The 72,089-nt window shown below is 36.3% G+C and overlaps 2 protein-coding genes and 1 long non-coding RNA gene across 4 annotated transcripts; 1 reads left to right on the top strand and 2 right to left on the bottom strand.

The window, feature by feature from the left end:
* Positions 1 to 5,634: 5,634 nt before the first annotated feature.
* On the bottom strand, positions 5,635 to 10,888 carry grifin (galectin-related inter-fiber protein). The gene is given in 4 exon segments (NM_001003430.1): positions 5,635 to 6,007; positions 6,096 to 6,258; positions 7,697 to 7,776; positions 10,840 to 10,888. Coding segments are annotated over 4 exon segments (420 nt in total). The 5' UTR covers positions 10,852 to 10,888; the 3' UTR covers positions 5,635 to 5,842.
* Positions 10,889 to 14,255: 3,367 nt separating this feature from the next.
* LOC141381263 (uncharacterized) lies at positions 14,256 to 20,694 on the top strand. Of its 2 annotated transcripts, XR_015481071.1 has the most exons (10): positions 14,256 to 14,328; positions 14,735 to 14,825; positions 16,189 to 16,296; positions 16,516 to 16,663; positions 16,776 to 16,822; positions 16,952 to 17,042; positions 17,122 to 17,249; positions 18,514 to 18,585; positions 19,077 to 19,162; positions 20,508 to 20,694. It is a non-coding gene; the product is annotated as an uncharacterized LOC141381263 (long non-coding RNA). The 2 variants fall into 2 exon arrangements; XR_015481072.1 differs by lacking the exons at positions 16,776 to 16,822; positions 16,952 to 17,042; positions 17,122 to 17,249; ... (1 more) ...; positions 19,077 to 19,162; positions 20,508 to 20,694 and adding an exon at positions 15,489 to 15,538.
* A 40,999-nt stretch (positions 20,695 to 61,693) lies between these two features.
* LOC141381262 (uncharacterized) lies at positions 61,694 to 66,923 on the bottom strand. Its single transcript, XM_087245014.1, has 2 exons — positions 65,186 to 66,923; positions 61,694 to 63,552 (listed from the first exon to the last, which is right to left on the bottom strand). Exons 1-2 carry the CDS (start codon positions 66,098 to 66,100, stop codon positions 62,683 to 62,685), a joined length of 1,785 nt encoding a protein of 594 aa, XP_087101140.1. The 5' UTR covers positions 66,101 to 66,923; the 3' UTR covers positions 61,694 to 62,682.
* Positions 66,924 to 72,089: the final 5,166 nt, after the last annotated feature.

Below are 72,089 nucleotides of genomic sequence, written 5' to 3' on the forward strand. Positions count from 1 at the left end.
ATAGATTGCCCGGCTGCTATAGCCAAACCTTTGCTCACTCATGCCAATGCCAAACATCAGTTTCAGTGGTGCCAGCAGTGAAAATCTTGGGCTGTGGAAAATGTGAATTTTTGTATGTATATTTTTCTCTGATGAGTCCACCTTCACTGTCTTTCCAATTTACGAGAGAGTTATGATGTGGAGAAGCCCCAAAGAGGTTTACCACTCATACTGTTGCATGCTCAGTGTGTAGCATGGGGTGGATCAGTGATGGTTTGAGCTGTAAAATCATTGTATTCCATAACCCCAATACTTATGCTAGATGTGTGCAGCACTGCCAAGGATCACCAGACCATTCTGGAGAACCATGTTCGGAGGACAATGGTTCAAAAATTGTATCTTGAAGGCAGTGTTGTGTATCAGGATGATAATGCATCAATACACACAGCAAGACTGGTGACAGAGTGGTTTGATAAACTTGTAAGTGAAGTAGAACCTCATGGCCTGCACAGTCACCAGATCTAAATATTATTGATCATTTTGGGGTATTTTGGAGGAGCGAGTCAGAAAATGTTTTCCTCCACCAACATCACGTAGTGACTGTCACTATTCTGCTAGATGGATGACTCAAAATCCCTTTGGCCACTGTGCAGGACTTGCATCTGTCATTCCCAAGACAAACTGATGTTGTATTGGCTGCAAAAGGAAGCCCTTCACCATACTAATGAATTATTGTGGTCTAAAACCAGGAGTTTCAGTTTTATTGTCTAAATAATTTGTTCTTTTAAGGGATACAGTAAAGCCATTCCTATAATTACACAGCTTTTCACAAGAAAAATAACCATGGGTATGAGAGATATTGATTTGAGATGAAATGGTTTTAAAATCCTAGTTGTTTACTGTTTTAGAATAATTTACAGTATACAAAATAATCTTGGCAAAAAAACAAAAACAAAACATGAACACCCAACAATATTACTAATAAAATATTCCTAATTTAATATTATTAATAGTCATAAGGTAATTTTTTATACATATAATAAATAACTAAAACACAGATGCAATATGTTAGAAATTAAGCTTGTATAAAACAACAGAGAGTGATACCAGGATGGAGTAATTACGTAGTTGTACACAAAATAATAATTTGAGTTGTAATCTTTTATTTGCTCACCAAACGGAAGGCTTCAGTGAACTAAAACAAATTCAGGCAAGCATATATTGTCAAATCAGATGAGCTTGTTGTCAAAATAACTTGAAGGTAATGACACCAGAAGCCTTGCATACTAAAATGCCCTCTAATTTTGAAAATGAGGGTAATACAACTGTCAATGCCCTAGCTCTTCCAGTTGTGGCTTATATTTGGTCTCATTGACTGACTGAGAACAGACATTAGGAGGATGGATAGCAAGACAAGGAAACTACAGACCATTGCAGGCATCCATCAACCTAAAGCTAATGTCTAAAGACAGTATTCCATGAGATGAGATGGTTAATAGAAGTGGAATCTGCTTTTAAGACTGCTATCATTGGGTCTAAGCATTATCATGTTGAGCATAGATATAATTATGTGACTATTGAGACATTGTGATGTTGGAAAGGCAAAATACTCTCATTATGCAGAAGTTATTAATCCAATTAAAGATCATCACTGAGAAAAGCTAAATCGGGCTCCTGAAGGGCACACAAACAATTCATGTAAGTGTATACAAAGCTCTGGTTTAAAAGGAGAGACCCAATGCTTTGTTTTTTCGCAGCCATAACACCAAGTACCAGAAAACATCTTCAATCAAACAGAAGAAAGTAAACATGTACAATAAGTCTGAAGAGCTCATAAAGCCATATTGTGGAACGCTGTACTTCACACAGTCTGAGTAAGCCATTAGACACAACAAAGTAATGTTCAAGCAATGTTCACCAGACTATCTAGGAATACAAGTGCCTCAAAATTACTGTGATCATGAAGCAGAAAAGTCATTACTATCAATGATACCGTCATTATGTGGGATGTTTCAATAGTCGCAGATAGAGCCATTCTAGCTGATTTTTCTGACATAGTGCTCCATGACAAGAAAATACAAATAAATAAAGAGAAAATGTGTGTGTTGATCAATATAGCTCTTCCAGATCATACAAACATCCTGCTAAAGGAAAGGGAGAAGATCAGTAAATACAAGGACCTGGAAATGTGAAAGAAGTACTATACCAGTGATAGTAGGAGCATAAAGAACATTAAACAAGGGTTTCAATCAGAACTTAAAGGCATAGTTCACCTAAAAATGTAAATTCTGCCATCATTTACTCATCATTTAGTTTCACTGACATTCATAGCAGGAACAAAAAATATGATGGCAGTCAATGGCTGTTTTTTTCACCAACATTGGTGGGAATATTTTGTTTTGTGTTCAACAGAACAAATAAATTCACAAGTGTGGATAAATGTAAAGAAATTGTTCTTTTTTGGGAGAACAATCCTTTTAAAATGCTCAGAGGACACCCGAAAAATTGCATGTACGGGCACTGACTGCACACATCCTCCATAAGATGAATTGCTATGTCTTTATTTCTGGAATCACTAATACAACCAAAAAATAAATGCAAGAACAAAATTATTTAAAGGTGACGCAGTGGCACAGTAGGTAATGCTGTCGCCTCACAGCAAGAAGGTCGCTGGTTCGAGCCTAGGCTCAGTTGGTGTTTCTGTGTGGAGTTTGTGTCCACTGGGTCCACAGTCCAAAGTGATGCAGTGAATTGGGTAGGCTAAATTGTCTGTAGTGCATGAGTGTGTGTGTGAATGAGTTTGTGTAGATATTTCCCAGTGATGGGTTGCAGCTGGAAGGGCATCAGCTGCGTAAAAACGTGCTGGATAAGTTGGTGGTTAATTCTGCTGTGGCGACCCTAGATGAATAAAGGGACTACTACACTACTACAACTACTACTACTACTACCACTACCATCACCACTACTACAACTTCTACTACTACTACCACTACCATCACCACTACTACAACTACTACTACTACAACCACTGCCACCACTACTACAACTACTACTACTACCACTACCATCACCACTACTACAACTACTACTACTACTACCACTACCATCACCACTACTACAACTACTACTACTACTACCACTACCATCACCACTACTACAACTTCTACTACTACTACCACTACCATCACCACTACTACAACTTCTACTACTACAACCACTGCCACCACTACTACAACTACTACTACTACCACTACCATCACCACTACTACAACTTCTACTACTACAACCATCACCACTACTACAACTACTACTACTACCACTACCATCACCACTACTACAACTACTACTACTACTACCACTACCATCACCACTACTACAACTTCTACTACTACTACCACTACCATCACCACTACTACAACTTCTACTACTACTACCACTACCATCACCACTACTACAACTTCTACTACTACAACCACTGCCACCACTACTACAACTACTACTACTACCACTACCACCACCACTACTACTACTAATAATAATAAAAAAATCTTTTGTTTACAAAGCAGCTGTACAACTAAAACAACTGAGCAGATCAAACAATTTGATCAATATAGCTGGAGTCAATATAGCATAGTAGAGTGATGGTATTGATCAGCATGTTGTGCAATACACTGGTCCAAAGTTAATGAGTCTGACTTGAAAAAAAAAAAAAAGTCACACAAGCAGTGACACAAATCATGACAGATCTTTACCAAAATTAGGCTCACAATCAAGGTCTATTTATTTATTTGTTTATTTATTTAAAGTTAATTTGTATAGGCACAACTTAGGCTAAACTTTACCCCATACAGTCTAAAAATAATATTTTATGTCGTCATATTGTACGGGATGTATTTTCAACTAATGGCTTTTCAGGTTACATAAAAGGTTACATTATGTGTCCTTATGATGTTATGGGCTTGTTACTTTGCTCTTTTTTGTGCTAAATTTAGCCTGCCTGTGGCTGTCAGACTACAAGCCTGCACTCTCACCCATCTGTGACGTCATGAGCAGCCACAGCCAAAAAAAGAGAACATAACACATTATCGCTGATTGAAGAAATTTTTCAACTACTTATCACTGTACATGCTGTTCAAAGATTTTTGAAGGCTATTTTCCTTCCCGGAGATGGCTATAACCTTCTAGATCTACTTTGTATTTTACATTTTCACTATTTATATATATATATATATATATATATATATATATATATATATATATATATATATATATATATATATATATATATATTACTTATATGTAACTTTAAAGGGATACAGTTGTTCACACAAAAATGAAAATTCACACCTGATTGAGTTTCTTCTGTGCAACACAAAGGTACATATACGTTAGATTGTTGAAAAAAAAAAAAAAAAAACAGCAATTGACTTTCATGTTTTTTTTTGTTTTTGTTTTCTTACTATGAAAGTCAGTAGAGGCTTTTAAAAGATAAATTCATAAGCATTTAGAACCACTTGAGTGTAAATTTGTGGGCGAATTATCATTTTAAATTCAGGCTAAAGAGTAAAAGAGTGATAAGATTAAAGTACAAATACTGCAAAAATGTTGTTGCACTACCTAGAAAAAATAAGTTAGAGTAATTAAGCAAATTAAGTTTGTCTAACTACAAAAAAATTTACCAGAAGAAAAATTAGAAAAATTAGTTGCTATAACCAGAAAAATGTAATTAGAAAAATTAGAAAAATTAGTTGCTATAACCAGAAAAATGTAATCAAGGCAACTATCAATACTAAGTTACTAGATCTAAAAAAAAAAAAAAATTCTAAGAGCTAAAAAAAAATAAGTTAAGGTAGCTAGATAAAAAAAGTAAGGATAACTAAAAAAAAAAACTAAGTTAGGGCAACCAGAAAAAAATAGTTGCATGATTTAGAAAAATTAAGTTGTTGTAAGTAGTAAAATTACGTTGCGTGATTTAGAAAAATTAAGCTGTTTTCACTAGAAAAAAATTTGTTAGGGCAACTAGAATATGTTGCACTAACTACAAAAATTTAGCCATAAAACTAGAAAAATTAAGTTGAGGTAATTAAAAATAATTCATGAAAACTAGAAAAATTAAGTTAAGGTAATTAAAAATAATTCATGAAAACTAGTAAAATTAAGTTGAGGTAATTAAAAAAATTTGTGAAAATTTAAGTTCAGGTAATTAAAAATAATTCATGAAAACTAGAAAAATTAGTTTGTATTAACTATAAGACAGTAAAAATCAAACAAAACGAGAACAAGATCTTTATAAGAATAAGAACTTTGTTAGTGAAAAAGCATGACTCTAATTCCCGTGACAGATCATTGTTCATTATTTGTTTATATACAAATAATATTAATAATAATAAAGAAAATTATAAATGTACCCCAAAAATGTTGAATTAACCAGGAACAATAGTCTTCCAGTTTTTGACCCCACAACTTCAGCACTCTATTTGTATGAGCATATTAGTATTGATTTCTTGGAATAATTTTCCTCAGAATTGACTTCTCTGCATAATTTTGAATCGATTTTCTGAAAAAACAGGAGGTCAGCTGGAAGCCTATTTATTTGTATTTAATTTTAAACATACTGAGTCACCAAACACACTCTCATCAAATCAAAAACGAGTCTGTCATTGACCTCTCATTTATTCAGAGATTCAAATGAATATAGAGTTCAGTTATACGGCATGCCAATACAGATAATCACACCTTTACTAGCAGATCAACCCAAGAAGATCCTCTTGACCAATAAAAGGTTTTCAACAGGAATGCGAAAATACATTGATGCACTTTCAACAAACATAAAGCGAGCTCCAATTGAATGCACCGCCCAGACTCAGTAAAAAAGTTTTTTAGTGATCTCCAGAGAGGAGATCTTGACGTCATTCACCACTTGCAGTTTAGTGATGGTCTTTAGGTCTTCCACACGGTGCTTATACTGCATCACTTTGGCTTTGTCGATGTAAACGTGGAAGTGGTCGTTGTCGGAGTAAATCTCAATCTGCCGAGAGACAAGGAGTCCATGCTTATTTAATCAACCTCGCTCATATTATATTCATGATATTTTAGCAATAAAGACTCTTGATCACCTGGAAAGGCTCCTCTACGCCGAGGGGGAAGTGGTTGCATCTCTCCTCCTGACCCCAACGGTTGGCCATGTAAGAGTTGCAGATGATATCAGACTCGGTGAAGCGCGGGTTGAAATGGAATGCTACTCTGTCATCGCGGTCACACAGGAAATTGATCTCAAACCTTGAGGACAGCAAAATACACAGTGTAATGAACAAATCATTTTGGCCAATAGCAAGACAGCTAGATTGAAGGGCTATCGTTAAGCTAAGATGAGCCACTTGCATTTCAGTGTTTTTCCATCACTCACATATGAGTGCATTTTAACAAGGAGAAATGGGAGAAGATCACGCTTGAAAACAGATAATGTTTTAGCTCGTGTCTGTCTCTGTGTAGGAATAATAACTCAACCACTCGTCTGGAATCAGAAATCGGTTGTGTTTGTGGGTCTTGAGTGAAATGGTGTGTAAATACTGTAGCATTGTTTATCTTCTCTGATGGACCCATTATTATTGTTATGAATTGTATTTTTTTTCTCCCTGAGAGATGTGAAATTGTTTACATCGTAGGTTTTCTTTACTAACAAACTTGAATGAGTCATTGATCGATATGAGTTAACTGTTGATGATTCTATTTAAAAGAAAGAGGAAAATGGGCACTGATTTTTTAGTTCTCAAATTTTAAATTGAGTGCGTCTGACAAAATCAAGCAAACAAATGTGTAAAGATAATGATTTTATAGGGATAGTTCACTCAAAAAAGAAAATGTGTTGTTAATTTTTGACCTTTTGGCCATTCAATACTGTATGTAGGCGATTTCTTCAAATAATTGCTGAAAAGGATTTTCAACTCAACTGATTTTTGGTGATTCAATAAATCCACACCAATAGTTGCAGTCACTTTAAGTCAAAATCACAGACACAAGCAACACAATTAGTCTTTGTACTGAAAGATTTCATCGAAGTCTGTGGTAAGAAACTGAACATTTATTCAGACATTAAAGACCTAGTTCAGCCAAAACTGACAACAAATATGTCAACATTTACTCAACCTTCACCTACTGAACCATTGATTTTCTAGTAGAGTGATTCCTCGCTATAAAGGGGTTTACCTTTTGTGGGCTTTCAATTTATTTCGTGTAATTTGACATGCTTTTTTTTCTACAGTGCATTGTGATTTCCTTTGTGCCAAGTCTCCTGTACAGTACAGAATGCGATCAGCTTGCCAAATTTACATAAATCTTCAATCGCTATCAGTGTGACTCTAAAGTGCTGGAGTTTTCTCCCACAATGTCAACAAAACATTGTGCATAATCAAAGCCACCTTGGCACCAAAGGCCAATGGTTTCATTTCATAAGACGTTTATTTATCATTGACAGCTGTAATTATTTGCGAGCATAAATTAAATTTGTGTTGCCTGTATATGTTTTTTTTTTTTACTCCAAAAATGATGTTTATTTATATTTTTGAATTACCAAGGTCCACAATTTTCTTTCTTAGCTATGTTGTAGTGAAACAAAATATCTTGTAGTTTTGTAGCTGTAACTGTCATTTTAAATATTACGTTAACAAATCTTATTCATCTATTTATTTATTTTTACATGGTAAGAACTTCAACTTACTTGCTGGCCTCAGGTGGGGTTTCTCCTTTTAGGATGACACTCCATCCTGGACATAGGCCATCAGGACAGGAAGCCTCAAACTAATTAAATACACAAAAAATACAAACATTGTCACATTCACTTTAAAGCTGATCATAGCAAGCAAAAAACAAAGCCCCCTTTTTACTTTTTTCCCCGTTTTCTGTTTAACGGAGAGCAGATTTTTTTTTCAACACATTTGCAAACATAATAATAAATAGTTTTAATAACTCATCACTAATAACTGATTTACTTTATCTTTGTCATGATGGCGGTAAATAATATTTTACTAAATATTTTTAAGACACATCTATACAGTTTAAAGTGACATTTAAAGGTTTAACTAAGTTCATTAGGTTAACTATGCAGGTTAGGGAAATTAGGCAAGTTATTTTATAATGATGGTTTGCTCTGTAGACTATGGAAAAATATATAGCTTAAAAGGGGCTCATAATTCTGACTTCAACTCTATACATATGTTCAACTATATATACATATATATATATATATATATATATATATATATATATATATATATATATATATATATATATATATATATATAGAGAATGTTTTGTGAATGTTGCAATTAAATTATTTTAATGAATGTTCTCTTAATTACCCATTTTAAATGTCAAATTGTTGCTATTATTATTAATATTATGGATATGCAATTTTTAAGGTAAATTCAGCAAAAAAACTAAACAAAAAACAGCTCATTTAATAGAAGCATAAGATGAACTTGTAACTAAACATTATTTAACATTTTATATTTCAATTAGCAATATATAATATTTTTACATTAACATTTTAAGACAAACATTTAACAACTTAAGAGAGCAAATGTTGTGTTAATGTCACAAATGCAGAATTCACACTGCACGACTGTCTTATTACTGCATGATAAATCAGCTATTGGAGGTAACAACCTGTGTCTCTTTACAATAGGAAGAATTGCCAACTGCTCTATGTGGTCTGCAAATTAATGGCAGTATTTAAAAAAAAAAAGAAAACACTGCATTATTTTGGGCCAGATTTTCACTTAGCCTACTGACTCGCTGGACATGTTACATTGCAGGATTTGTAATTGCCAGCTCATCCATTAAGCATGCCTTAATGTTTCAAGGGCATCTGTGAACTGATCATCACTCATGTGAAAGAACAAGATGTGATTATAAAAACTTGTCGGCTATAGTGAAAATCTGGGCAAAAATTGCATTGTGAACTGAATTAGAGACCATTTCTTCATAACCTCAAAATATGCTTAAAGCAAACTTTTACCAAAGTTCTGAAAATGTTCATTAGTTAAGGCCAGTGCACAGTACGAATGATAATTCTGAAGATAAATTAGCTTTAACATATAATATTATAATAATAATATTGTTCTCTTCATATTAAATTTACTGCACTTTTGTTATTTGCCACTTTAAATTTTTGAGCTCTTTAATGTCTGGCTGTTAATACTTTTACACGAAGAAGCTGTTTTAATAGTTTAACAGGTTTTTATAACTATTTATTTATTGTAACCATTGTTATCATAGTTGATGTGAACAGGCTTTTTGTTGGAATGCATTATATAATAGGATATTGAAAACTGATCAGCGATTTACAAACAATTATGATGAGAATATATACCCAAAAAAATAGCTCAGTAGTCACACTAAGTGCTTTGAAATATTTGAGGTATTTAGCATATTCTATAAATATGCACAATTGATTCAATATTTATAAAAAAGCATGTATAATGCAAATGCCTGAGCCTGTTGGTAGAATTTAAAACCCCTACAAAGCAAATGCCAACAATGTCCAAAATGATTTAAAATCAGCATCGGTCTGACACTAATGAAAAGCATTTACAGGAAACCCAAGGTGCTTGGGAGCTGCAATCGTCCAGTTATAACAGGCTTCTCTTTCTGGAATCTCATCTCCGAATTCATCAGGGATTAATAGACCTTTGGTTTACTGCATGGCTGTTGCCATTTAAGAAAGAAATGAAGACGTGGAGCCTGAAGCTACAATCTAACATGCAGCTGTATTTCTAATCTATAACTTACAGGAATTGTGAGTAACTGATCAAATCCATTACTGATGAATGAAATCCTTTTTGTTGTTGCTCTTAAAATGCTTGGCAAAAATGCATTGCCCAATAAGATCACCAAAAATCATTCTATTTTTTTTTTTTGTCGTCAAATAAAGACCATCTGACATCTCTAACAATATCCTGCTTTTTGCAGTTCAGGCATAGGTAATATAGACAGGGATATTTGCCGAAAATCAGCCAGACATAGAGAATTGAAAATAAACATATAAAAAACATGAGAAAATTGGTCTCCACTGAGCAAGAGGTGAGCCGTGGCTTGTATCCGCAGTTTCAGTGCAGCTCCATTGGCCAGTCTCTGTTTTATCTGAGACTTTGATGTGCTGCTCTGCTGTTCCATGTTCCACAGGCTTTGCTATCTGGATTATGAGCCATTTTCATAAAAGGTTGGTGCCACATGGTGAGGACCACTTGGGTAACTCAAAGGAATTGCAAAACTCGTCACGCTTCCCATTCTCATCAGCGCTCGAGATACGCATGAGATTTCATGCAGCATATATGCACACTCGGAGCGGCAACCAATCTGTGAAGTTTCTGCTATAAAATTGTGTATTTGGAGCTGCACCAAAAGTCTCTGGTTGTTTAAAGGCGTCTGAATGACATCGGGAAGGAAAGCAAGCTGAATTCTGCTGCTTCACAGGTAGTGATGTAGTGCTCTTTAGATCAAAACTGAAGCTATTTCAATGTGCTCATTACTCTGAGTGCGGCAGCATGGAAAATAATTAAAGCATCATTAGTTTAGCTTGCAGAGTGAGCTATGCAGAAGAGTAAAATCCTGTTGCCATCTTATAAGTGTAAAAGGTGAGCAGCTTTAAATCAAATATTTATCATCTGAACCTGCCTCTGGCTTAAATTATTCAAACTAAAGATCATGCCACACCACAAAGTGGCTTAATTGCATCAGCACCTTTTCGCTAAGTGCTCAAGCACATGTCAGCATCGGTAAATCTTGAAATACTTGCCTCCCACTTGACACAGTAATCAAACCTGAGTTTGTTTGCAGGTAAGCAGGTTGCGTTTCCCTTACCCGTAATGTCATCTCGTCTTCAGCGTTGTGGATTGATCAGCTTCCAGCTGGATGTGTTTTGGCGACGAGGGGTCATTTAAAAGAGAGGGGGAAACCACGTGAGGTGAGCTTAGCAGGATCTGCACTGCAAAATGGGCTTTTGTGTCGTGCATGAAAAAAACAAAAACAGATGCAGTGTGAAAAACACAATGCATATGCAATACAATAGATTTATCCTAAGCCACACGGGAGAGATATGACGGACACCCTGAAATGATATTAGATCGAAATCACCGGCAGAACATTTCAGGTATTTCAGCAGTTGCAGAAACATGATTGCTGATATAATGGATTTCGTGTATGGAAGTAATGATGTAGTTAATGATCCATCGCTCATTAGGAAACACAAAACATCACAATTGAAATGAATCATGGGATTTGTTTTTCAGCCAGTGGAGTGTATACGTTATCTGGGGGAAGATAATGTGATTTTGATGACCGTGTTTCAGCCGTCCAGGACTCCTGTAGGTGCTGGCGGAGAGGAATTGTTGACATCAGCAATGAGCGAGAGGAGCCATGTGACATTTTTCAAGCCTTTTTTTTTTTCTTTTTCTAAAGCGGTGAATGATTGGCTGCTGATCCTGGGGATTAAACAACTATCCATGTGGGTGTCTGTTTGGGCTTCATAGCCTATTAAATCTGCCAGCCCTCAGGAATTTCCTGTCTGCGTTTAGTCACAATGCCTAGCTAAAGCTCATCAGGGCAGAGTGTGTGTTCCTGCTTACAGCTGCAAAATACTCGGCATTTCTATATGGCCTAGGCCTTAACAATACGGGACTTCATAAATAAAAAAAACATTAATCTTGTGTGCAAATGCACTGTTACACCAAGCATAAAAATCTGACAGCTTTTCCAAGCAGACTCTTATTACTTTGGCCTTTAGAGACAGAATGTCCAGAATTACCCACTTTACTCTCTGCCAGCCATTCTGTATAGTTTTTATTGTTTAGTATATGTGTGTATGTGTTTACACGAATGGCCCTTGGCCCCTCTGCAGTTTCTCATCAGTTGTCCAGGCGCTTACATGACTGGGGGCTCCACCCTAAACACCCTCTTCCACCCCTGAGACAGACGAGAAGGACACAGCGGCATTCTGATCACAGTGCGCTGTCATCTCCATGCATGCCAGGGGCTCTGTCCTGCTAGATTACATCTCATATGAGGCTGTGAGGTGCCTCTCGGGTACCACAAGCCTAGACGCACAGTGACAACAAATGGTTTGAAACTGGGTGGGGGTCTTAACAGAATGCTAATATAAACTATCAACTACAGCACCGAAACCCAGCATTGTGACGTATTGCGTTGTTTTTAATGCTGTCTCTGTGGTGTTATCAAACACTCTCTGGTGCTTTCTGCTTATGTGAATTTAGAATGAAGGGATGTGAGTCATGGGAGAAAAGATGTTCACATTTACACAGAGAGAACGACTAAAAGATAGATAACCAGATGCTTTGTATAGGCAGCTGGGCAGGTGCATAGTTTCTCTGAAGGTTGCTAGTTCCTCATTACAAACGTGGTTTGTTGATTAGGTGTTTTCCAAATCCATCGTTTCAACGAACATTCGCAAATTGCGTCGCAAACTTCACCTACACCTCTGAAGCTGTAGTTAGAAACATAGTTCCTGGCTGTGTTCTATTAATAGTTATCCCCCTATGCCCTCTTTGTTTAGAACATTCTAACATTTAAACTTAGAATTTAAAAATAAAACAAAACATTAAAGTCATTACTCTTAGGTGTAATTTGCTTTCAAAGTATTTTTACAGTTCAGATTTAGCGATCTTCATGTTTACAATATAGCGCTCCCTTCGCAGTGCACTTTGAAAACATTGATGTCATTCTGAAAACAGCTGTGGCTCATGATGAAAGCTATAGGGGACCTATTATTTAAAAGCATTTATAAAAAAAGAATTTATGTTACGTTTCTAAAGCTTGTGAAAACAAAAAAACGTACGTTAGTGCTTTTAATGTATAGGGTTTTTATTAAGTATCTACTGTATATGAGATGGGCCTGCTGGTTAGAACACTTTGCAGTTGTTTGCATGTGTCAAATTGTAAAAGTAGACTTTTAAAAAAAATTAATAAACCATATCTTAATAATAATAATAATAATAATAATAATAATTATTATTATTATTATTATTATACTAATATTAATTATCATCATCATTAATATTAATAATATTATTTAAGTAGAATTTTTTTCATTTCATAATAAATAATAAATATTACATTTAATTTCTTATTAAATAGCCTCATTTTTTATATGTTTTATATATGATATTAGAATACATTTTGTAGGTGGTTTTATGTTTTAGAATAGAATATGTAATGTTCTCAATAATATTTTGTAAAGGTAACACAGGCCCTGTATGTGCCGTTTACATATATTTCAGTTAATATAGAAAACGAATGCCTGTTTTTACCAAAACTAATATTGGATTTTTTTAAATGTGTGTGCGAGTAAAACAATATAATTTGCACAAAGAAATTATGGGTTTCTACTTCACCCCGTTTAGAGCATTCCCAGACAGCACACATACGTTGGGCCGACGTCGGCCGAAGGTCAACACGTCGGCCCCTCTAATTCTAACATCGGTATATGGTCGGCCAAACATACGCATGATCGTTCGGTCGTGTGTTCTATTGTTCCAGCTCAACAAACGTCGGCTCTGCATCGGTTAACGACCAGAGGCCGACGAAGCACTTATATAAGCACTTTATCTCTCATGCCCATGAAAGAATCCGGCAACATATTTGTTTACAAGTAAGTTTTTGCGTGCATAATTAATTGGACAAACGCGCCATGCATCATGTCTACTGCGTCGGTCGGTCCAGCTTTGAATAGCCTACATTAATGCAGTAAAACTGACCAAAATGCCTACAATACATGATTTCAATTCATTAAAATATAAAAGCTTTATTGTTATGCTTTAATAAAGAAAACGTTGTTTTTTCTGGTTTTTGCTGTTTGCTTTTTTCATCGTGGCTTTTTCTATTAAATTTTTCCCAGTGTAAAAATCAAGTATGTTCTGCATTTCGGCTGTTTAATTAAAATAAACCCCTTTTTACAGAGTGACATCTTTGTTTTATATATACTTGCATTTATATTTATTGGTTATTTTGACAGTGAATCTGTTGCACAAATAAAGTGTTTGTTTTGTAACTGTTAGTAGGCAATAAAGCTCGTCTTAAAGATAATAGCGTATATAAAACTGCTAAATACATTTTAAATTCTAGATATAAAATACAAGGTTATTATTTAAATTGTCTATGGAGTGGTCATGTTTATAAATATAATACTGCATGACTTTGATGTGCGCGCGCGCGTCTCATTCCAACACTGGAGCGGAGAGGATGTTGCTATGGGAAACGAAGCTGCAACACGACACGACACCACACCTGAAAGACACAACACGACTTCTCTCAAGCTGCCGTTTTGACTATTTTCAGGTAAGTTTAGTCCCTAAAACAAAGCAAATACTACATAAAACTGTTCCTCACACTTTTATTATTGGCAATTGATGAATATTCAGTTGAATATTATGTTATATAAGAGTGGTAAGTCTTCGTAAAAGTCCGTTAGCATATTAGCACTGGTAACGTTAGCGTCGGGGTAATATTACGTTAACTTACTTAATGTTAGCTCTTGTTAAACTTGTTTGTTAAAATTTTGGCTTTTATTTATTCTTTATGTGTAGATGAGAGGTTTTGTCAATGTTTTATTGAATGCACTCCATATGTAGTGTAAAATACGCATTGTACTGTAAAGGACCGTGAATCAAAAGTTCAATCGTGTTTTGATATTTCATGGTATCTTAAACAAATGTTAAGTAAAAAAAGTGTTCTGTGGTTTCAGGAGTGAGAGAATAACCCCCTGCTACAGAAAATATAACACAAGATTCCTAAATTTCTGAAGGGAGCTGATCACAGAGATGCAGGAAAGACAGGTAACTTTAAGCAGAGGATTAATTCATATGAATTTCCATTGCACATCATTATGCACATGTTACATGTCTATATATTATGCATATGTTACTTGTCTTTATTGTAGTTATTTTAAGAAAGTTTTGATAATGAAACGTGGTATTAAATTTCACATCACATGATTCTTCAGAACTTAATAAATATGCAGATTTGCTGCTAATGAAGTAATATTTGTGATTTTCATTTTGTTTAATTTTTTTATGATTAATTGATTTATTAAATCTTAGAAAAAAGTTTACACTAAATTATTTGTCATCACATCTGTTTTTAGCATTGATAGCAATCAGAAATGTTTCTTGAGCAGCAAATCAGCACCATTTGATAATCGCCATTATATTAGTTCAACCTCAAGCACTAAATCAACATCTTAAAACAAGATTTCTGAAAGATCAAGTGACACTGAAGACTTGAGTAATGATGCTGAAAATTCAGCTTTACATCATAGCTATGAATTACATGTATATTTACACCGTTAACCCATCCCTTACACCCTAACTCATCCTCAAACAAGTCAATTTAAGCCCTAAATGAATACATTTTGATTTGTACAGGCATGATATGCAACTTGTATTCAGTCGTTTTGTTTTTTCTTTCTTTTGCTTTTGTTTTCCACATCAACTGAAAAGAAGGTCAAAGTTTAACCTAAGTGCTGTGTAGCTGATGAACATCTTTATATGTAAGTATATTTTTGACTGACTGCCAGACACTTGTCAAACAGTGATAAGCAAACGAGGGGCTGTTCTTTTAAAAAGATCAGGGAGATGCAAGTCTGGAGATTAATATACATTTTAATTCAAAATTGATTTATCTGGAAATATTTCATAATTTGTTGAAATATGTGCCCTTTATGCATTTAGATGTCCATCCATGTTTAAAATACTTTTAAATTTAACAACGGCTGCAAGTTATAAAAACATAAACACACACAAAAATGTTAAAGTAAATTGAGAAAACATTTTCATCAGTTTGACAACATACACAATCTCACAAATAGCATAGAAAAAGTGTATTGATTTACCTGTTAAAAAAAATTAAGCAAAAAATTAATTAAAAGGTAGATCAGCTCCTGACACACATGTTAACAAATCAGTTTAACTCTTATTAAATTCATTCATTAATTTTCTTTTCTGCTTAGTCCCTTTATTAATCTGGGGTAACCACAACGGAATGAACTGTCAACTTATCCAGCATATGTTTTACGCAGTGGATGCCCTTACAGCTGCAACCCATCACTGGGAAACAACCATATACGCTTATTCTCACTCATACACTACAGACAATTTAGCCTACCCAATTCACCTGTACCCCATGTCTTTGGACTTGTAGGCAAAACCGGAGCACCCAGAGAAAACCCACGCAAACGCAGGGAGAATTTGCAAACTCCACACAGAAATGCCAGCTGATCCAGCCGAGGCTCGAGTCAGCATCCTTGCTGTAAGGCGACAGCACTACCTATTGTGCCACCACGTCACGCTATTATTAAATTATATTTATATAATATATTGTGTTTCAGTACATGCTATTTTGGGAAGACAAAATATATTCATAAGCTCTCAGAAAATTCAACAAGAGAATTAACTGCACAATTACTTGAAATGCGTGGATGGGATTACATTATTTGTTAACCCAAAGTGAGTTTCTCTTTCTTTGCAGTATTGGATGCCTGATTGCAGTTCAACTCCAAACTCAGTTGGACCAGCTGATCAGTGTCTTCAGTATTACCACAAGCTACTGGGCAGATGTGTGGACAGCTATGAGCCAAACTTGGGACGTTTGGTTTTTAGGCAATACCAGTGACAAAGTATTCAGTAAATTGCTTATAATAAAAAATGCTCACTGCTTACCCCCTTATAGTTAAGTTGTTTGCAGTTTCATTGTTGTAAAAATACCATACTTTTTCTTTTTTTTATCAGCAGGTGGAGAGACCGTCTGGGCAGCAGAAACAAGACAACTAATCATAGTTAGGTTGAGATTAGTATTATTAACTTGACTAGTTTGGTTGCAGACTTGTTCAATACTTAACAATTTGTATAAGTTACAAGATCAATGGTCTTGCTATCAATGTTTTTGTAACTTAAATTCATTACAGTTTAGATACAATCAAATGTCCAAACCATCTCTGAGTGAATGACATCAAGGAAACAGGATCAAAAGATCATTCATTATAGACCGTTTCATAGGTAACAGCACATCCTTTGTGAAAAATAATTTATTTTTGTGTCATCATCACAAGACCAAATACATTTCAACTGATTTCAGTTGGTTATATTTTTCAGGTCATTCTGTTCTCCTGGTTGTGAGGATGTGCAGAGGCTGTATTTGTCAGTGTTAAAAGACTATCCAGACATACAAGCAGCCGACAAAGAGTTCTGGAGCAGGACAGACAGGTAGTTCACAGTGGCTAGGCTAGAAGTTTATACTTGGTTGGCCAGAAAGTGGCCTCCGCTATTTTGGGGGGTCCATACAAATACACCAGTGTAAGCTATACTATTGCATTGAAAAAATTAAATGAAAGAATTAATTAATCGGTTGAACACAAAATATTTTAAAGAAAGCTTAAGTATCAAGGTGGCAATATACAGTATCTGTTACATTGTAGTACATGAGCTGGCTAATACAGACTCGTAAATGTTTAGTTGTTAAGATTAGTTAAATACTAAATCCTATACTTGAGACCGGCTGCATATACAGTTTTAACTGAACTGAATTTAACTAGAACTACACCAGCATTCCAAGTGCTCTAGACTAGCTTTTTGCACTGGTGCGTCTAAAATGTTTGATGGCATTGCATTTAACACTGCAATTTTACATGTTAAAATCACAATCCATATAGGCAATATTGACTTGTAAATGATTAACAAAAATCGGGTCAACACACATTATGGGGATTGTGTGTAGAATTTTGAGGAAATTAATGAATTTAATCCATTTTGAAATAAAACTGAAACATTAAAAATGTGGAAAAAGTGAAGCGCTATCAATACTTTCCGGATGCATTGTATTTGGTTTTTAGCACGTTATCAAAGACTTAAATAAATAGTCCAACATTATCTACAGCAGCAAAAGACCCTCCACATCAAAAGCTACTGGTCAGCTCACGATTCAGCAAACATCTGAAAAACAAATAGCTTATTATGCCTTCACAAGAAATCAGTGTTTTAATGAAGAGTCTAATGAAGATAGTACTATTTTATTAAATTATTATTTAGCCTGGCATGTTTACTGTTACAAAATATTTTAAATGTTTCTTAAAATAAAACATATTGTGTTCAATGGGGAAAAAGTAGCTGTTTTTTACACAGAGATTAAAAAAAAAAACACATTTCAGAGCAGTAATCACAATACTGTGAACCTATGGTATTTTTATCCAAGATTATACCCTCAGAATCTTATACCTGCCCATTCCTAGCCAGTTACTTAAAGCATTCAGTCAGAGTTTTTTTGTTTTGTTTCTTTTCAGTTGGCCTTTATTCTGTTTTTCTATGTTCTTGGAAATGCTGCTGTGCAGGAAAATGTGACGATTAATCCAGGTTCTATAGTTAATTCTGAAATAAATCTTAAAATGAAACAATATTTAAAAATGCAATATTTAATGTGTCAGACACTAAATAAACATGTCAATTCATTTATATTAATCTGATTCCTTAACAGGGCAGCACGGTGGCGCAGAGGGTAGCACGTTTGCCTCACAGCAAGAAGGTCGCTGCTTCGAGCATCGGCTGGGTCAGTTGGCGTTTCTGTGTGAAGTTTGCATGCTCTCACCGTGTTGGCGTGGGTTTCCTCCGGGTGCTCCGGTTATCCCAAGTCCAAAGACATAGGTGAATTGGGTATGCTAAAATTGACCATAGTGTATAAGTGTGTGTGAATGAGTGTGTATTGGTTACAGCTGGAAGGGCATCCGCTGCGTAAAACATACGCTGGATAAGTTGGCCTTTCATTCCGCTGTGGCAACCCCAGATTAATAAAGGGACTAAGCCCAAAAGAAAATGAATGAATGAATCCTTAACAGTTAATATTGGTATAATGAGCAGCAGTTGTCATTTATGTAAATGAACCATTTGAGCGTGCTTAGTTTGGGGTATGTTGTGTCATTAAATTGTCAATTGTCAATTTCAACATTTTAAATCTGCTTTAGCTTTCTTCTATCCTATAAACCTGGAAATATAAAATATATGTATTTTTGGTTTTTAACAAATTGCTTATTTTATTCTTAGATTGGTGTACGCTGATGATCTGCTGAGAATTCTGCTTAGTTGAAGGGATCCTCCTGTCAGACAACCTCCAAAGTACAATAGGACTAGTAAGTAACATCTTAAACATACACTACTGTTTCATAGCTTTTAGGTTGGTATGGTAAATTCTCTTCTGATAGTGTCAGCTTTATTTAATTAATTCTGTCAAGCAGTAATACTGTGAATTTAATACAATGTATATAATTAAGTGTCACATGATCCTTCTGAAAAATATTATTCCAATGTACTGATTCTCTCCTCAAGCTGTTTTAAATAAACATATTTTTAGTATTCTTGATGTATGAAAAGTTTTTTTTTTAAGAGCATAGTATTTATTTGAAAAAAAAAAAAAAGTTTGCTCTTTGATGATTGCTAACAATCAGACATGTTTCTTTAGAACAAAAAGAATTTGTGCAAAAAAGTATTCTCACTGAGCGTTGTCCAACTGTGGTCCAACACGTCATTTAATTTTTCAAATAAGCCTAAAAGACTTGATTAGCTGCATCAGGTGCATTTAATTAGAGAGTTGAATATATAATTTCTTCATATATCCTCCTCTATAGCCTACATATAATAGAAGTCGTTTGCTGAAAAACCTTTTTGTAGCAGAAATAAAGCTATGATTAGACCCACTCGGATTTTTTGCAGAACTCCGCAGATGTTTAGCCTATCATTAATTCTGTTTATTTACTTGAGTAAATGTGTGTAAATCTATATTTATTCAGTTTTTTAATTAATTTCAGTAATATTATTGACTAATGTGAAAATGTTAATCTGATTTATGTACAATGAGGTTTGTACAGTAATATTTTCTGTCTTACTAGATATGTTATATGAAAAACTTGCTTTATTTACCAAATAAAGTGAATCTAATTGGATTTGCATTTTAAACATTAAAGAAAACTTAAAAATATATTATTTTTATATTTCATATATTAAGGTTTAAGTTATGATACTCCCAAAATAATTCCGCAGAAATCCGCAGACTTCCACCATAATTTTCAGCAGAAATAGCAAAAAACATCTGCAGATTCCTCCTGGCCCTAGCTATGATATATTAAATGTGGTGTACAGTGTGACATTTTAGTTGACGAAACTTAGTTTAATTTGCATGTAATGTGGTGTCTGAAGATTAGACATATATTTAGATACAGATTTATACTAACACAATGATACTAAAAACCAAAAAAAACATTCATTATAATTTCACAAGGAATTTAACTTTCAAATGGCTTTTCTGAAAATTAGTGCTCAGACACACTCTTTAAGTTTAAATTAAATTACACATTTTAGCTAGGCACTTGCATAACACATTCTCCAGTTATGTGTCATGAAACAAATAATATATATTTGTGGTAATATGAACTGCTGCAATGCTAATCTTTCTCCTTTTGGTTTCTTGCTTTATTTAAGGGTTCCCACAACAAGGATTAGATTTGGCTACTGCAGTCCCGGTTTGGGCCAGCCTCACTTGTGAAGACTAAAGATGAAGACAACATACAAGAACAATTTAGAAGATGGCGACACACTTTTTATTCCACCTATATATCCCCTTTTATGTGTGACATTCCACAAGATAAAACAAAACTAAATGACAGGTTATTTCTTTTAATTTTTCTTGTCTGTTTTCTTGGAACATTGTACACAATTTACAACCAGTTATATATATATACAGTATATATATATATATATATATATATATATATATATATATATATATATATATATATATATATATATATATATATATGTATATATATATATATGTCAGAGCAAGAAAATGTTATGTTTTCTTCTGGAGAAAGTCTTATTTCTTTTATTTATATTTTAGTTTTGAATTTTAAGGTCAATATTATTAGCCCCTTTTAGCAATTTTTTTCGACTGTCTACAGAACAAACCATCGATATACAATAACTTGCCTAATTACCCTAACCTGCCTAGTTAAGCGTCTAAATGTCACTTTAAGCTGTATAGAAGTGTCTTGAAGAATATCTAGTCAAATATTATTTACTCAGTTATTAGAAATGAGTTATTAAAACTATTGTGATTAGAAATGTGTTAAAAATATTTCCGTTAAACAGAAATTAAGGGATTATATATATATGTATGTATGTATGTATATATATATATATATATATATATATATATATATATATATATATATATATATATATATATATAATCCCTTAATTTCTGTTTAACGGAAATATATATATATATATATATATATATATATATATATATATATATATATATATATATATATATATATATATGTATAATGACAAAATCTGTTTTGTGCCGTGCATTAGAGTTTGCCTAAAAAAAACTGGTTATCTCTGAGAAAGTATTGTTATTTTATATTATTGATGTGTTATTAGTTCAGAGGAGATTGCAAATTGTTGAATGCCATTTATAAAAAAATTGTAAAAAAAAATTGACTACAGACTTTAATAAGATTTTATCAGACAATTATTTTAATTTGTATGATTTTATTTACTACTGTAAATATTGTTTGCTTAGTATTTATTTTGTGTTTGTGTACTCTTTTATTATTGTAACTCCCTGAAGAAAGTCTTTTGGATACTGAACACATGACTGGTATTATCATGACTGGTATTAAAAGTATAGTCTTGGAAACATGCATTTTCTTTAACACTATTTAAGAAATATAAGCATTATAACATGTGCTTACACAAGTTATTTGTGTTTTTACTATAGTAAACTATAGTCTCCCTTAGTGTACATGTTTTGAAGTACTTGTAAATATTCCTATGGTCTTAATGTAAATGCTGCAATGGACTTTGTATTTAAAATCTTTATTGCACATGTAGTTCAGCCATGGTTATAGTACAACTTGTTGGTTTTGTTTTAAACGTGGTAAAACATGGTTATGTGTGATAAAAGTATGTTAATCTATTTGTATGTTTGTGAAAATATTAATAAATCTTCAACTGTTATTGAGAGTGGTGTCTCGTGTTTATTATAAATGAGCAGCTGTTGCAGCTAGTGGTCCATAAGTATGAGCAAAACGCCTGAGAACAGCGCCTCCGCGGAGCGGCCGGTATTTCCGGTTGCGTCGTCCTAACATCGGCCGGACAGCGTTTCCGATCATTTGCCGACGTCGCGGCGACATTTTGCCAATTAGCAAACGCTCCCTGAGCGACATCGCGCCGATGGAATTTTGAAAATCGGCACGACGTCGGCCCAACGTATGTGTGCTGTCTGGGTTATTTCATTATGGGAGTTTTATGTTATAACTAACATGGTTCAAACGACAGATCTGCGAAAGAGAAACTACAGGTTTTGGGAAACACTCATCACTACATCATTCTTTTCCCAAACAATTCATTGTACTATCTGTGAGTGACGCCATTGTTTGGGAAATGCATCCCTGTTTGATTGTTTTTGCGATAGCTGTAAATGTGGAAGTGGAAATGCCAAATGCCACCATGAAGCAAACGTTTAGGCAGCTGATGGAGTACAGACCTTTTGCACCATGCTACGTTTAACCTAAATCTGGTTGTTTTGTTCATAAATATTGCTGACACTTAAATTAAGCATTATTTGTTGAGTGGATCACGTGCTTATGATTGACCACAGCCGGTCCCGCATTAGATAACCATGATCCTTCAATCATATAATTCCTAAGTCACTCTAAATAACCAAAGTCTTCATTACACAACAATCTTCATCTGGAAGAAACCCACCTTCCTTCCCTTCGTCTCCCCCTTTCACCTAGATTGGGTGACACGACGGCTCAGTGGTTAACACTGTTGCCCCACAGCAAGAACACCACTGGCTCCTAGCAATTTTCCATTGTCAAAGTAGTTTACCTTAGCCACATCAGCAGGGCAGTTTTTATAATCTACCTGAGCTCAATCTCCCCTTTACCCTGCAAACGAGATGGAGGCCTGAGCTCATGGATGCCAAACTAACTTATTATAAATCATCAGCTAAGTGTGAAATCTTGAAAATCATGTTTTGTTGAAGCTTGGACACACCAAGCTGACGGTTTCCTGTTGGTCAGCATCAGTCGGTCAGTGAATTTAATGTGTTTCACAAGTTGCCCTCGTCGAGTTACTATTGGATTGAGGTTATTCGATTCTGTGTGTAAAATCGGCATCAGCCGACGGCTGAAGAGAGCAATTTGATTGGTTATTCAGCAATAGATCAGAGTAGGAGAACAAAAACTGAAGTAAACAACTAAATAACTTGCTTGAGTATCACCAAAAATTTACTTGACTTGCTTGAGACTAGAACATTAAGACTTGAGACTTATGCCACGTTCAGATTGCACGATTTTAGCCCCAATTTTGACTTGCCGACAGGTTTTTAGAAATCACAGACAAATGCCTGAAATCACAGAAATATTGGTGCTCGTTCATGTGAGTAACAATCACACAGTGTGAACTATCAAAGATGCAATACTGAGAGAATTGCAGATGAGTAGCCAATGCCCATGAAATATTTTGCCTGCTAAATATCTGGAGTTGTTGGCGATGGAAAATTATGCTGTGTGAAATGCTGTGTGAAAATTATGTCAGATGTGAAATTAAAAATAAGATCTGTGATTACCTACAGCCAATAAGCAGGGTATCTGCAGGCCAGCAGGAGGTTGGAGAAGTTGAAAGAGCTTCTTTTCCAGTTTTTATTTGGACTCAAGAAAAACTAGTGAAAAAACTAGTAAAAACTAGTGAAAATTGGCAGGAGCACCTGTGTCTGGTAGGTGTGTCATCTGAGCAACATCACAACCAGGTCAAAAAGAAAAAAGCTGAGGAGAAATTGCTAATTCCCTTCAAAGGTTAGGTGAGCAAAATAAGTTTGCTTTGTACCCCACTAAAGACTTTTTTCTCAGTTTGTAGTTAATAACAAAAGATATACTACATGACAGAACATGTGCTCTTTATTTAGTTGGCTGATGTCCTTTATGGTGTGTTCATGTGCCATTTTTTGGTCCAGACACCCGAGATGTTTTGGGCTGTATCCTCTGACTCCAGGGTGATCTTGTCCTTTTGTAAAAAACGTCTTTTGTTGGTTGTATTATTAACTCAAAAGGGTCTCAGGTTCTGGTTCTGTCGTAGACTCTGGCTCTGTAACCTTGGCACTCTTACTTGTAACTGATGGAAGAAATGATCATAGACTTACTTTAGAAAATGGAAGGATGAAAAAGAGCAGGTCACCAAGGTAGACAGATGATTATGCTGTTGAAATCTTAGTGTCCTGGTTTGGCCTTCTGTCAGGGTATACCAGATTGAGAGACACAGATGTTTCATTTGTTGAAACAAATGAAAAGTGGTATTGCAGGTAAGTAATTATGTTAATTATAGACAGGAAGAGAAGCAGACTGGAGAATAAGAACAGATCCATGAGAGTAAACATACAAGCATCACGAATTGTGCTTTATAGTAATTAGGGGGTCTGCTTTCATAATGGAAAATTTGCAGCTTGGATGATGCCAGAACAACAGCAGCAGTGTGCGCACTACACACCAGCTGTAGGTAGATAAGGGAAACATCGATAAATCTAATTAACAGGATGAGACAATTAGGAGGATTAAGACAAGGTCATCACCGAATAAGTCCAGAACTCCTTAGAAGAAAAGCTGCAGAATTTCTAATAGAGTCAGAACCTCAGTTTAATCTCTCATCTGAAAGACGATGCTTCTTAGTGTAGTGCCCCTGTCATTATATTGGTTATTTAGGATTCATACAGACCAGAATGAACATTCCCTGCTGGCCTCACTAGCATCACTTCCAGCTTTAACCTAGTTTTTCAAGGAGGCTTCCCATCTAAGTGATCATGTGGTAGGTAGGGGTGGGGGTGGGGAGTCATTAGAAGGTCATTGGCAAACAATGAGGAGATTTCTGGAGAATTACTAGAAGATCACTGAAGAGCAATGAGGAGATTTTTGGGGGATCACTAGAAGATCATTAAAGGACAATGAGGAGATTTATAGAGAACTACAACAGTATACGATTATTGAAGAAAAATAAGGAGGTTTCTCAGGAATCCCTTGAAGATCATTGAAGAACAATGAAAGGATTTTGAGGGAACACTAGAAGATGATTGGAGAATAATGAGATTTCTGGAGAATTACTAGAAGATCAATGGAGAACAATGAGGAATTTTTGGGGAATCACTAGAAAATATTTGAAGAAAAATTAGGAGATTTTTGGGGGATCACTAGAAGATCATTAAACAACAATGAAAAGATTTCTGGAGAATTACGACAGTATAAGATCATAAGAAAATTGAGACTTCTGGGGAATCACTAGAACATCGGTGGCCAACCCTGTTCCTGGAAAACCACCTTCCTAAAGATTTCAGTTGCTACACATATCAACCACACCTGAACCAATTAATTAGTACCTGAACACCATGTGATAATTTCAGGCAGGTGTGTTTGATATGGGTTGCAACTGAAATCTGCATTAAGGTGGCTCTCCAGGAACAGGGTTAGCCACCCGTGCACTAGAAGATCATTGGGGAACGATAAGAAGATTTCTGGAGAATCACTTGAAGATTATTGAAGAACAATGAGGATATTTCTAGAGAATCACATGAAGATTGTTGAAAAACAATGAGAAGAGTTTTTGGGGAATTACTAGAAGATCATTGAAGAACGATGAGGAGATTTCTGGAGACTCACTAGAAGATCGTTGAAGAACAATGAGGAGATTTTTGGAGAATCACTAGAAGATCATTAAAGATCAATGAGGAGATTGTTGGGTGATCACTAGAAGATCATTGAAGAACAATGAGGAGATTTTTGGGTGATCACTAGAAGATCATTGAAGAACAATAAGGAGATTTTTGGGTGATCACTAGAAGATCATTGAAGAACAATGAGGAGATTTTTGGGTGATCACTAGAAGATCATTGAAGAACAATAAGGAGATTTTTGGGTGATCACTAGAAGATCATTGAAGAACAATGAGGAGATTTTTGGGTGATCACTAGAAGATCATTGAAGAACAATGAGGAGATTTTTGGGTGATCACTAGAAGATCATTGAAGAACAATAAGGAGATTTTTGGGTGATCACTAGAAGATTATTGAAGAACAATAAGGAGATTTTTGGGTGATCACTAGAAGATTATTGAAGAACAATGAGGAGATTTTTGGGTGATCACTAGAAGATCATTGAAGAACAATGAGGCGATTTCTAGAGAATCACTAGAAGATCATTAAAGATCAATGATGAGATTTTTGGGTCGATCACTAGAAGATCATTGAAGAACAATGAGAAGAACAATTGTCCTGGTGCAGACTGGAGTGCTGAATGACAACAGGCAATGCTGGGTAATGTAGGCTGTTCTTGATGAACTGGTGATCGTGAAGATGGGCAAATGGACAGAGTATGTGAGTTATAAAATAGTTGGGAGTTACATAAAGTTTACATAAATTTTTTAACACACATGCATGAAAGCACAGAGTCATAGAGTGTGAAATGAACTGTCCAGTGAGATAATATGATGAAGGTTGATGGGAAGGTTGTACTGCCTGATGCAGCAGGAACAAAAGATACACATCTTTTTATCAACAGCGTTAATGATCATTCTTACTGCATGGTTTAATTTAAGGAATGTATATGTATACTCATTATAGTCAGAGTCCAGTATTTGTGTTGGCTGCCTGAGTTCATATTTTTCACTCTCCCATCACACAGAATCACTTGGAGACATCAGCTTGGTCTGAAATTTAATTCCCCATGTTTACCATAAATGCATTTTTATTGAGAATCTATGCCAGCGGGGAATTCTGTGGAGGAGAGCAGCACTTGAGTCACCAACATCGCACATATGCTGTTTATCTCCACTGGCAACCTTCATATGTTCAGATGTTGTTTGCTGTCATAAAATGGTGTGATCAAAATATTAAAGATCTCATCAGAGCAGGGCTGTGCACAGCTAAGCCTATACTGACCTTCATGTTCTGTGTCTTTATTACTTATCCTAATCTTGAGAAAACGTAATAAAAATCCTATATCTGTTTAGGGTCTCAAGAAACACATTTAATTAATGTTTAATCTGTAAAACTGCCTGATTGTATATACACATTTTTTTTTGTGCATGCAAGTTTTTTTTTTTTAATGTTTATATTCATCTTCTGTCTCAATTTATCTATCCATGTTTGTCAGTATTTATTGTCAGTTAATTAATTCATTACCTTGACCCATTCATTCATTAATTTGCCGGCTAGCTAATTGTTAATTAAATTAACTATTTATACATACACTAAACTAATTTACAAATCTTTTAAACTTTCAAAAAATTTAATGTAAAAAAAAATGTCAGCCTATTTTATCAGGATAAGTAACTAAAGCATGTCATGATTTATTTACAGCAGAATGCAGGCCACATTCTCAAAATCTCTTCAGTTTTTTATTAATAGTTTGCATAATTTTTTTGTTTTATATTTTACATTTGCATTTTAACTTTAAAGTTTTAGTATATATTTTTAAAACTTTTTATTTAAGATTTTTCAAAATATATATTGAAAAATCTTAATCTCGAATCTGATTAGCTTATAGTCAAGATATTTTTAAGTAATATCAGCACCCGTACAGCCTCTTTACCCTTTGTGTATTACTCCGCCCACATACAGCCAGCAAAAAGCAGACACTACAGATCCAAAGTTTCAAAGATGCTTTTTCAGCTGTTTTGTCAGCTTATGATGATTTGAATCCAATGCGGAAGAAAGTAGTTCCTCATACAAAAGGGTTCTTGAGACTCTCCATGTTTTTTTATACACAATTATGCCGTCAAACGCACGCCACCCACCAGTGCTGATATACAGCCATATCGCACTGCTACTCATGTGATATTGCTCATATATATATATACACACCATATATATATATATATATATATATATATATATATATATATATATATATATATATATATATATATATATATATATATATATAGTTTTTTTAGAACAACTCCTTCCCCAACAATTTAACCTCTTACAGATGAGGGATTAAATAAAAACAATAATATTATAAAATATATATTTTTAATAAAATAAGAAAAATAATGCAAAATAAATAAATAAATAAAGTACTGCCATGTCATAATTTATAGATCATATATCTTTTTAGTATATATTTAATTAATTCATATTCAGTTAAGTATTAAGTTTAATTAATTTGTCTACATAATAATAATGATTGGTACACATTTTTGGTATATTTGATTGGTTATTTAGTGATAGGCTTTATTTTTTAATATATTGATACATTTTATATTATTGATTTTCACTTGAATGTACATAGGCATTTTTATATTTTTAAATATAATTATTTAATTGAATTTATACATCCATATATGCATACACAATAATTACATAGTTTATTTATTTATTTATTGATTGACTGATTGCTAAAAAAAATTGTGTGGAAGTTGAAATCTTTATTTAATTTTAAAATTCGACTTTTAAAAACATACTGCCATACACTCAAAACTATTTTAAACTTGTTTAAATAAGTAGTTTTAATGAGCAAAAAAAAAAGCAAAAAATAAATAAATAAATAAATAAATAAATAAATATATATATATATATATATATATATATATATATATATATATATATATATATATATATATATATATATATATACTGTATTTGATCCATAACCTAAATAAAATAGTAGTTTATAGTTAGTATATACTATATCAAGGGCATATTTGCTCTTGACATTTGTGAACATACATCCGCGCATGCATTGCACACTTTTTTTTGCGCTTTTAAAAACATGAATAAAGTACTTAATAATATAAAATAAAACTTAATAATACAAATAAATTAATTAATTAATAAATCACGTTCCATGCTGCATATCTTAATTTATATGATTTTACTGCAATCTGGCTTTGAAGAGAATGTAGAAATATATATAGAGGTGTGACGCAATTTAACAGTTTTTCCTGATTATTGTTTTTCATAACTATGTAAACTGAATTTTGAATAATTGCACAGCTTTGGTTAATAGTATAATAGTGAACTTATAGCAACTTGATAAAATTATTGGTAGGGACATTTCATTAATCGAAGGAGATACGACCCATGCCAATTCTACGCCCTTGTACTATAGTAGCTTAGTTACTAGTTTTTAAACTTTCCAGGTTCTGCTGGGTGCAGTTGCCGAATCTATATTGCCAGTCCTAAGCCAATTGTACCCCTGAGGTGTTTACATGATATTAAAGACACAGCAATAGCGTCAGATGCAGCAGATGGATTTTATGGCACCAGGTTAAACTTTCTTATACATTTACAGCACTCAAATATATAAAAAAAAATAAACAAAGAATATTCGTGGGCCTATTGGTGTGTGTGCGCCGTTGCATGTATTTATAACCACCTTAGAGAAGTCACTGGCATTGTCATTTTGGGGGGAACGTTTGGGAACCCCTGCATTAAGGCATTTGTATTACGCACTTATAAATTTGTCCAGAAGAGGGCGACAAATATTTGCTTATGTCCATAACAAATACACAAGAGACCTCTTCTGTAGAAGTCATGATTACACTCCTGTTGCTATTGGTTGTCAACCCAAAACAAACACTTTAAAACAATGACAGCCGTTAATTGATACAAAAAAGAAACACAGATTCAGTATAGACTTTTTACTGTTTGTCATTACCAACTCAACTGTTACTTTCTTTCTCCATTGTCCTTTGAAAGTTACAATTTATCTCCATAACCTAATGTTACTGTTTATCCAGGCAGCTGAATACATTCTATTTTTCCTCTTTAATTTTCAAAAGATGGAGTTTAATATGAAGCAACCCGCTTAAAGGCCTGTGAACTGCGTCATCCAGCCACTGATACTCCCAGAGTACCAAAAGCGAACCACTCTTGTCTCTGCTGAAGTTATATTAGGTTCCATAAATAAAACTCAAATCTAAAAAGGGGCCCAAACCAATTCCTCTTCCTCATATAAACAACCAGGCCACATACATTAAACCAGTACAAGCCACAGATCAGTTCTACCACATCACAAAACACCCCATAAAATGCATCTCCGAGAAACACAACCAAAACAATTCAAGCATATTCCCAAATGATTCTAAAAGTTCTTCGAAGCCCAGTCCATTGTTTACATCTGAGCCCTCTTTTAAAGCTCTCGTTCCCAAGAGAGTCTAGACAGAAACAGCAAAACATGCATCGGCCATGTCTCCATTTTTAAAGGCCTCCATTATTCACTGCGTCATTATCCTAGGCCTTTGTTTGCTAAATAATAATGAGAAGAGGCTGAGTTTTCGGCCTTGTATGCAAAGCCCCCGTCGATCTCAGCATCTCTATTTACATAATGATGCTGTGGGGATGCGGCTCTCTCGGAGTCTGTGAATGTGTGCCATATGGTGCAGATGGGACCAGACTACAGCTTGACATGGAGGGCGGCTTGATGGAGCTCTAAAGGGCTTTTTCTCACCCTGCGCCCCACGGAGGTCACACAACAGCCTGCTCTTGTGGACACTGCTTTGTGTCAGTCAAGGCATCATGAATCATCACACCTGTGTTGGAATGAGCCATGTGAAGGATGGGTATGGAAGTAGTGATTTGCTTATTTTGCATGTTTTTTTTTCCTTTATTTTTTATTTGATATTTTACATTTGCATTAAAATTTTTAAGGTTTATTTATTTATTTATTTTTTATTATTTTATTTAAGATTTTTAATATGTATTTTTTCAGAACCCCTTCCTCAACAAGTGAACCCCTTACAGATGAGGGAATAAATAATAAAAAAAATAATGATAATATAAATGTTTTAAAATAAAATAAGAAAAATACTACAAAATGAATAAATAAAAAGTACTGCCATAAAAAAATTATTTTCAGGGGACACATTTGTACATCAAGTTACATTTTGTTACATTGCAGTTTCCTTAGATTAAATTGGTGATAGTTTAATTCCCCTCTATATGTACATATCTAATTATGTTGTAATACTTTTCCACCTCTTCAAAAAAATATCAGTCTTCACGTGTAGACATTAAGTAATTTTTTCTATTACATAGACCTGTTTAAGTGTCTGAATCCACTGAACTATATTTAGAGGACCTTCTTCCAACCAATGTACTGTTATCATTTTTTTTATGTGTAATGTAATAATATCCTTAGTACAAATCTTGTTTCATCATTAAACATTTCTTTGGAAAAATAAGGACACAACTGGATTGAGGGGTATTTCTATATCTATTTCTGTTTTAAAATTTTCCAAAATTCTTGAATTTCAGGGCAGTCTCAAAAAATGTGGGGGTGATCTCCTGTTTTACCACATTTTCTAGAACACAAAGCAACAGATGGTCCTTTTATGTATTTACGTGAGTATTAAAGAACCTCATTTTTACCAGTCAAATTCTTTCCATAATTGACTATTATTTCTTAGTTATTTTTTCTTAGCATTTTTGTCTCAAAACAATTGAATACAGATTTATACTTTTAATTTTTGTTTTAAATATTTTAGTACAGTTTAATACAACAACGTGTTTAGCAGAAAAAAAAAATAGGTCAATATTTTATTTTATTATTCTACAAAGCTGTGCTTCTTTACATAGTATTACAGTATATACTTCAGTAAATAATATGGCTGTTACAGTATTGAAATTTTGTTAATATGTTTTGTTAATATTGTTTGATTTTAGTTAATTTAATCTCAGTAACATTACATAATACTAACGGATTTAATGATGAACTAGTGATTTAAATGAACATTAATTAAGATTACTAAATGCTTTAAAGGTATTTAAAAATATTTTAGTATGTAGTTAACAACTGTTAATAAATGCATTGTAAAGTGGCAACAGAATTCATCAAATAAATGCATTTGTAAATTCTAATAAAATGTAATAATAAAATAACAATAAAAAGAATTAATTAAAAAAATTGAAATTACAATTTATTTTTTGGCGTCAGTGCTATAGTTTTTCTACATTCGCAATTTTACATTTAAATGCTACGTAAAAATAATTAACAACATATATTTATAATAGGGTTACCAGAAATTGCATTTGATTTTGGGTTATGGCATGCAATTATGTATAATTTACTGTTATTACAACAATAAATACATACAACATACAGCAAGAACGTGTGTGTCCTTATTTCAGTGTAATCATTCATTAAACTACTGAGCAATTTTAATTAGTTGCATGTACCTACTACAAGATTAGGGTTAGAATGTGGCTTAGCTTTAGGGTTAGTTGCATGTAATTATGCATAGGTAATTTTAATTACTATAAGTACATGGAACATGTGTAACAAATGCACTTTAAAATAAAGAGTTACTAAAAAGTGTTACAAAATATTTAAATATATATAAAAAATATTCAGTATTAGGATCACATCATACAGTTTTCCTTTGTAAAGTTTATTCTGATGCAATAGTTGACAGCACATGATGCTGTTTATAAAAAATAGCGTTCCCCGAAGTAACATCACAATCTAAATTCTGATTCAAAACACCTTTGCGTGGATCTGTTTTTGACTAAAAGCTCAGATTCACTCAAGTACGTTCACACGCATATACATGTACAACAGATGGACAGATGCATCAGTACAATAGGGTAACTAAGTCCAGATGGGAGTCATATTAGCAGTAGTAGCCCCAGCTGCTGTCTGAACATGACTATGCAAGACCTGTCAGCTGCTCTACCCTAACATTCATAGCCATGGCAACAGGCTCACCCGCCTCAGCCTCTACCCTCAAAGGCAAGACTACGTGTGCCTACAGAGTAAAAGGATGAAGCCATCTGACTGGCTCATTGGCCTTCTGTTCCTCTGATCTGTTTGTGTTTTGCTGTTGGGAAAATATTGAGAATGAAAAACATCTCCTCTCACAACATGCAGAGAAAACCCAGAGCTGCTAAAATGATTTTCAAAGAGCTTTTAGATCTATTGAACTCATGTTTGTCAGATATTTCTCTAAAAGCCTGATGGAGAAATAAAATCAAATGCAAATGTGAAACCATGTTGACTTAAAAATAAGGGAGATGGCATTGCTCAAATACTTGGGTTTTAGAAAATGTTTAAGATGAGTGAAGATGAGCACACACATTTACTTTTCTGTTTTATGAGCTTCATGATTTTTTGAACACACACACACTTGATACACTTCATTGACCATGCACACATAGACATCTCCTATATACTATATTCCTGGAGGTTTACTAAGTTTATATAAAACTTTAACTGTTAAAAGCTGTTAGTTACTAGTTCATTAGTTAAAGGTTATTAGTAGGCCCACACGGAATCTGCGTGCGCAAACATCCGCAGATTTCTACAGATTTTTAGCCCATTATTGAGTCTATTTACTTGTGTAAATGTTTTTCAATTTATATTTGTTCAGTTTTTAAATTAATTTTAGTCATATTATTGAATAATACAAAAATGTTTATTTGATTTATTTACAATACAACCTGTAAAGTAACTTTTTCTGTTCTGTTAATTTTCATTTAGTAGATATACAGTATTGTATGAGAGACTTGCTCTTTTTAATTAAATAAGTGAATCTAATTGGCTTTGCATTATAAACGTTAATGATAATAATAATACTACTACTACTAATAATTATTATTATTTTAATAATTATTATTATTATCAAAAGTTAAAATTGTATTTTTTTTGTATTATCTTTTTCATATTTTAGGCTTTTAGTTGTGATACCCCAAAACCATTCGGCATAAATCCACAGATTTTTTTATTTTTTTAAAATTTTATTTATTTATTTATTTATTCTCTGTAGAAATAGCAAAAAAATGTTAACAGATTCTGTCTGGCCCTAATTATGATACAATTCAATTCAATTCAGCTTTATTTGTATAGCGCTTTTACAATGTAGATTGTGTCAAAGCAGCTTCACATAAATGGTCATAGTAACTGGAACAGTGTAGTTCAGTTTTTAGTGTTTTTAGTGATTTTATGAGTTATTATTAAAGCTATAGTAAGTTATAACCTTAACATTTCCACATTTTATTGTAAAGCAATAATGTGCATCTTTTGTGAAGCTACTTTGAAACAATAATTATTGTGAAAAACGTTGTACAAATAAACTTGAATTGAATGAATTGAATTGAATTATGCATATGTTTGTTGCTTGTACCCTGTGGGATTTTGTTTTACGAGTCAAGTGGCTCATGAGCTCCTGATAATTTTTAAGCATGTCAAAAAAGATCAAGGTTGATGTCAAATTGAATTTGTGAGGTGAGATTGGTTGAAGAGCATCACTAGGGTGCATTGGGTAGCACGATCGCCTCACAGCAAGAAGGTCACTGGTTCGAGCCTCGGCTGGGTCAGTTGGCATTTCTGTGTGGGGCTTGCATGTTCTTCCTGTGTTTGCATGGGTTTCGTCCAGGTGCATCGCTTTCCCCCACAAGTGAAAAGACATGTGGTATAATTGTGAATTGAATAAGCAAAATTGTCTGTAGTGTATAAGTGTGAATGAGTGTGTATGGGTGTTCCCCAGTGATTAGATTGCAGCTGGAAGGGCATCCGCTGTGTAAAACATATGCTGGATAAGTTGGCAGTTCATTCTGCTCTGGCAACCCCTGATTAACAAAGGGACTAATCCGAAAAAGAAAATGAATGAATAAAGATATGGCAAAATGTGTAGGCAAAAAAACTTAAGCTCCAGTTCCAATTTACCAACTTCTTAAGTGTTGATGGGTTTGCTTTTTAAGCAAAATTCTCAATTTAACTTCAGCATGATGTACGATTAATACATTAATTGTTATCTCTATTGTCTGAGCTATGCCCAGTAAAAGGGCAGCATGCCGCTCAGCTACTGTTTATGTAGACACTGCCCCTGACCCTCAGCAGGTCATGCTCTCTTGACTTCTCTCAAATCACGGGGCAGAGGAGAGGAGGGCCAGTGTGTGTTTGTTTGTCTGTGAGCAGCGCATGTGGCATGCTGCCCCTCACAGATGATCGGCATCCCAGGGGAGACCCCCTACAGAAACACATTCCTTCAGCTGTGCTGAGTCTTATGACCACAGATCTGATCAAACGCAGACGCTTTGATGAGGAACTAAGCCCTCAGGAACAACCTCACAAGCATAAAGCAGTAACTGTTCACATGATTAAACCACAGAAAAGCTGGCGGGACAACTGTTCAAGCTGACAGCAATGACACTTAGAAAAGAAATCAAAGGGGAAGTAGTCTCAAGTATGAAATTTGAGTCATCATTTACATTACAAACTTATTTTATTATTGTATATTTAAAATGAAAAGTGACCAAAAACAAATGTTTTTGTTTTCCATGAAAGAATTCAGACTCAAATCTTCACTTAAAAATTAAGCTACAATATTGGAACAGATGGTTTCATGTAGAATCTTTCACAGGAAATTTTTCATTCCACAAAGGGTTCTTTAAAGCAGTGGTCCCCAACCACTTGGCCAAATGGTACCGGACTGCACAAGAAAGTATTATTTATTTCTGTTTTATTTATTACCCAAGTCTGAATAATCTTTTAATTTGAAAAAATCTTTTGTTTTGAAAAACTACCATATTCTCTCGGTTATATCTCAGTCACTTGAGCGTCAACATTTAAACCACAAACTAGCAAACTGAGTAAGAAACAGATGTCTGAAAAGTTTATTTGCTGAGGGAAAAGGCCTAGTGAAGGACCAACGAACTGCCAAGGAATGGATCTGCAACCCTCTTGTCAACAAATCAGGTAAACCCAGTATGTCTGTGCAATAAGATCAACTGCTGGAGATTGCAAATGATGGCAACCTTATAGCGGTCGTTAACATATTACGTCTTTTCTACGCACAAGTTTGTTATTTCCAATAGAGGCGTGCGGCTTGTGCATGCATATTGGGAGCACTTTTCTAGGCGCACCTAGTTGAAAGCATCTCTTTTCAGAATGCTGTGAGTGCACCGCAAGTTTCGTGACAAGAACTGACCAATCCGCTTCATACATTGTATGGAATATAAACATTTTGCACAAAACACCCAAACACTGCTGTACTTTATAATTTTCTCCATAAATAAAACTTATAAGAAAAACTTTAAAGAAAAGACTATTTTTGAAACCCAAAATTATTTTTTGGCAGCTCTGCAAAAAAGAAAAATAACAATTTGGGATAACAAACGATATGGAATGCTTTATTTCTGTATTTGATATTATTTGTTTGCTCACATTTTATTTTGATGGTCCTCCTATAGATAGTCTGCTGACCGTAAGTTAATTTACAAGTTCAAATCTGCTAACTCTCATCTGCGTAGTGTCTATAGATTTCCTTTTGATGTTCTTAGGCAATCATTTCAGCATCTACAACATATTAAAATAAATTAAAAACAATATTTTGCATGTCTACTAATACACTATTAAACAGCCACATTCAGCCACACTATTAATATGGCCACAGCAATATCGCCCTGCAGCCCAAGATTGGTTACTTACTGAAGCTAAGCAGGGCTGAGCCTGGTCAGTACCTGGATGGGAGACCACATGGGAAAGCTAGGTTGCTGTTGGAAATAGTGTTAGAGAGGCCAGCAGGGGGCACTCAACTTGCGGTTAGTGTTAGTCCTAATGCCCCAGTAAATAGTGAAGGGGACACTATACTGTCAGTGGGTGCTGTCTTTCGGATGAGACGTCCTTACTCTCTGTGATTATTAAAAATCCCATGGCACTTCTCGTAAATAGAAGGGGTGTAACCCTCAATCAGCCCTAAAGATCATGGTCTCCCAATCATCCCCGTTCTCTGAATTGACTTTATCACTGTCTCTCCATTCCCCCAATAGTTGGTGTGTGGTTACCGTGTGGTTAACCGTTGTCCTGTGGCTGCCGTTGCATCATCCAAGTGGAAGCTGCACACTGGTGGTGGTGTGGAGAGACCCCCCTCATGATTGTGAAGCGCTTTGGATGTATGGCCATACACAATAAATGTGTTATATAAATACACATTACATTACATTACATTACATAAACATCTAGAACCTAAATTGGTAACACTTTACAGAACAGAAGTTTAATTAATTTACTTTCAAAAAGTTGTTTTTTAAAATGCACTTTATATTAAGAGCCCTTAACTAATAGGCACTTACACTGAAATAAATCCTTTGTTACAATGTACTTATTTTGTGATTACACATTTTACATTGATCTTATACCTGATTAAATACATGCATGCAATTATCTATAATTAATTTCTGTAATTACTGTATTTTTTTATCTTTATTATACACTACCTGACAAACGTCTTGTCACTTATCCAAGTTTTAGGAACAACAAATAATAACTTTGGAATCAGAAGTGGCTTATATGAAAGACAAAGGCCTCTAGATTATGCTTATTTTAACAAAATAAAACATGATCATGCCTTGATTTTTTATTATTTATTTAGGACAATAAGCTCAGACTTTGCTGAGACAAAAATGTCATAGCAATTTTCTAAAGAAAATACAGTCATGGTGCAGTAGAAAAGGAATTAATGGAGTTTGGGCGACTGCATCCATACATCTCTGCAATTACTCAAATACCTTAATAATAAAGTCACCTGTAATGGCAAAGAAAGCATTCTTGCAGGACTCCCAGAGTTCATCAAGAGTCTTTGGATTCATCTTCAATACCTCCTTCATCATCTTACCCCAGACATGCTCAATAATGTTCATGTCTGGTGACTTGGCTGGCCAATCCTGAAGCACCTTGACCTTCTTTGCTTTCAGGAACTTTGATGTGGAGTCTATGAGAAGAAGCGCTATCCTGCTGAAGAATTTGCCCTCTCCTGTGGTTCGTAACGTAATGGGCAGCACAAATGTCTTGATACCTCAGGCTGGTGATGTTGCCATCCACTCTGTAGATCTCTTGCATGCCCCAATGAATGTAACCATAAACCATGATTTTTCCTTCACTAAACTTGACTGATTTCTGTGAGACTCTTGGGTCCATGTGGGTTCCAACAGGCCGTCTGCAGTACGGTCTACACCGTAACTTACACTTAAACTTACATTATAGGCATTGCAATGACTGCCTAACAACATTAAAAAGACCATCTAAAGATTCTACCCAGATGAGAGTAACCATATATGAACTTGCTAAAGTAGCTTATGGTCAACAGACAGGGGGATCATCAAAATAAAGTGTTACTATTTATTTATATAGGTCAAAACATTTACAAATTAGCTTACTTAGGCAGCCCACATCTTAGATGCAGACGTTTTTACCTATAGCTAGACAAACCTCCGTTTATATTTCATAGAATTATTTTTCACTGGACTCTAAACAATATGTACTAAATAACAGCATAAAACAGCAGGAGAAAGTCACAGTGTAAAACATATCACATATCCACTTTAATTTCCATGGCTTTATGAGAAGCCATAAACAGCCCTGGCTCCACTAATAAAGACTTAACATGTCCTGCTCAAGACCCGTGAAAGGAAATAAATGCCTTTGTTCTTGAAGAGGTGGGATGGTGTGGCACAGTTAACATTTCTGTATCATAAACAGATTTATTGCACAGGTGTCTGATCTTTTAAATACCGGAGCATGTTTTGACAATATAAATCATGATAACGTTGTGAGCATGTCTTTCTTATCTGTTTGGAGCAAAGTCCTGAATTCGTTAGCCATGTCAGACAATTGTGTTGTGGTTTTTCACAGTCAGACACTGCTTTGAGGTCAGCTTAAGAAATGAACAATGACGCTATTGTGCAAGACGATGATAAGGAAACTTTGAACGGTAAAGCAACGGTTGAATGCCAAGCCAAAAACTCTAATATTACAATGTAGTTTGGCAGTTGGAGCTAAACATTTGGAAAATTGTTATTGGTGTTTCTAAGTGGGTGTTTACTGAAGTGTCAGTGGTGAGATTATCACATTTGGAGGTTCAGATGCGTTTTGTATTATTTTATTCTCTCTTGGAACAAATATTAATCCAACACATGTTTTTGCTCTTAAGGAATAAGACACAAGACTGGCAAGTGTTTCCCTTCCACAACAGTGCATGTTTCTCCATTGGTGATGTAAGGCTTCTCTATGCTCCCTCCTGTTTCAAGAGAATATTGTATAAGGGGGAGACAGAGACCCTGGAGAAGCGTTTGACTTCACTCACTTGTTGAGTCATAGGATTTGAGACTCTAAATCTCAGCTAAACAAACTCTTTTATGGTCTGGTGAGACTTACAGACCCTTTTAGTATACATACTGTCTTACTACTGAACCAGTAAATCTTTAAGTGATGAGACCAAAACAAAAGATGGGGTGAGAAGAAAAAGGACAAGACAAAAACAGACGGATGAAACAGTGGCTCAGTGGATAAAACCATCACTTCACAACAAGAAGGTTGCTGGATCGAGTCCTGGCTGAGTCAGTTGGCATTTCTGTGTAGTTTGCATGTTTTCCCCATGTTCATGTGGGTTTACTCCAGGTGTTCTGAGGTAAACAGAATTGTTTATAGTATGTAAATGTGAGTGTATGGGTGTTTCCCAGTTCCCCTGCATAAAACATATGCCGGCATGGTTAGCGGTTCATTCCAATGTGGCAACTCCTGATAAATAAGGGACTAAGCCGAAGGAAAATGAATGAATGAATGAATAAACACAAAAAGAAACGAATGAACGAACGAACAAACGAATGAATGTAAAAGAGACAAAGCAAAATGAGATGGTATGAGATGAGTTGAGATGAGACAAGATAAGAAAAGATGCAATAAAAGAAGGATGCAGGGAGCTGAGATTAGATAATGGGAAGGTAATTGATTAAATGAGAGAAGATAAGATGAGACAGAATGCAAAGAGAGCATTAAATAGAAGAATAATAGCATGAGAATAGGAATAGGATTCCTATTTCACCAATAGGACATGTTCCTGTATTAACATCTATGTTAATCCTCGAACAACATTTCAATCAGCCAATAGGAATTAAGGGATATGTTTACCGTTTATGCTGAAATTTAGGCTTACAGTTGGGTTTATACACTTCTACATTATTGTTATCCAACTATAAGTCCCCTCTGATTTTAGAAGTAATTTACAGTTATGATTGGATTTAGGGGTAGGGAATAGGTATGGATTACATTTCAAACGAAAATGAAATTCCAGGATCAACAAAGATGTTAATGGATCACATCATATTTGGTAAAATCTTGCATAAGACAATTTTTTTTTATTTTATTTTTATTTTTTTACATATACAGACTTATAATCTGTAAAATAGAAAGCAGAAAATAACCTGTAAATTGCTATCAAGTGCTTTTAAAAAACACAGAAAAATTAAATTCATTCATTTACTTGTTGGCTTTGTCCCTTTATTAATCCGTGGTCGCCACAGTGGAAAGAACCGCCAACTTATCCAGCAAGTTTTTACGCAGCGGATGCCCTTCCAGCCACAACCCATCTCTGGGAAAACAGAAAAATTTGCTCCAGCAATTCTCCAGAATGAGAAGTTTAAATTGCTTATTTCTGCTGTGTGTGAACGCAGAAGAAAAATAGGCAGTAAGAGCAAGTTTTGACATGACACATTCTGCACATTTTGATACAACACAAGTAGTCTTTCATTTCAAAGAGAGTCTCACAAACACACTTAATTGTACCTCTTGATATGGTCAAGTGCTCCTTTCACATCTTGTTCAAAACACGTATGCATTTTTTTCCCATTTCTGTGCAGCCATTTGTATAAAAATAACTATTTTTAGCTGCAGTCAGCACCTCTGTCTTAAGATGCTAGCATTTTTTTCCAATAGTTCAGTGTTTTGGTTTGTCTATCGGAGAAAAGCAGCTAGATGAACCAAAAAAGTTTAAAACAAAAGTGAAAACATCAACAAAAAGACTGATTCTCTTCATGTTTACAAATACAAACACATTCATTTAGAGTTCATTCAAAGACTAAACGCACAAGGCATGTCACTCGTATAGTTTTGAAAAAGCAAATGTGTAACGATCAATATGACGAATGGAGACCCACCTACTAGTACAGGAGTTATTCAATGATCACTATAAACTTTCTCTGGGGGAGAATCTCAGACCAGACGTGTGCTTTTAAGTTCTTGTGGTCAGTAAACACACTGGAATCTCAGTGAATACTTGCTTCACAGACATGAGAAATATATTTCTACATAAAGCTTGAAATCTGTTCCTTTGAAAGAACTTTCAAAAACAAAAGTTTTTGGTTTTGTAATCTGTATGAAACAAAATTTTGCCAACGAGACCAAGTTGTGAATTACTTCAGAAGACCAGCAAGATCAGATGATCATTATTTAAGGATGATTATGTGTAGAACAGCCATACATTAGGTTGGTGTCACAATCTCATTCATTTTGAGTGTGCATTAGCTCGGGCAACCTGAAAACATGCCTATTTTGTTCGATTCAAAAAATTTAGAAATGAAATATATGAGACATTTGTTGTTTCATTTTAGTCGTGTTTCCAAATATGTAATGTAAGCGTAAGTTTGGCAAACAGTTAAAGAAAATTTAATGTTTCCCCATTCAGACAGATTGCACAAGCATACTGACCGAGAGGCGTTTTAAAGATGGGGGGACTTTAGGTCATTTCAGGTAAAGATGTCACAGAATTCACCTGTAGTTTGGAATGGATCTATGAATGGGGTATATCTACAGTTGAAAACAGTACACTCTAATAAAACGAACATAACCAATTTTTAAACAAATGTCTGATGGTAAATCTTACTAAACGTTTACCTAAATTATTTACATTTGCTAAATGCCAGAATAATAAGAGAATTTTTTTTATCAATTTCTAAACAAAGTTTACATTTATTTCCTTGGTATTTTTTTAGCTTTGCTTTTAAACTGTATAACTCTGGTCAAATGTTTTGGGTATCCTTCCACAAGCGTCTCACAATAGTTTGAAGGAATTTTGTCCCCTTCCTCCTGACAGAATTGGTGTAACTGAGTCAGATTTGTAGGCAGTCTTGCTCGCACAAGCTTTTTCAACTCTGTCCACAATTTTTTTTTATAGGATTGAGTTCAGAGCTTTGTGATGGCCACTCCAAAACATTCACTCTGTTGTCCTTAAAGCACATTTTAACTAATTTGGCAGTGTGCTTAGGGTCATGGTCTGTTTTGGAAAACCCATTTCTGCCAAGTTTTAATTTTCTGGCTTGATTTATTGCTTTAGTATTTTTACATAATGTTTTTTCTTCATGATGCCATCTATGCTGTGAAGTGGACCAGTTCCTCCTGCAGCAAATCAGCCCCACAACATGATGCTGCCGCCCCCATACTGCACAGTTGGGATGGTGTTCCTAGGCTTGTAAGCATTCCTCTTTGCCCTCCAAATGTAACACTGGTCATTATGGCCAAACAGTTCCATCAGACCACAGGACATTTCTCCAAAAACTATTCTTTTTCCCAGTGTAATTTAGCAAATTGTAATCTGGCTTTTTCTGTTGATTCTGGCTTGTTGATTTTCTCATGTTGTCACAAAAGAAAGCTGTGTATTTGAGGTTTTCCTTAAGTATTATTCCACAGTTGTGCTTCCAATTAACTCAAATGTTGTCAATTAGCCAATCAGAAACTTCCAAATCCTTGACACCATCATCTGAGCTTTTTCAGAGGTACAATAATCTTACTGTATGTAAACTTGACTTTCAAGAAAAGTAATAATTTCTCAAAAAATATCTCTCTCATTATTCTGCTATTAAGCTTGAAAGAAACAAATGTGATAATCCTAACTTACCTAAAAAAGGAAAAATTTAGTCACATTAACATCTGACTTTTTTAATGGTTATGTGGCTTTTTATACAGTGTATGTAAACTTCTGGTTAAAACCATATATCTATTTATATATTGGTAAAGTCAATACAGTAATTTTACTGCAATTTAGCATTATCATTGTGTGAAAGGGGCTAATGAAGTGCGAGAGGAAATGAGATTAGAGTATAGATGATAATATACAAAGAGAATGGATGAGGAGAGAAGAAGAGACACATGGTGAGATGACATGAGATGAGATTAAAAGAAGATTAAACAAGACCAGATGTAACAGAATGATACAAGATGAGAAGAAAAAAGATGAGACAAGATAATACACAAAACGATGCAATGTGAAAAAAAAGGACAAGACAGGGGGAGAAAAGCTAGTTTCAATGAAATGAGACAAAAGTAAAAGAGAACAGAAGTTATGAGATGAGACAGTTAAATAGAAGGGAAGAGAAAAGACAACACATAAAGATACAGCGCAAGGTAAATGAGACAAAGACAATATTATAAACAACAAGACAGGATGAGAAGAGAAAGGACAAGCTGAGAAGAGAGTAGACAAAGGTAGATGACAAGATAAATTGAGATAAAACAATAAAAGAAGGGACAGTTCACAAAGAGATGGCATGAGATAATTGTAAATTTGAAAGGAGATAAAGCTGCCTTGCCTTATCGCTTTTCACCTTTTCCTTTATCTCATGCCACCTCTCTGTGAATTGTCCCTTCTTTTACTGTGAGATAAGATGAGGCAAGAAAACACTGGTAATGTGAAGAACAGCAGGTTTAAGAAATTCAACAAAACAGGATAAAGTGAGGAGTTCTGAGAGGACAGAGAGGGAGAGAGGATGAGAAGCAGTAAGATAAGAGATGAAAAAAGTTAACATGCAACATAACAGGATGAGAGAAGAGCTGGGGATGTTTATAAATGCCTTTTGTAAGTCTGAAGAAAAACATTTGTTTTAGTTCACAATAGGTAAAACAGTACATGAGGGTCCTGAACTGAACGGCCCATCAACAAGGCACATCAGCTGACCTGTGGTCTGCCCCGTCAGGTCTAGACTGTGACTGCTGTCTCCAACAAGGATAGACATTTGGATCATTAGGACAGACCTCCTTTGGGAAACCAGAGCTCTCTGTTGACGTCACAGACAGCCAGACCCACCACACTCTGTCATAAGTCGGACACTGAGCTCTAATGCAGCACTTACAATAATTACCATCATTTAGCAGTTCAGCTCTTCACTGAAGCATTAAGCTGGTATTCTGCTCGTAATTCTGCCCATTTGACAATCTGTGTATTGGCCGAGGGAGTTGTTAGTACAAGAGGGTTGTTCTGTGTTTGCTCAGCTTTTAATGGGCTCATCAGAGAACAAAATGACAGCAAGAAAAACAGAGGCCTTATGGTGCTCAGCAGGGCTCCTACAGGAACAGGGACCAGGGGTCTGTGTTTTTTCTGTCTTTTTTTTCATACCATTGATTTTCAATGACCTCACACACTGTTTTTAAACAGTACTGCAGTACTGTATGAACGACATTTACAGGTGGTAGATCACCAGGGCAAACAGCGGGCATTGTGTACAAGCATGAACTAAGAGGGAAGGAGAATGTCAAGGACGTGAAGAATCACACTTTATGTATAGGATTTTGATTGCATTGTAATAAATTCAGAGGGATAATTAATTCTTTTAATTATATTTGTTACATTATATACTTTATTTTATTGGTCACACTTTACAATAAGGTTTATTAGTTAATGTTAAGTAATGCATTTATTAACATGAACAAACAGTGAACAATACATTTACTACAGTTTCTATTCATGTTAATAAACGTTAGTTAATGAAAATACAGTTGTTCATTGTTAGCAGAGATGTATAAAGTACTAGAGACCCATACTTAAGTAAAAGTACAAGTGCTCTATCAAAAAGTGACTTGAGTAGAAGTAGAAGTGCTCTTTTAGCACCATACTTAAGTGGAAGTACAAAAGTATTCAACATTTTTGTACTTAAGTATTGCAAGTAGTTTATTTCAAAATTTACTACTCAAGTACTGAAAGTAAAAGTACAAGTATTGTGTAATGTAGTTATTAAAGAAAGCAGTCAAAATACACTAATTGTTTTGTTTATTTTAAATATCTTTTTTGGGGTATTTGATTAAGCAGAACGAAAAGAAACATGGCTTATGATACTGTTTTTCTCTGTAAATAGTTTCTATGGTACAAGAGCTCACATCGTCAGGCCCTTTTACCAGAAAATGCCTTCACTGATGAGATTTTTCAGGATGTTCACTCACATACATACTCTCTCTCTCTCTCTCTCTCTCTCTCTCTCTCTCTCACACACACACACACACACACACACACACACACACACACACACACACACACACACACTGCCCTGCACACACCTAAATGTACACTCTCTCCCCACTCTCACACATTGATAAACTCTCACACACACAGTTCTCTCTCTCTCTCTCTCACACACACATTTTTGTGAATTGTGGGGACATTACATAGGTTGCAATTGTTTTTACACTGTCTCTTACACACACACACCGACACACACACAGGTACAATCACACTGTTGTTTTCTCTTACTCACACATTATTCACTCTCTCTCACACACACACACACACACACACACAAAGACACACTCACACTTTGGGAGTTTTGAAGTTTGATTGGTTAATACCACAATAAACAGGAGTTCTGTCTTCTGGAAGCACTCATGAAACTAAACTAAACAAGCAAACTAAATCCTGCTTCACTAATTCACTTGATTTTGATTTTATTGTAAAAAAAAAAAAACAGGAAAATGTGTATATTACTGTGTTAAATGAAAATCTGAAATATTTTATGGCTTATGGCTATGATTTAGTAATAATTTTTATTTATTTTTATTATGTTTTTAATGAAATTGGTCTTACAGTTCATATTTTCTGTAGTATATTTATTAATTCTGGTACTTTTACCATAAACCAACATCTCAACCATTTGGTAGAGGCTGATATTTTAGAAATAATGTGATGTGTTGAATAAAAATGCACTGATTCTGTTAACTAGCGACATTAGGAGTTAAGAAATGCAATCAAAAAAATTTCTATTGCTTTTTCTATTGATTTCTTGGTGTGACAGTTAAAGGGTTTTTTGTAATAAAATTTTGTCCTTTAATACAGCAGTCAGATATACGAACTGTGCCCTTAATTTGACCTGCTCAAAGAAAACACTTTTTCTGGATGTATCAAACAAAACTCATGCACAGAAGACAGTAAGAGCATTAACAGCTAATAAACTCATGTCAATATTATCCCGCCTGCTTTTTGAGCGCTGACAGGCGGGTCTTACACGGCTATGATTGGTTATTGTTCTCAACAGAAAGGGCTTTAGACATATAAGCGCTGTTCACCCATGGCGGGAAGAATACGCGATTATCACAGGTAATAGACACAGTGGAGAAAACTTAATTGCACATGAGGCACGCTCATGTCTGGAACCACAGCTTCAACAGCTAAGAAGAGAGGAAAAGTTACCTTACAAACGCGCCAGCGGGTCAAATGTCCAAAGTGAGAGAGCGAGAGATAGGCAGAGTTGAAGTTTTATAACATTTCTCCCTAACAGTAACCTAGCGGCAGGAGTGCTGTGCCGCCTCGCCCTCGCGCCTCCGTCCTTCGCCATAGTATTGCTTTTTTTTTTTTTTTTTTCAAACAAACTTTTATTTAGAAAAGAAGAAATTTACAATATAACTCAGGAAGTAATTTGTACAAGACTGGAATACAAGAATATACAATTACAAAGTTATAAGAATAATAACTAAAAAGAAAGGAGTAATAGAAAGAGAATAAAAAAAGAGAACGAAATGAGGAAGGGGCAGGTACAAAATTAAATAAAAAATAGATAAATAAAAAAAATAAAAAATAGAAATAATTACAGAAAGCATTAATTATTTACACACTGGAAGCATGACATTTTCATAAGTTTCTATTAACTTGCAGAATTTCTTGTTGTTAGATAGACGAATAGCTTTAAGTATGGAATCAATTTCAATTAAAAAATGGGCAAACGAGGGAGAGGATTTCAGAAATTTTTGTTTGTGGATGAAGAATTTAGCATATAATATGAAGAAGTTATATATATATTCTTCATTTTTGTTCTTGGGATTAGAGTAATAACATATAATTTCTTTCAGTTTAAAAGTTTGTTTTGTTGCTTGGGATTTATTCAAATAATTATATAAATCAGACCAAAACTTTTGTGAAGTTTTACAAGAAAAAAACATGTGAGTCAGAGTTTCCTCATTTTCCTGACAAAAGGAACAAGTATCTGCAATATCAGTAAATTTTGAGACTAATGCATTGACCGGGTATATTTTGTGTAGAATTTTAAAATGTATTTCCTTTGCTTTGTTTGGGATTACATATTTATATGGGAGAAGCCATGTTCTTTTCCAATTAATGTCCTCTATTAATGCTGACCAATATGATTTCCCTCTTGGAGCAATTTGATTTTTTTGTTGGAGAATTCGAAGGATAAGTTTGTTGTTGCACTTCTTATCATATACACTAATACCTTCTAATAATAAGGAGGGTTCTATGGTTTTTTTATTTATATACAAAATATGATTTTTTGTTAGATGTATTAATTCTTTTGGGATAGCATTTACAATTATGTTAAATTTCTTGAATGGTATTGGAAATTGATGAATTTTCATAAACTGCTCATAAGTTAACAAGTTCCCAAAGTCATCAAATAAGGAAAATACATGTAATATATCTCTGTCATACCAATTGGAATAAAATAAAGATTTACTCTTAACTGTAATATCAGTGTTGTTCCATAAAAATGTTTTATGCGGAGAAAAGTTATGAGAGTAGCATATTTTCCAAGCCAGTAATGCTTGCTGGTAAAAATTTGTTAATTTTATAGGAAGTTTATTTGGAGAAAAAATTACATTTCAAAATAAATGGGAGACCGCCAATTTTATTAAACCAATAATTGGGAATAAAGAACCATATTGAATTTGAACTAGTTAAACATCTTTTAATCCAACTGACTCTGAAAGAATTTATAGAATTATTTATATCAATTGCTTCTAATCCTCCTTTGTCTTTGTTAAGTGAAATTAATGCCTTTTTTAATTTATGAGACTTATTTTTCCAAATAAAATCAAAAAATAATTTATTTATATCTTTTTTAATTTTATCATTAACAGTTAAGGATAATAAAGGATATACTAGGCGGGAGAGACCTTCAGCTTTTGATATAAGAACTCTACCGTAAATGGATAGATCCCTTTGTAGCCATAGATTGAGGATATTCTGAGTTTTTTTTATTCTAGAAGAAAAATTTAGTTTTTGTCTCTCTAAGTTATTTTTATTAATATATATACCTAAATATTTAACCGTTTTTTTTACTGGTATACCATTTAATATCAAGTCATTGCAATCATACAGAGTTAAGATTTCACATTTATCTAAGTTTAAATGAAGACCCGAAGCATCCGAAAATGTTTTTATTGATTTTATGGCATCGTTAATTTGATAACTGTCTTTTAAAAATAAAGTGGTGTCGTCCGCCAGTTGAGAAATTTTTATTTCTCTTTCAAAAATATTTATGCCTTTTAAGTCTTGGTTATTAATAAGAGATATAGAGAGTAATTCTGTAACTAAAATAAATAAAAAAGGGGAAATAGGACAGCCCTGGCGGACGCCTCTTTCTAATGTAAATCTTTGAGATGTAAACATGTTAATAATAATAGAACTGGATATATCTTTATAAAACATCTCTATTACATTAATGAATGTTGAGCCAAAGCCAAATTTTTTGAGAGAGTGTAAAAGAAATTTATGTTCTATTGTATCAAACGCTTTGTAGAAATCAAGAAAAAAAATTATAGCTTTAGAATTAATAAAATCTGCATAATCAATTAGATCCAAGACCAATCTTATATTGTTACTAATATGTCTACCATTTAAGAAGCCTGATTGAGATTCTGTAATCATAAGATTTAATTTAGTTTTTAATCTGTTAGAAAATACCAATGCTAATATCTTATAATCTACTGTTAATAATGTAATGGGTCTCCAATTGTCGATTAAAAGTGAATCCTTTTCTGGTTTTGGTATTAACGATATGATTCCTTGTTTCATAGTAGTTGACATTTCTTTTTCAGCAATACATTCATTATACAGCATTAATAATATGTCTTGTATTAAGTACCAGAAGTGCGTATAAAATTCTACAGAGAACCCATCAATACCTGGGGATTTATTTTTTTTCATAGAGAATAGAGCAGTCTGTATTTCTTTTTTAGTTAAATCATCATCACAAAAGTTGGCAAAATCTTCATCAATCATGGGTATGTGTGTATCAATTGTGTGAAAAAATTCTTCACATTTATAAGCATCAAACTTCGATGAGTAAAGATTTTTATAAAACGTGGCCACGAAAGATGAGATTTTACAAGGATTTGTACAGGTTGAGCCCTCAATATTAAGAGCAGTAAGCGAATTTCTTTTATAATTTCTTTTCTCTAGTGCAAAAAAATAACTTGAGTTAGTTTCACCCTCTTCAAGCCATTTAGCTCTTGATCTGATATAGAAACCTTTAGCTAGGTCTAAAAAAGCATTGTCTAATTGAGCGTTTAAACTTTTTAAGAGCAAATCTTCATTAGGGGTCAACTTTTTTTGCAATAGTGAATTTATTTTGTCTAAAAGGTTTTGAATGTTTTTATTTTTGTTTTTTTTTAAGTTCTTTACTTCTTTTAATTGCTATTTGTCTAGCTTTATATTTGAAATATTCCCATTTACTTTTACAATTAATAATAGGTAATTCAGAAAAATTATCTGCAAAAAGCTCTTTTATTTTGTCATTGAACAACTTATCTTTAAGTAATGAGTTATTAAATTTCCAATAACCTCTCAGTTTAGAGTTGTTACCTGTATTACATAGCAATTGTAATTTAACCAATTTATGATCAGTTAAAGGAGCAATTATATGCAATGACTCATTTACAATTGGTAGGGCAGAAGTAGAAATTAGAAAAAAATCTATCCTAGATTGCAATGACCTGTTTTTATTAGACCATGTAAATTCTGTTTTGTTTGGATTAAAGAAACGCCATGAATCGGTTAAATTAAATTTAGAACACAAAAAAGCAATATTACTATTAAGCAATTGGTATTCTGTTGCTTTAGAGGGAAATCTATCCACTGCATCGTTAACACACTCATTAAAGTCACCACCTAAAATTATTAAAGAATCTGGATATTTAGAGATTATTTTTTTAAGATCTATGGATAATTTATTAAACATTTTACTATTATCGGTTTTATTATTATGTCCATATATATTACAAAGAATAAATGTGGAATTGTCCTTTTTAACTACTAAAATAATCCATCTGCCCTCTTCTGCCATTTTAGATTCCAATATATTGCCATTGAATTTGTGTAATAATATCATAACTCCTGCTGAGTGGTTGGTGCCGTGGCTACAGAAGATAGAATTACCCCACTGATATTTCCAGAACTTCACATCAGTTTCACAAGAGTGTGTTTCCTGCAAAAAAATAAATTCTGCTTCACTACTTTTACAAAATAAAAAAATTGCTTTCCTTTTTATAGTTTCTCTTAAACCCCTTGTATTTAAAGATGACACTGAAAATGAATTAAACTTGTATTCCATAACTAGAACGAACACTACAGCTAAACCTACTAAACAGAAATTAGAGTAAATAGGAATAGGAACAATGTGCAACTAGCAACGTATAATAACATTAAAACAAGAATTTACACCTTAAAATATCAAAGTATGTATGCATACAAATTTAAGGATGGGCTATGTATAGTTAAATTATTGGTCCATTGGAACATTATGGCTACATAAACTATTCAGCAACAGGTTTTTTTTTTTTTTTTTTTTTTTTTTTTCCCCCCACAAAATAGAGACATGTTATTTGCGAGCACCCGAAAACTGACATTCCTTGGTGCAAGAGAGTTATTCTACTTCAGAATAGTTGTATTTTTGGCCATCAATTAACGCATAAGAGCTTCTGTAAGAAGCTTTCTTTCCCTTATCTCTAGCTTGTTTGATCAGAGGCCATAGTTTCTCTCTGGCGAGACGATCTTCTGGGGATAGCGCTTCTGTCAGGCGGAGTTGGTTGCTGTTTAAAAATTTGCATCCTTTGGCTGCTTGCCAGATGATGTCTCTGAAACGACGAAGTGCAAAGAGAATGATGATAGATCTGGGTTTCCCATCCATCCTTTTTGGACCAACTCGATGTGCGATGTCGATAACTCTTTCTAAGTCATCACTCATTCCAGGAACAACATTGCTGAGAATATCAACTGTCACTCCTCGGGTGTTCTCTGCCTCTTTCTCCTTGACACCATGTAATTTCAGGGTCCATTTCCAGCTGTATCTTTTGCATTCCCCGAGTTCTAGTTTCATGGATTTGGTCGTCTTTTTGATTGCTTGAATCTCGGTGGATATAGCAGATAAGGATTCTTTATGTACAGCAACGTCCATTACAAGTTGCGTCACGGTCGAAGATAAAGTTTCCATCTGTTTCGCTGTTGCTCCGGTAGATAATTCAATGGCAGATATTTTTTGGAGCATTTTATCATATTTCCCGGAGAGTTCGTGGATCGCTGACAGAATCTCTGACGAGCTGTCATGGTGGTCTAACAGATCTCTTTTCGTCTTTTTTGAAGCCGGCTGTTTTAACGGGGTGTCCGGTAAGGGTGTCATGAGTAGATCACTTACTTCTGGATTTGAATCAAACCAGTTGCTGTCATCCAACTTATCTGACGTCTCCGTGTCCTGGAGTTGTGTGTTGTTAGCATTGTCGTTAGCTTTATCTTCTGAAGCCATCGTATTAACACGTGCGGTTTTTCCACGGACCTGTTTCGTTTTCTTTTTGCCCATAAATAGACCAAGGCAGTTAAAAGTGCAAGTTAGGTTCTCATTTGCCACAAAAAAAAATCGGAATTACAGTTACATTATTGTCCTATTCCAAAGTTCCTGAAGACACCACTAACACGCGACTACATCGTACGCAGCCATCTTGGCCTCTCTCTCTCCCTTCGCCATAGTATTGCGACATCGCGCATAGGAGATAAATGACGTCATCACGTAATAACCGGTTATGACCTATTACTGAACTGATATCGATCATTTTGACACCCCTAGTAACGAGTAACGATGCAGCACATAAAAAATCTATCGGAGTAAAAGTATTAAACTCATGGAAAATATGTACTTAAGTAAAAGTGGAAGTAGGAGAAAAAAATAATACTCCAGTAAAGTACAGATACTGCCTTTTAGTACTTAAGTACAGTAGTGAAGTAGTTTTACTTCGTTACTATACATCTCTGATTGTTAGTTCATGTTAACTCATGGTGCATTAACTAATGTTAACAAGCATGTACTTGAACGTTTACAATGCATTAGTAAATGTTCAATTATGATTAATAAATGCTGTACAAGTGTTGTTAACTATTAGTTCATGTTAGTAAATGCATTAACTAATGAACCTTATTGTAAAGTGTTATCATTTTATTTTTATTTATTCAATTATGAAACACTTTAAGTATACTTAACACTATGAAGTAAACATTCTCAGTATAGTACTTCTTTATCAATTATTGCATAATGTAGCCATATTGAAGGCAGAGCTTAGAAATCTGATATATGGCAATATATGCAAATCACAATTTATCATTCAAATTCATGTTTGGATTTCACATATATAAAAATGTCATAAATGTACATATGTTCAAAAATGTTCAATATATTGTAAAAAAAAAAACATCAGAATTTCAAAAAACATTTTATACAGTGCCTATAAAAAAATCATACCCTGTGAAAATCTAAACCTTTACTCACTTTACACTCTGCTTTTAAAAGACCTTTGGGACAAAGTTGTAGTAAGGCATAGGGTAGGGAAAGGCTATAAAAACATTTTAAAGGTTGTAAATGTATTTGGAATGTGATTTGATTTTAGGCTGTATGACAAATAAAGTAATTATTTCAAAGGGGTATGATAATTTTCTATAGGCACTGCGTGTTCAAATATATTAAATGTATTATTTTATAAAATATATATAAATATATATTTGTATATTCATATTTGGCCATTTATCAGATTCCTGCAATACTACTGCTGGACTCTTACAAAATCTGGAAAAGCTGCAACGTTTTTAAGCATGTCTACTGTGGCAAATCATGTGTGGCACATAACACTGTGATTGTGAGATTTCACACCGTTGAGACACCCCTAGTGTCGCCTTGCCCTCTATTTCCAGCTCTTTGATAAGATTAGGCCTCTTAAACCTGGCAGGTCAACTTGTTCTGTGTCTAAAAACGCTGTTTGTCTGTCACTGTTGTCTAAAGCCATTGTCTCTTCAGTCAATTCTCAAGGTCAGTCCTATTACAATGATGTATCACCTAATATTTTACATTTAGCCATCTTATACAATCTTTTACATGATAATTAAGTCATGAGCTAAAACAGACCATGAGTTAATGTGCAAGTTGAAAAAAGTTCAATAAAACTCAATAGAGTACTAAATATTAAAGTTTTGGTTATAAATTTTCAAACCGCTTGTAGAAGATGCAAGATGCCAACTTTAGTAACAAGGTTAATTAGTTAACATCCATTTAAGCCTTACAGCAATTTAACCAAATACATGTTATTTTTTATTACCACTGTCCTGAAGCTCTGTCACATCAATTCCAAAAAAAAAAAATAAAAAAAATAAATAAATAAAAATTATATAAATTCTATATAAATATAAACATACATATTGTCTGTGATGTGATAGTGGAACCTTGTACTGATAATACGCTGTTTTACAATAGCGTTCACCACTCACTTGCTTTAATTGCCATCATCAAACAAAGACTTGAGCACAACTGCCAACATCAGTGGTGGGAAAAATGCACAGCAACTCTGCATTCCATAGAATGTCTGTAAAAAAAATCCTGGTTGCCTTAATTTTTTAAGCTGAATCAAATTAACAATACAGGAGACTGTATTGTCCCACTCCGGAAAAGTACCTTTGGTCAGGGTGCCTTTTCAGTTACAGCTGCATAGGAGTGCAATTCTGTCCCTGGCAGCATCAGAGATATAACCGCCTTTAATATATTCAAAAAACATTTAAAAATCTGGTTTATAGAGAATCAGACGTGTCATCATTCCTATTAGATTAAAACTAGCATGTTTCCATTTGTGCCTACCATCTTAATGATCTTTTTTTATGTGTTTCAACTATTTTTATCTCTATTAAAAAATGTTGGTGTTTTAGATTAATTTGTAAATATTTTTGTATTTTTTTTTTACATCTACATAACCATGTCTACTTTAGTACTTTTTAACTATGTTTGATTGATTGTATAATTTTTGTATTGTTTTTTTTTAGCTTGTTCAGGGACAACAGATGAATAACAGCCTTTTGGCTAATTCTGGTGCATTTGCAGAAATGCTAATTAATGTACACTGTCCCTGCTAAATAAACAAATAAAATAAAATAAATAAAACTTTATGATCCCACTGAACTTATATTATGTTAAACGAACTTAAAACAGTTTGCGTAATTGTAAAATTAAGTTAGAACATGATTAACTTAGTTTAATAATTTACAATGACCTAAAAACATATGCTGTTAGGACTAATTGATAATAACTTTTTACAGTGTAGGCAATGTACAGCAATCATTTCATACTTTGATATTCGATTTTAGGAATTCTATATATTTCCTAGGCATTCTATAGAATGCTGGATTTTACACATTGCTGGTAACATTTTATTATTGAAGTGGATAATCATGATGTATTGTTTGGCATGCTAGATAATAGAGATGAATAGATGTATTTATTGATAGTTTACAATATGGTATATTTGAAATCAAAATGTAAAAATATGTTATAAAAACATGTGCTTTCAAATTGTTTTTACTTTTACTTTACTTTTTAAGTAGATTTACTACATTTTGGTAAGGTAAGTCATTGCAAACAATTAAAATGGGCTGAATTTAAACAAACAAATTAAGTTGAACATTACTAAATTCAATTAATTTGTTTAAATCCAGCCCATTTAAATTGTTTGCAACCACTTACCCCTGAAAAAACTTAGCAAATCAAATGAATAATTTTTTCAATGTGTAAAATTATTATAATGATGACAGTGGGTCCATGTTTACAGTGTAGTCTGACTAGCATTCCTGTGCTAATGTACTGTACTATTTCTCTCCATGTTGAGCTGTTTTGTTTACAAGCTGATCATAAATCATGATATTGGAGCTCTTCTGGGGCGCAGGGCTGTGTTGAGGGTCACGCCAGGGTCATCTGCTAAAATCATTAGCCTCTTGAACGTGCACAAGCGCATCCATGGCTCCTGCAACAAATCTAGCCCAACCGCTTAGCCGTATCACCCATTCAAAACAAGACAGCACCAATGCCAAAGAAAACCAGGCACTCCAAACGGCCCGCCATCAGACACGTATTCAAGATTAATGAATGGAAAGAAGCTCTCATATATAGGATATATGGCGACATGGTTGAAACGTGGGATATGTTGGTGATTAGCATTTCTAAGCGTGTTAGCCTGGGTTCAGAGGTCACGGATCAGGTTTGAGGTGTCTGTTACTGATGAAGAAACCACATGTTCTAAGCACGAGGTGAGTTGCTTTAATAATTTTTGAGCACTTTCACATATGCATCAGGATCCTGCTACCGCATTGTTGCATAATCCTGCTGCTGTAGACAGCAAGTCTGCAGTTCCTCTGTGTTTATAAAACAGAGAAAATTGACTGAGAATGAGAAAAATGTGTTGAAAGTCAAAACAGGTATGAGAACTGTTATGTGAGATCTTACCAACATCAACGCGTCAGAAGACAGTGTTTAGCCTGCTTTAAAGTACAGTCATCGTGTGATCCGCAAGTCGTAAAGGTCCCATGGTGGTTTTGAGATTCCCTTCCGAGCTGTTTTGTTGTGATTGTCCACATGTAGATAATGGCCCTGGTGCCCTGAAGGCCTGCAGGCCAGACGGCAGGCCTTAATTCAATATCCCTGAAGCGACTGGAGTGAAGATCCACACGTGTGCTGGAGGAATCATCTCTAGGTTTGACACCATGGCCTCGGATCAAAGGATAGGCATAAATAGAGCAGTCTGGGCACAGTGTGTACAAAGCAGTCCACTGACAGAATCACGCACAGATCAGCCATTTTAACTGAAGGTAAAAAAAAACGTGTCACAAATTATAGAGTGAAACCCAGGATAATTCGATCCATACTGCAAACCTGGAGATGAAAACCACAAGTACTGTCATCCTTCATCTCAAGCACAGAAGGCTCAACTGCTTCAGGGGTTTCAGTTGTTTTGAATTAAGAACCCCCCAACTATGATGATTGGCTTTGCAGACTGCCATCCTAAAATATAATGCAATATGTCTGGTACATTTAAACTGAAATGTGGTGTATATTTACTGTAGTCAACATTCGAAGTGGATTAAAAAGCTTATGACAGCTTTTTACAGCTATGAAAGCTTATTAAAACACAATACTAAATTACATACAGTTTATTATTTATATTAGATAATATACAACACAATATTAAAAATGTGTATATAAAAACAATTATTTAAATGAAGTAGATTGTATTGAGTTTACAATCATATTAAAATGATCTATGAATTAACATGTGACACAGAGACTACGTCTAAACGAATCTAGATAAATTGGAAAATGCCAAAGTCCACAATATCCATTTTTAATGTTTCCCAAAAGGTGATCATCAACTTTGAAATATTTTTTCCCCTGTTAATCAATTATGGAGAGCATTTTCCAAAAGATACCTTTCAATTGCCTAAAATGCCTTTACAGCGCTTGCGGATTTAAGCGTGGCCAATATAGGCGATCACCCAGGGCGGCATCTTGCTGGGGGCGGCACGGGGAGATGGTGCAAAAGAAAGAAAAAATGTGCCTCTGTAAAAATCATATGTGCCTCTGTATGCTTCGAGATACAATTTATTTTATGCAAGTGTATTAATCCCAAGAGAGGTAGGCTAATCCCACAATAAATATGTTAGTGGGCATTTATATTTGCCGTCGGTTGTAAGCGCAAGTTTGTTTTACTCGATGGTGCAAGCAAACTGAAGCATGCGCACAGAGAACTATTCTAACGCGCCTCACACACACTGCTCCTGATCCCAGTGTGAATCCCAGTTGTTAACATGCACGTCGATAAAACAAGCGCCGCTCATGCTCACAACTTTATGACACGAGGTGTCGGCACGCAGCAAGTTTTGCTACTTGACAAAACTGAAGAGTAATATGATGATAACCTTATTTTGACTAAGCATTGCTGTGAAGCAGAAAGTAGGGATAAAGAGTCAGGGAAGTAAGACTAGATTAATTCTCGGCCTTGAGTTGAGTCTAAGATGAACAGGTAATTCTATAAAATATATTTGTTTGTGCTTTATAGAATTGTCAAAATTAATATTCATGCAAAAGATTAGCATATGCCTTCAGTTTTGTCTTTACATTGTTTTCCAGTTACATTTAGGAATGCCTTCTGGGCAGGGGGGGGGAGGGGTGGGTCGTATATGGGGTGGTTCGCCCAGGGTGCTATTCAAGCTAGAACCGCCACTGCTTAACAGTATGGTCTGAACGCCAAAACAAAGAGAAAGTGTCTTATTTCCACAAAAATTACACATCCTACAGACACTGGATCTTTAAATGGTAGTGTATGTATACACATGATGGCAAAATAAATGTGACATTATAAATGTCTTTTGTTAAATTTTTTTTTATTTTTATAATTCTCTGGAACATAATTAAAATTAAATTGTAAGCACTTCTCTCTTTATGTCGTGTCCTTTGGAAGCCCAAATAGCAGCGTTTGGATTTAAGCTTTCTCTATGCTTAACAGCGCCTCTGGCCATGCCACTTTGCTGCGCAGGGTGCATGTGTGTGGTGAATGCGTGTAACCTGAAGCATTTGTGATCTTACTAAAACAGGTGTATTTTTTGTAGTCCCTAAACTTTGTTCACTGTAGGCTTTTAAGCAAGTTTCTCCCTTTGTATTGAACTTTGAGTATATTACATTTAGAGATGTTGTTTATGTTCACACATCAACATTATACATTAACTAGGGTTTAAAATATGATTTCATAGTGGACCACACTTTAAAAGCAAATTCAAGCAGTGTTAATCGTTCATTTTTCAGTAACTAGTTTAAAGATGTTTTTTTTTCACTCTTTTTAAAGATATTTTTAGAAATATTCCTTTTCTTGAATTTAAGTTTTTTTAGTTGTTCAAAAACTGACTCCTCTCGTAAAATTCCAGTCCACATTAGTCATTCTGAATGTTGAATAGATTTGAAAACTACACTTTTTTGTAGAATATTTCTGCAGACCAAATATAATGTTTCCTTACTTTCCAAACAACAAATTTTCAACCTAAACGGTTTTGCTATCCAAACAAACCACTATATTGCTTAAATAAATTTTCTGTTACCTCCTGGTGATCCTTGACCCCAGTTTCTCTAATCCCTAACCTACTTAATCTACCTTGATTTTAATTTATTTTCTTAACCTGATGGACATATGACTGACAGAGAGATACTGTGAGAAACACTTTTCTTAAGATGTTGATTTCTTGTCTTCACTTACTTCCATTTGAATGTAAATTTAGTTTCTGAAAGCTTCTTCCTCCACACTTGTTTGCATTCTTCTATAATGGTTTCTCATTTACAAAAGTGTTTCTTTTGACCTTAACTACTAATTGTTTTCCAATCAGAGTATTATTACACCCTTTAAAAGCTCTTTTGAATGTTGTCTGGTGTTTACAGAACATTCACAATTCAAATAAAGAGACAGCTGTGAAGCTTTCCTCTAAAATGATGGCATACTTTAAAAATAAGGTACAAAGTGATGCCAGAGAAAAAACTTTTTAGTTCCTTCTCCAGCTTTTAGTGAAAATTCTTTTCAAAGTGTAAAGAACAATTTATTGAAATATACAGGTGAAGTCAGAATTATCAACCCCCTTTTAAATTGTTTTCTTTTTCTTTTTTTTAAATATTTCTCACATGATGTTTACAGAGCTAGGAAATTTCACAGTGTGTCTGATAATATTTTTTCTTCTGAAGAAAGTCTTATTTGTTTTATTTCGGATTTTTATTTTTTATTTGTTTTATTTCGTTTTTTTTTAAATAAAAGCAGTTTTAATTTTTTTAAATAAAAATTTTAAGGTCAAAATTAGTAGCCCCTTTAAGCTATATATTTATGATAGTCTACAGAACAAACCATCATCATACAGTAACTTGCCTAATTACCCTAACCTGCCTAGTTAACCTAATTAACCTAGTTAAGTCTTTAAATGCCACTTTAAGCTGTATAAAAGTGTCTTGGTAAAATATCTGATAAAATATTATTTACTGTCATCATGACAAAGATAAAATAAATCAGTTATCAGAAATGAGTTATTAAAACTAGTTTGTTTAGAAATGTGTTGAAAAATGTACTGTACCTACTGTTTTTAATTAACATACACAATGTTAATACATACCAGGGTTTTGAAGTATTAACATCTTCAATGCACCTTTATAAAACATGGTAATGCAAAAGTTACATTATTACATCATGGTAACAAAGCCAAAGCTTTTCCACAAGCAGAAAAAAATTTAAACCAACAAATGCTCAGTGACATTCACACAATGACACAAACTTAACATCAAAATTCCTCATCATCATGGAAACACACGACACTAAAGTAATGCAATAAGCATTATTTACCAACATTAGATTCATTCATTCATTCATTCATTCATTCATTCATTCATTCACTTTCCTTCGGTTTAGTCTCTGATTTATCAAAGGTTGCCACAGCAGAATGAACCCCCAACAGTAGTATGATTAGTAACATAAATCGAATACACATAACTGATGAGACAAAAAAATAAAATGAAAATAACCGTATGCCAATATAGCAAAACAAAACATAAAACTTGAAGTGTCATGCAGGGAATTACGGGGTAAATCAATTTATGATTATTATATTATATCCGTAGATGGTTAGAAAACTTAACAAAACAGGTTAGAGATTTTTATTGTCAATCAATCACAGCCATTTGCAGAATGTAGAACCTTTTTCATCTAGAAACATCAACTTCATGGAATCATCAATGCCAATGAGAACCTTAATTTTTAGGATACATTACATTCAAGGGTTTTTATTTGTCACTAAAAAAAAACACTTTAAAAATGACATTTAAGCAGTGTTATTGGTTTATTATTCAGTAAGTAATTCACATCTTCATGGAATCATCAATGCCAATAAGAACCTTTATTTGCAATATTTGACAATGCTGAGTGATAACAACACTGAAACTGTTTCTACTTTTAGTTCAACTATTCCAGGGGATCTGAAGTGCTTTTAGCGTTTTGTTTTCATTCTTTCTGTAACTCAATCACATGTAACTTGAGGCCAGACACAATCACTTGATGTTTTCAAACTGTTTTGCTTTCAAAATAATCACAAAGAGAGCAAATGCGGAAGCAGGTCAAACTGCAACAAGAGGCTTTATGTGGCGATATCATTTACCACCTCTTTTGTCTTCCACTGTTCTGATGCTGTTGCTGCCTCTTTGTTATTTGACTGACAATGTTTGTTTGAACGAACAATTAATCATAAAAGATGGAGCAGATTCAGGAAAGGGAGAAGCTCTGGTGAACCAAAAGTATTTGGATAGAGAACATAACAGTCATCTAGACTTCTTTTTTTCCCTTGATGACAGAGTAGATGAATGTAAATTTGTCACACTTTTACAGAAAGCGACCAATGGAATATTGATTGCAGATGTGCAAGATCATGTCTGAAGGGTGAAAAATGAAAGAGCGAGCGATGGCAGATGGCGGGGCAGAACCCCTGAGGCTAAGAGCAATGCTATACCCTGAGACCAGGACACCTAATAATGCCCCGCTGAGCTTCCCACCTGCGGCTCAATGTTATCTCATCTCTCTGCCCTATTGTGCATCTCATTGGCTGTAATGATGGAGCAGAGATCCACACTACAATCCAGATCTCTCCCTGGAGAGATGGACCCTGGGAACAGCTCTGCAATCAATGAAGACTCCCCATTACATGCAACCATTAAAATCACAGCCGATGCACAGAGATGGGAGCTTTGAAGGTCAGTCATCGACATGGAGACATGTCCAATCCACATATTTGAGTGTAAAAGTCAATTCCTGAACAGTGGTTTATATATGACACATAGTCATGAACCAAAATTGTGGCTAGCAATCAGTTAAGCTAAATACAAAAAAAAAATTATAAAAAATAAATAAATAAAATCATGATAGTCATGGCTGCATTATTAAATTATGCATTTTGAAAAGCATAAAAAATACCTTCTCATTTATTCACGTCACACTGATCTGCCAATTTAAGCAGAAAGAAAATATAGCTACATGGGTCCCACTTTATATTTAGTGGTCTTAACTAATACGTAAAATGTAAACAGAAATTAATCATTCGTTAAAATGTACTTATTGTGTAAATACAGGTTTTTAAATTGTACTTATGATGGGTTAAAAACCTGCATGTAATTATATATGTAATTCTTCAATTAGATTACACATAATTAGCATCTTGTTAGCATGAATTTAGTATAAATAAGCATGTTACTACAATGTTTAAAGAACAAAATAGCATGTTGCTAGTATGATTAGCATTTCATTAGTATGTTTCTAGCATGATTAGTATGTTTCTAGTATGGATTGGTATGTTGTTAGTATGTCCAATGTAAAGTCAATGGCAGTTTTTTTTACAATGAAATACAATAGGACAGTTGCTAGGCTGTGGCTAGTAAGTTGAAAGGTCATCAGTGATCGGCAGATTGGTAGTCGAGTTAAATGTGTCAGGGTTCTGCCACTTTGGTCTTGTAAATTCTTGTTTTGGTGGCAGAGCTCTGACACTACTCCACGTCTGGTCCTGTTTCTGTCTCTGTGTGTGCGCGCGCGCGCCGTCGTGGGTGTACGCAGAGTGTGCGCGCTGCCACTTGATGTGGCCGCGCACGCTCTGCGTCCCTCAGACGCGCGCGCTCTTGTACTAGTGTTTGTGTTTGTTCTGTCAGCAGCGCGCTGCTTTATTCTCGGCGCCTCCGTCTAGTTGGTTTCAGTTTTGGTTGGCGCTGAGATGAAGCATGCGCGTTGCTTATGTGTGAGCGCACGGTAAGGTATTTATCTATCGTGTGCTCGTGTCTTGCGTCTCTTGTCAAAGCACGTGGCTTGGTGTTTACATTGTGGTCACGTGCTTTAGTGTTGCGTTATGTGAGCGCATGGCTATTGTCTCTCTGTGTCATGCGCTCTCCCGTCTATTGTCTAGTCCCACCCTCCTTGTTAACCCATATTTAGTTAATTGTGTTCACCTGTGTTTCAATTTACTTTTTTGCTTTATAATCCCCCTCATGTTTTCAGTCCTTTGTCAGTTCGTCGTTCAATATTACTCTGTCTTGTTGTCTCCAGTCCTGTTTTGTCCTGCCAGCCCTGTCAAGTTTGTTTTTGCCTTTTTATTAATGTTTTCCCCTTCGGGGTAGTTTTGTTTTGCCTTTTATTTTTATTTGTAGTTTATAATAAATATTCCTTCATTTTTCTGCAATTGGGTCTGCACTCCTCTTTTTCCCTCACCGCCCGTGACAGTACGAACTGACCAAAAATGAGGACCCAGCAGAGTGAAGACAGCCCCTTCTCCAGCCGCATACTGCAGCTCATCAGTCTGCAGTCGCTGCGGCAACGTGGCATGAAGGTGGAAAGTTTTGCGGCTAAATTTTGTGTGGCAGCAGAGGGGCTGGGGTTTAATGATCAAGCCCTGGTGAACCTCCTTAACTATGCCCTCGACAAGCCCCTCAATGTCCAGCAGATGCTGAAATTGGGAGGGCTATCTTACCATCAGTTTGTGGAGCATTTGGTTCATCAGGCTGCTTATGGCGAACATCCCAATCCCAGCTCTCTGTTGCCCTCTGCTCTGCAGCTAAAGGAGAGAGTGATCCTTCAAGAGAAGAGGATCCCTTACACCAGCGCCACCTCCCAACACATGTCCAGCCCGCAAGGGCTGACCCGCACTCAAAAGCGGAGGTTAAAGAGGAAGACCTCTGCTGCAGTGCCGGCTCCAGCCCCAGAGCGCCCTCCAGTGTCGGCTCCAGCCCCAGAGCGCCCTCCAGTGTCGGCTCCAGCCCCAGAGCGCCCTCCAGTGTCGGCTCCAGCCCCTGAGCGCCCTCCAGTGTCGGCTCCAGCCCCTGAGCGCCCTCCAGTGTCGGCTCCAGCCCCTGAGCGCCCTCCAGTGTCGGCTCCAGCCCCTGAGCGCCCTCCAGTGTCGGCTCCAGCCCCTGAGCGCCCTCCAGTGTCGGCTCCAGCCCCTGAGCGCCCTCCAGTGTCGGCTCCAGCCCCTGAGCGCCCTCCAGTGTCGGCTCCAGCCCCTGAGCGCCCTCCAGTGTCGGCTCCAGCCCCTGAGCGCCCTCCAGTGTCGGCTCCAGCCCCTGAGCGCCCTCCAGTGTCGGCTCCAGCCCCTGAGCGCCCTCCAGTGTCGGCTCCAGCCCCTGAGCGCCCTCCAGTGTCGGCTCCAGCCCCTGAGCGCCCTCCAGTGTCGGCTCCAGCCCCTGAGCGCCCTCCAGTGTCGGCTCCAGCCCCTGAGCGCCCTCCAGTGTCGGCTCCAGCCCCTGAGCGCCCTCCAGTGTCGGCTCCAGCCCCTGAGCGCCCTCCAGTGTCGGCTCCAGCCCCTGAGCGCCCTCCAGTGTCGGCTCCAGCCCCTGAGCGCCCTCCAGTGTCGGCTCCAGCCCCTGAGCGCCCTCCAGTGTCGGCTCCAGCCCCTGAGCGCCCTCCAGTGTCGGCTCCAGCCCCTGAGCGCCCTCCAGTGTCGGCTCCAGCCCCTGAGCGCCCTCCAGTGTCGGCTCCAGCCCCTGAGCGCCCTCCAGTGTCGGCTCCAGCCCCTGAGCGCCCTCCAGTGTCGGCTCCAGCCCCTGAGCGCCCTCCAGTGTCGGCTCCAGCCCCTGAGCGCCCTCCAGTGTCGGCTCCAGCCCCTGAGCGCCCTCCAGTGTCGGCTCCAGCCCCTGAGCGCCCTCCAGTGTCGGCTCCAGCCCCTGAGCGCCCTCCAGTGTCGGCTCCAGCCCCTGAGCGCCCTCCAGTGTCGGCTCCAGCCCCTGAGCGCCCTCCAGTGTCGGCTCCAGCCCCTGAGCGCCCTCCAGTGTCGGCTCCAGCCCCTGAGCGCCCTCCAGTGTCGGCTCCAGCCCCTGAGCGCCCTCCAGTGTCGGCTCCAGCCCCTGAGCGCCCTCCAGTGTCGGCTCCAGCCCCTGAGCGCCCTCCAGTGTCGGCTCCAGCCCCTGAGCGCCCTCCAGTGTCGGCTCCAGCCCCTGAGCGCCCTCCAGTGTCGGCTCCAGCCCCTGAGCGCCCTCCAGTGTCGGCTCCAGCCCCTGAGCGCCCTCCAGTGTCGGCTCCAGCCCCTGAGCGCCCTCCAGTGTCGGCTCCAGCCCCTGAGCGCCCTCCAGTGTCGGCTCCAGCCCCTGAGCGCCCTCCAGTGTCGGCTCCAGCCCCTGAGCGCCCTCCAGTGTCGGCTCCAGCCCCTGAGCGCCCTCCAGTGTCGGCTCCAGCCCCTGAGCGCCCTCCAGTGTCGGCTCCAGCCCCTGAGCGCCCTCCAGTGTCGGCTCCAGCCCCTGAGCGCCCTCCAGTGTCGGCTCCAGCCCCTGAGCGCCCTCCAGTGTCGGCTCCAGCCCCTGAGCGCCCTCCAGTGTCGGCTCCAGCCCCTGAGCGCCCTCCAGTGTCGGCTCCAGCCCCTGAGCGCCCTCCAGTGTCGGCTCCAGCCCCTGAGCGCCCTCCAGTGTCGGCTCCAGCCCCTGAGCGCCCTCCAGTGTCGGCTCCAGCCCCTGAGCGCCCTCCAGTGTCGGCTCCAGCCCCTGAGCGCCCTCCAGTGTCGGCTCCAGCCCCTGAGCGCCCTCCAGTGTCGGCTCCAGCCCCTGAGCGCCCTCCAGTGTCGGCTCCAGCCCCTGAGCGCCCTCCAGTGTCGGCTCCAGCCCCTGAGCGCCCTCCAGTGTCGGCTCCAGCCCCTGAGCGCCCTCCAGTGTCGGCTCCAGCCCCTGAGCGCCCTCCAGTGTCGGCTCCAGCCCCTGAGCGCCCTCCAGTGTCGGCTCCAGCCCCTGAGCGCCCTCCAGTGTCGGCTCCAGCCCCTGAGCGCCCTCCAGTGTCGGCTCCAGCCCCTGAGCGCCCTCCAGTGTCGGCTCCAGCCCCTGAGCGCCACTCAGTGCCGGTCCCAGTCCGGCTCCTTGCCCTGCCGGCGCCACCCAGACGTCTTGCCCAGCCGGCCCCAGCTCGGCTCCTTGCCCTGCCGGCGCCACCCAGACGTCTTGCCCAGCCGGCCACAACCCGGCTCCTTGCCCTGCCGGCGCCACCCAGACGCCTTGCCCTGCCGGCGCCACCCAGACGCCTTGCCCTGCCGGCGCCAACCAGACGTCTAGCCCTGCCGGCATCAGCCCGGCTCCTTGCCCTGCCGGCGCCACCCAGACGTCTTGCCCAGCCGGCCCCAGCTCGGCTCCTTGCCCTGCCGGCGCCACCCAGACGTCTTGCCCAGCCGGCCACAACCCGGCTCCTTGCCCTGCCGGCGCCACCCAGACGCCTTGCCCTGCCGGCGCCACCCAGACGCCTTGCCCTGCCGGCGCCAACCAGACGTCTAGCCCTGCCGGCATCAGCCCGGCTCCTTGCCCTGCCGGCGCCACCCAGACGTCTTGCCCTGCCGGCGCCACCCAGACGTCTTGCCCAGCCGACCCCAGCCCGGCCCCTTGCCCTGCCGGCACCACCCAGACGTCTTGCCCTGCCGGCCCCAGCCCGGCTCCTTGCCCTGCCGGCACAACCCAGACGTCTTGCCCTGCCGGCCCCAGCCCGGCTCCTTGCCCTGCCGGCGCCAACCAGACGTCTAGCCCTGCCGGCACCAGCCCAGCTCCCTGCCCTGCCGGCTCCCCTCTGGTCTCCAGCCCTGCCGGCTTCAGCCCAGCCGCTTCTAGCACAGCCGGCTCCCCACAGGCCTCCAGCCCAGCCGGCTCCCCACCGACCTCCTGCCTTGTCTCCCCTGATAGACTCTCCCTGGGTCGTCCCTCCTGCTCCTCCCTGGTGTTCCTTTCCTCCACCCTGGACGGACCCACCGGCTCCACCCTGGTTCCCTGCTGGGGCTCCTGACCCGCTGGACCCACCCTGGACTGATCCTCCCTTGTCTTGCCCTCCCATCCCTCCCTTGTTTGTCGTTTTGGGTCTGGCTTGGCTTCCCTCCCTCCCCCCCTTCATGTCGTCTTGCCTGTTCACCTCCCTGTCTTGTGTCTGTTGATGTTGCCAGTTTTGTTGTCTTGTAGTGTTTCTTGTCTGTCTTGTACCTTGTTGGATGTTCCCTTTAGGGACGCCAGGTGGCGTCCCTTTTGGGGGGGGCTAGTGTCAGGGTTCTGCCACTTTGGTCTTGTAAATTCTTGTTTTGGTGGCAGAGCTCTGACACTACTCCACGTCTGGTCCTGTTTCTGTCTCTGTGTGTGCGCGCGCGCGCCGTCGTGGGTGTACGCAGAGTGTGCGCGCTGCCACTTGATGTGGCCGCGCACGCTCTGCGTCCCTCAGACGCGCGCGCTCTTGTACTAGTGTTTGTGTTTGTTCTGTCAGCAGCGCGCTGCTTTATTCTCGGCGCCTCCGTCTAGTTGGTTTCAGTTTTGGTTGGCGCTGAGATGAAGCATGCGCGTTGCTTATGTGTGAGCGCACGGTAAGGTATTTATCTATCGTGTGCTCGTGTCTTGCGTCTCTTGTCAAAGCACGTGGCTTGGTGTTTACATTGTGGTCACGTGCTTTTGTCGTGTGCTTCAGTGTTGCGTTATGTGAGCGCATGGCTATTGTCTCTCTGTGTCATGCGCTCTCCCGTCTATTGTCTAGTCCCACCCTCCTTGTTAACCCATATTTAGTTAATTGTGTTCACCTGTGTTTCAATTTACTTTTTTGCTTTATAATCCCCCTCATGTTTTCAGTCCTTTGTCAGTTCGTCGTTCAATATTACTCTGTCTTGTTGTCTCCAGTCCTGTTTTGTCCTGCCAGCCCTGTCAAGTTTGTTTTTGCCTTTTTATTAATGTTTTCCCCTTCGGGGTAGTTTTGTTTTGCCTTTAATTTTTATTTGTAGTTTATAATAAATATTCCTTCATTTTTCTGCAATTGGGTCTGCACTCCTCTTTTTCCCTCACCGCCCGTGTCAAAATGAGCCCAACCTTAAGTCTGAATGACAGTCTGGCGCAAAGTTATGAGGTCACAAAATTTGGTCTATTGTCAAGTCAATGGGACTTTTCCAAATTTTCCTGGTCAGTGTGCGGAAAACCGTAAATGGGATCAGTTGGAAAAACTATTACAACTTAATTCAGTATAGTTTTGAGGTTTGGAGTTAGTTTGATGGTCATAGTATGAACGGTCCAGGAGGAGATGCGTTCTTAAAATATTCTAAGAAAAATAATAAGTTTATATAGTAAAACAGTATGTTGGCTTTTTCAAGCCACCATAATTACACTGTTGACCATACTTTGCACCACAAGTCATCCTTAAAAAAAACACTGTAAAAAATACTGATTGCCTTTCATTTTTAAGCTGAATTAAATTAACCCTATGAGTCCATTGAACTCATATTATGTTAAACTGACTTGCGTAACTTATGAAATTAAGTTAGAACATTATAAACTTAGTTAAATAAGTAATAATAAACTAAAACATGTTATCATGACTATTTGATCATATATTTTTTTACAGTGTATCCACACCATCAAACCAGTCCCTAACCATACCTGTGTCCCAACAAAAATTCAGAAGCTCCAGAAGTGTTCTTCAATACATTATGTACACAGTAAGTACACTGTTTTTATATTTTGATAAATGTACATAGTACATAATATAAGGCCACCTAATATAAAGTGCGACCACTACATGGACTGCATATTTCACATTAGGAAATCCATGAGGTTAAAAGACAATGGTTTAAAATTCACTTGCATTTGGAGTAGATGTGGTTTTCGTTAACCACTGTATGTCTTGTGGTCTATATTATTGGCTACCCAGAGTATATGAAACCACTTAAATGTGAAACCCATTTAACCAAGTTGTCTGTATTCCTTTTCTTGCCATGTCATGATAATAACTTTTACACACTGCTGGATATCAAGTTAACCCTTCTCAAAGGAAATGTTTTTTTTTTTTAATCATGAAATATTTTATGTTATATATTGTATATTATATATTATTTTATAGTATATTGGTTCTTTTCATTGCTTTTAAAGTGAACTAACTGAACATAAACATAGGAGGTTTGAAAAATGCTGATTGAGAAGAGAATTTTCGATGGCACATTAAGGTTGTTGGATCTGAACACTTCACATACATATATGGATCCATATGTTCTGTTGATCTAGCAATTAGTTGTCTCAACATGACCACCAGTTTATTTATTTGTTTTGAATTCTGGGTCTTTGCAAGTTACAGGAAACGATGGGGAGAAGGAAGGAGTGAGATCAGGGAATGACCCGGGCCGGGTTTAAACTCAGGTCACCCAAACATAAGATACAATGTCAGAGCATGTGAATTAGGTCTCAGACTAACTTTGTAGTATTAAATAAATAATAAAGAAATATTTTGTTTATATAAGGCACTATTCATTCATTCCTTTTCTCTTCGGCTTAATCTTTTTATCAATCCGAGGTCACCACAGCGGAATGAACCACCAACTTATCCAGCAAATTTTTTTCGCAGCGGATGCCGTTCCAGCCACAACCCATCTCTGGGAAATAAGGCACTATAATGTAATCATTTTGGTTCTATAAAAATTGTGCAGTGTAATAAATGTAAAAAACAATGCATGCTTTCTAAAGACTATACACTTTAAAACCCAAAAAGTTAAGGTAACTCAAACCATTTAAAGTCAAAAACTAATCCTAATGAGTACTGCAATTTAATCCATTTGAGTAAATGAAGCAATTTGAACACAGTAAAAGCCAATAAATGAAAAGAACTCAAGCCAACTGAGTACTGTAAAGCCCAAAAAGTTAAGGTAACTCAAACCTTTTGAAGAAACCGATTGTTACCTACCATTTGAGTTTAAAAAACTAATCTATCAGGGTATTGTGAACTTACTCCTTTAAAGTTGAAATAATGAGGTATTTAATTAACTCATTACCTTCATTACTGAGTTCAAAACTCTTTTCAAATGAACAGAATTAACTTTCAGTCAATTTTGAGTTAACTACTCTCATTTCGTTTGACAAAGTTGACTGTTGGGTTTTAGTTTAGCAACACTTTATACACCGTAAAAAACGCTGGGTTCCACACAATTGATTTGTGCTGGGGCAACATGAAGAAAATAATTATACTTTTTAGTTTTTACAAACTGAAGAAATTGAGCATGAAACAATTAAGTCGTCTCCCTTTAAAAAATATAAAAAAATAAAATAAAGAATTGTGTTTTAGATTTTTTGTTTTCAGATTTTTGTTACAAGCTTATGTGTAGTGTGAAGGAGGAAGACAAGGTGAGGATCCAAATGCAGCGTTTAACATATATTTATTAAACAAACCAGAATGAAAACAAAACTAGAACAAACAGGAAACGCACGGCCATCATGGGAGTAACAAAAATATAACCGGCAACCAAAGGGCCTAGAAAATTATATATATAGTCAACAATGGGGATGAATTGCAGCTGTGTGTGATCACGGACTAACAGGAACGGGTGTGTGTGTGAGTGGTGAAAAACAGTATATGTAGTCCACATGGTAACAGATTTGTAGTTCATTTGCCATTGGATCGCTGATAATCATAATTTTAAATAAGTAGTGTAAAAGAACAGCAAATGTAATTTTTTGAGTGTATACACAAAAAAAAATAAAAAAATTTGGAAAATTGTTGCAAACAATTTATATGTTTTGAATTTAAACATTCAAATTAAATCTAGTAATGATTAACTTAATTTGGTTGTTTAAATCATCTTTAAATATTATTTTTCAGTGTACCGTATACAAATACTGGGTTCCACACAATTCATTCATGTTGTTCCAACAAAAATTTTTTTCTACATTTTTTTTTTAAAAGTTTTTATAAATTTAAGTGGATTGAACATAAAACAGTTAAGTTGTCCCAAAAACAACCTTTAGAATTGTGTTGTTTCAACTGGAGTTTGGACAGGCTGCAAATATCATTTGTTGAGTGTACACAGTATAACATGCTGAATTCCATATAATTGATTTGTGTTGGGACAAGATGAAGGAATCAAGTTAACTTAATAGTTTTTACAAATTTAAGTGGATTGAACATGAAACAATTAAGTTGTTCTAAAAAACTCGAGATTTGTGCTGTTTCAGCTCATTTTATATAAGTAGTTTGAACAAGCAGCAAACATCATTTTTTGAATACATGTTAGTCATAAGATAGCGTTATTTTCTGAAGTACAATGACTATTTTCATAAGCACATGGTCAGCTTTAACACAAATATGACACTTCCCTCTTTACAGCCCCTTTTATCAGTTCAAACACAGGCACTGTCCCAAATCCCTGCGCTCTCCCCACTGACTAAATCCACACATGGAATGTGACTGACCCGACCTGGAATGTGCCGAAACAAGGGTCCCCTTTGGATATTAAACTGCAATCAAAAGGACTTTCACATAAACGACTAACATACAGAATATGCGTGACCCTCACTTTTATGGTGTGTTTCTCTTGATTGATTTACAGTGTTATTCTTGTGAAACGCAGCACCAGTGCAGTGCTGAGAGAGTTGTTTCCAGCAGCTTCTGGGGGAAGTTTTATATACGTCCTTCTGATACCAGCGCTAATCAGTGTGTTAGTCTTTAATCGGCTGTGTAGGTTTGCTAAACAAAGATGCTCATTGTTCTTCGACAAGAAAGAAGCAGCTAAGAGGAACAAAGTGGTTCAAAAGCTTGAGTGCGCTGAAGAGTTTCTCAAGAGCACCTGGAGCACTGAGAAAAATATTCTCATGTCATGTGACTGGTGGAGGGAAGTATACTGGACCCAGATAGCTTTCATTTCTGTTTAAAAGATGTCCAATATCCATCTAAACACAGATACCCTGGCTTAAGAAGGCTAAATTTGGGCTCTCTGTGAATATCTAATAGATGTCAATATACGGACAAACATGAATGACTGTACATGTGATGTCTGTCTAATCTCTCTATTTGATTTTCACAGACAGTCCTAATTTAGCTTTGTTGAGGTTGTTGGATGTCTATTAGATTTATTTTAAACACAAAATTGGTGGTAAGGCTGACTACTAACAGTCTTTTGTTGCACCAACTTGTAATTTTCTTTTACATGACTCTCTTTTTCAACAAAACTTTGAAGACATGTTTTGGCTGCACACTTGACATTCAAACCAACAATGACAATGCAGTATAAAGCTTTTTTTGGGGGGATATGTGTAAATGTGGAGCACTTTTACTGCATTGTCATCTATAAGCATTTTTTAAACAAACTAACACCTTTTAGAACTACATTGTTGTCATGTAAATATACTCTAAAGTTTGAGAGAACACTTCTTAAAATAACCACACTTGCCTTAAAGTAATGAAATATTTTTAAACATCCACCGTATTTTTTATTATTACAAATTTGTAATTAAAAAGGTTATATAAATGTTAAAGGTGCATAACACTTTACAATAAGGTTCCAGTCGTTAATGTTAATTGATGCATTTACTATCATGAACAAACACTGAACAGTATGTTTATTACAATATTTTGTTGCTTGTTTTAAATAATCTGTAACACAATCCTTGAGATTTTGTGAGACAACTTGTTTGTTGATGTTCAATCTACTTACATTTGTTAAAGGGGTGGTCCACTACAATATCATATTTTAAACTTTAGTTGATGTGTAATGTGGGGTGACGCAGTGGCACAGTAGGTAGTGCTGTCTCCTCATATGAAGGTCGCTGGTTCGAGCCTCGGCTGGGTCAGTTAGCGTTTCTGTGTGGGGTTTGGATGTTCTTCCTGCATATGTGTGGGTTTCCTGCGGTACAGGTCAAATGGAGACCAATTTCAATTTCTTCCCAGAGATGGGTTGCGGCTGGAAGACCATCAGCTGGGTAAAACATGCTGGGTAAATTTGCAGTTCGACCCTGGATTAATAAAGGGACTAAGCCGAAAAGAAAATGAATGAACGAATGATGTTTAATGTAGCTGTTTGGACATAAACAACATCTCTGAATGTAATATGCTCAAAGTTCAATGCAAAGGAAGACATTGGCTTTTACAGAGT

The sequence above is a fragment of the Danio rerio genome, chromosome 3, assembly GCF_052040795.2.
Source record: "Danio rerio strain M-AB ecotype USA chromosome 3, GRCz13ab, whole genome shotgun sequence".
In the NCBI taxonomy this organism is placed as follows: Eukaryota; Metazoa; Chordata; class Actinopteri; order Cypriniformes; family Danionidae; genus Danio; species Danio rerio.

Bases quoted from the DNA above. Each gene is read 5' to 3' on its own strand.
- LOC141381262 (XM_087245014.1), bottom strand. From the start codon at position 66,100: ATGAAGGGGGGGAGGGAGGGAAGCCAAGCCAGACCCAAAACGACAAAC. The intron at 63,553-65,185 runs GTGGCCGGCTGG...GAGGGCGCTCAG, and splicing joins GCAGGGCAAGGAGCCGGGTT to GGGCTGGAGCCGACACTGGA.